We start from the raw sequence: 72,089 nt of genomic DNA, 5'->3' as shown, positions 1-72,089 counted from the left end.
TTAATCTATATCCATTGATGAGCATGGGGATGGCTTCTTCATATATGGTTTGGATAAGGACTGAACCATTGTCATTGCATTTTTCTACTGTATATGGTCCCAGCCATCTTGTACTTAGTTTTCCCTTGAAATCTTTATATCTTGAATCATACAGCATCGCCCAATCTCCTTGCTGAAATTGTTTTTCTTTGAGGTGTCTATCATACCATATTTTTCTTTGAAGTTGGACTACCTTTGAGTGGAGTAGGGCTTGCATTCTCTATTCATCCAATCCATTTAGCTGAAGCAATCTCTTCTTTTGTGCATGGCTGAGATCTAGGTCCTGTTGAGCTCCCATCCTTAATGTGTTATATTCAAATTCTATTGACAGTAGAGCCTTCATCCCATAGACCAGCTCATAGGGTCTAAACCCTGTGGTGGTTTTCTAGGTGGTGTTATAGGCCCAGGTGGCCTCAACCAATTGATCTGCCCAATCGTTTCTGTTGTTGCTCACTAGCTTAGTCAAAATCCCTTCCAAAGCTCTGTTGGTGACTTCCACCTGTCCATTTGCTTGTGGGTGATAAGGGGTGGATGTTTTGTGCTCAATCTTGTGGTGTGTGAGTAGTTCTTCAACCAAATTGGAGGTAAATTGACTCCCTTGATCTATGACTAACTCTCTTGGGTAGCCAAACTTGTAGAAGATATTTTCCCTCAAAAAACTCAGCTACTTTTTCTTCTATTGCTACTTTGATCGCCTTTGTTTCTATTGATTTTATCAGATAATCAGTACACACAATGATGTAAGATTTATGTTTTGAAGGAGGGTTGATAGGACCCACAAATTCCATGCCCCACTTCTCAAATGGCTCGAAATTCACTTGAGGTTGCAGAGGCATCTCATCCCTTAGAGTCAGTTTCCCCATCGTTTAACATCGGTCACATTAGCTGATGTATCTTCTGACATTTAGATGAAGAGTGGGCCAATAGTAACCTGCCTGGAAAATTTTGAAGGAAGTCCTATTTGTTGCAAAGTGGCCCCCACAAGGCCCATCATGACAGGTTAGGAGGATGTCAAAGACATCCTCCTCCTTGACACATCGCCTCAAAATCTAATCTGGTCCAAGTTTAAAAAGATTACCCCCAATCCAAGTGAATGAGGAAATTTTCCTCACGATCTTTCTCTTCTCTTTTGAGGACAGGTGTGGCAGAAATTGTGCTGAAACCAAGTAGTTTTCTATATCAGCAAATGAAGGAGAGAGTACTGAAATGGCAAATAAGTGTTCATTTGGCATTTGATCATCCACCATTCCTTCTTCACCTGCAGGCAGATCTAGTCTAGACAGAAAATCAGCGACAACATTTTCCTTACCTAGCTTATCAACAACAGTCAAATCAAATTGCTACAATAAAAGTAACCATCTAATGATACGAGTATTTACATCTGGTTTATTCATCAAATACCTAATTGCAACATGATCAATGTGTACGAATGTTTGATACCCAGTGATGTAGTGTCTAAACTTGTTTAGGGAATGGACTACAACTAGGAGTTCCTTTTCGGTGACTGTGTAGTTTAACTCTGCCTTGGAAAGGTTTTTACTGACAAAATATATGGCATAAGGCAACTTCTCTTCAACTTTCCCTAAGTCTACTCCTATTCCTTTGTTAGAGGCATTTGTGTGAATGTGGAAAGGTAGGGCCTAGTTTGGACCTCTCAAGATTGGGGCAGTTACCAGCGTACCTATCAAGGCATCCAGACCCTCTTGATAGTTGTCAGCCCATATAAACTCAACATAATTTCCCAAAATACCAAACAATGGAGAGGCTAGCTTACTAAAATCCTTAATGAATCTTTTATAATACCTTGCTAAGCCTAGAAAACTCCGAACATCTCTTACCTTCTGAGGAGGTGGGATCCTTTGGATGATAGCAATCCTGTTGGGATCCACCTGTAATCCTTGCTGAGAAATTGTATGACCTAGCATGGTTCCTTCAGTCATTAGGAATTCGCATTTTTTAGGACTAAAGGACACGTTCATTTCAATACACTTGGCTAAAAATTTTCCCAAGTTAGTCAAAGTTTCGTGGAAGTTAGAACCATAAGGGGTAAATTCATCCATATAGATCTCCACTGAATCATGAACCAGTTCAGCAAATATGCTCAGTACTGCTCTCTAGAAAGTGGTGAGAGCATTGCACAACCCAAAAGGAAGGACCCGATATGCAAAGGTACCCCATGGAAAAGTGAAAGTGGTCTTATCTTGGTCTTCTGGGTTGATTTGGATCTGGTTGTACCTGCTAAACCCATCTAGGAAGGAGAATAACTTCTTCCCTGCCAGGCCATCTAACACATGATCTATGGAAGGCAAAGGGAAATGGTACTTCTCAGTGGACTTGTTTAGTTATTGATAATCTACACAAATTCTCCACTTCCCATTTTTCTTTGGCACTAGCACCAAAGGAGAAATCCATTCGCTGTCAGAGAAAGGGTGGATGAATGGTACATCTAGCAACTTTTGTAGTTCTTCATTGACAATGTCCTTAAGGGCTGGATTCATCCTCCTTTGAGGTTTCCTGGCTAGTTTACAATATTCTTTAATGTAAATGTGATGAGTATAGACTGAAGGGTGGACTCCCTTCATCACCTTATAACTCCAAGCAAAAGCATCCAAATGATTCTTCAATAAGCTACACAGTTCTTTCTCTTGAGAGGTGGATAGGGATGAGTTGATCTTCAAGGTTTTTTCTGGGCTAAATTCCACATTCTTAACTTGGAGGGAGGTCGGATCAACCACACAAAGATCAACTAAAGGATTATACTGGGTTTCTTCCACCAACTCTTCTAAGGGCAACACACTAGGGGGTGGATTCTGAATCAAGTTCTCAATAAGATCATCCTCGGTTTCTGGACCCCCCATGGTAGCTTCTAATGTACACAATGGTGTGGAATAAACTTCATCCTCATCTTCCTCCTCCAACCAGAGAGGTAAATCATGTTCTAGCAGAGGTTGGGCAGGAGGATATAGGACTAGCTGTTTGGACATAAGCCCATTATTTATTATCATGTTCCCAACTCGACAACTGATCTAGGCATTTGCAGTAGCCAACCAAGGTCTTCCCAGGATTAGAGGTTACCCAGTGAGCTTTTTCTTTGGTTGGAGAACTAGGAAATCAATAGGGTATTCCTAGGAATTAATAGGGACCATGACATCTTCCACAATCCCCTCAGGGGTCATGATGGAGTGGTTTTCCAATTGCAGTACTGTTGTGGTCTTTCATAGGGAACCTTCAAGGTTGAGTTTCAGCATAGTGTCCCTAGTAATCACATTAATGGCAGCCCCTAGATCAATCAAGGTATGGGGGATTATGGTGCCATTGATGTGGACATCGACTATAGGACTCTCAGGGTCGAGATATTTTAGACAAATTACCTACCCCAACATCAGGTCAAACAATTGTCATATGACATTGATAGTTGGAGAATCTCTCTTTTTCCTGCCTAGGTGTCTGAAGCACTTCTCCTTGTTCATCTTGTTGTATATAGGGACATCCTTTATGGCTTGGAGAAGTGGTATTTTTACACATAACTGTTTCAGTTCTCCTAGAAGTTCAGTTTCTTCTGGGGTCAGTTGTATGGTTCCCGTTAGTCTCTCAGGAAAGGGTGGAATGAAATTGGGTTCACTTTCGTTTTTTTCTTCCTCGACCTCCTTAGGAGGAGGAGGTTGGCAATTTGGGAGAACCTTCCTATATCTGAGGTTAATCTCCTGAATCTCCACAACATAAGTTGGGCATGATGTTTCCCCACTATATACCTATTGGGCCTATCGATTGTTAGGGTTTAGGTTCAGTCGAGCTTGTATTTGGGGTTGTCTTAGAGGAGCAGGAGGTAATGGTTGTGGTTGAGTAGGTGGTGGACGAAAAAGAGCGGGAGGAGAGTTATACTGGGGCCTCCACCCCTGATGAGGTACATTCCATTGAGGCTGTCGCTGAGCATAAGAGTGAATCGTGTGAGCAACTGGCGGAGCCTAGTATTGAGGAGGATATGACCAAGGAGGGGGTGTGGACCAGGAAGGATGAGCAAGGGGGCCCAAGAAGGCATGAAAGTTGCTTGATTGGGGTGGTAATAGCTCTAGGAGGTCCCTTTCATTCCCTGCTGGAAAGGTCTGGGTCCATGTGGCCTCCTTTGGTTTATGAAATAGAGTGGTTCAGTGGCTCCTTCAGCCCCCTAAAATGCATCTTTGATTCTGGGCAAGGAAAGGCACTGATTCGTAGGATGGTCTTGTTCATAGACTACAAACACTTCTATAGAGTGCAGTGGACATTTGTTCCTAGGATGATTTCTCGTGCGCATGGGACAAAAGATGGCCAAAGCTCTCTCAGCTTCCTCTTGTTTCCTTTTGATATGCAAGGTATCCATTTGCATGGCAAGAGTCTGCCTCACCTTGCTCTTGAAATCTTCTAGTCGATTCTCAAGTTCATTTCTAAGGGATGAGCTAGATGAGGATGTATTGGCTAATGGTTGACTTCCCCTACCTCTCTTCCTAGCTGACCTAGAATGGTTTCTTAACACAATCTTTATGTCATCATAAGGTATTTGGTAGATGTATCCCCTAGCCAACAAATGGAGGGTATCTAGAAGGTCTTCAGGGACTCCTCTGAGTAGAACCAACTTCAGAGATTCAGGGTCAAGTGTGCACCTGGCCATTTTATAACGGAGTTGAAACCTCTCTTCATAGCCTTCCAAAGATTCATCACTACCCATGGTCATTCAAAAGATTTCTTCCTTGGTTTCCTTTGACCTGCAATAGTCCAAGTATTTGTTGTTAAAGGCTTTCCGCATCTGAGCCCAAGTTGTGATACTGTTTCCAGGTAACCCCATGAACTAGCGTAAGGCTGCATCCTTGAGGGTAGAAAGAAATAGTTTCAACATCTCCTCATATTCTGCATAGTCATATGTTCGATAGAGAACAACAAATTCAAACAAGAAAGTATCCGGGTCTTTGGTAGTTAGTCCATGGAAGTGAGGTAAGGCTGAAGGACTTATGTTTTTCATTTTTGTGTCCCCATTGGTCTCCTGAATAGGAAAGACACCTTCTATTCTTTCCCCATTACCTCTAACATTTCTGTTTTCAAGCATGGTCTCAGGAGGAATGGTTTCTTGCTCTTCTTCTATTATAGGATCCTCGTATATCTCTGGAGATTCACCTATAGGATCTCCTGGATCACTGCCACCAAAGAAGAGAGAAGGGTGACTCAGTGATGTGTTGGGGGTGTTGCGTAGGAATTTTCGTGAATTGTCTCTATTCCTACAAGGCATGAAAGGAAATCTTTTTTTTTTCTTGGGGGGGGGGGGGGATTTTTGTGTTTCTTTTTCTACTTGTTCCTGCAAAAACTAAAATGGATTGAACATAAAATTGAAACTAACTAAAATAAACCTTTCTGAAGTGAAAATTGCAGAATTGAAATAAAAGTAGGAAATGCCTAATCTACACTTGCTGAAATGAAATTGTAGAATTGAAATGAAAGCAGGAAATGACTAATCTACTTTTGCTGAAATGAAATTGCAGAATTGAAATGAAAGTAGGAAATGTCTAATCTACTTTTGCTGAAATGAAATTGCAGAATTGAAATGAAAGAAAGAAATTTCTAATCGACACTTACGGAATTGAAATTGCAGAATTGAAATGGAAGCAGGAAATGTCTAATCTATATTTGTAGAATTGAAATTGCAGAATGAAAATGAAACAACTACTCTAATTTTGTGGAAATAAACTACTTAGCAGAAAGTTGTATAGAAAATAGAAGAAAACAAGTAATCACAAAATAATCTGATGCTTCCCTGGCGATGGTGCCAAAAGGAGTGGTGAGCTCTAGTATTGCAACAATAATGTTGCAACTCCTGGGGCTTCCTTCTTTACTTTTAACAACCTGGTAGTTCGTAACAAACTTGGAAGCGACAGTGTTGTATGCACAAGTACTAGCTCTTACTGTAGGTTGTCACTTGATCAACTGGCGCAAGTTTGCTAGGAGCTTAAGACAACTTCTATGAGCTCCCAGAAGAAGCTTTTACTGTGATGGAAGAGGGTTGATTCTATAGGGCTATTCCACTTGCAGAAGGAGAAGGAAAATTGTAATGAAACACAAACCCTAGCAAACCCTAGCAAACCCTAATTTTGCAAGAAAAGAGATGGAAAATACTGAAATGGGTACCAATGACTATGGAAAAGGGAAATTGCATTTACTAAAACTACTTCTGAAGAGAGATGGGGAGAGATCATCTTTTTGTACTTTTGAGTATTTTTATGTAGAATTATTATGCTTATGGTTTGACTACTTGTGGCTGTGCAGAGGTTTGGTGGCAAAGGAAGACAAAGTTTCCTTTTACAAATGGTGGGGAAGGTGCGGAGGCATCCTAAGAAGTCCCCAGTACCCTTCTAGCGACTTCCATTGTGATCAGGCTTTGAAAAATCACTCGCATGAACTTCTACAGGAGGCTGCAGGGCATCTACAGGATTTTCTACTGGAGAATCTACAGGCGGAGGCCAAAAGTGGTTTTTGTAGGTTTGGAGGTGGAAAAATGATGGGAAAAGGGAAATAAAGGCTGGATGAAGGTTTTGAGGGGTATAGGACTCTGTTAATGAGGATCAAGAATGAAGGAGATGGTTGGATTTGTTCAAAGGGCAGGAAAGCAACTTTATGGAAAAATGCAGAAATTAGGGTAGGTTGGTGAAATGAGGCGAATGAGTGGGGAAATCTATGAGAGATGTACTAGTACAGGCTATGATATGTGGGAATGATAAACTATAATTTTCTACAAGTGAGTTGCACATTTACTTTTCAAAACAGACCTAAGCAAGAACTGAAAAATAGTGTTTCTCTATCTCGACCTAAAATTTTACTTAAAAACAAAGTACTGCTGAACAAAAATTTATGAACAGAAATTTATGCAAGAAATCCATGGCAAATGAACATGAAATGGTTTAAGCATGTGGATCCAAGCAAATATCAACTTCTCCAACTCAAAACATCACACTAGCAATTGCATGGAAGGCAAAAACTCTGTTTTTGGTGGCAACAAGAGTGCCTTGACCTCAAATCATGGTCCCAAGGAGGGAGAAATGAGATCAAGACATACTAGTAGCCTTTTTGGATATTCCTTTGCTACTATAGCAAACTACTTAAGCAACTTGAAGCAAGAACAACTAATTTAAGCATCAAAAGCAACCTATTTTACCAAAGTAAGATTTAACCTAAACAATAGAAATCAGCTTATGAATGCAAGAAAAAAACATATAACTACACAAAGGAGGTGCTAGGTAGCTTGGGTGGGGCCCTAACCCAAGAGCTTCAGCCCTCTAGAAAAGATCAGTGCTGGTTCAAAGTTGGATTCATCGTTACTAATAAAAAAAAATAATAGTTACATCACAAAATTTTCTACAAAAAGAGCTCGAAAATGAGCTGAGTACAAAACTGCACAAAAGTGTGAAAATAGACTATCAGATGGCTAACCTACTGAGGCTTGGAGCCTTCTTATTTATACAAGTGCAAACTCCTGATAGTCCTCCTAAACTTAAGGACCTTGGCTACCTAAACGGATGATAACAACAACTTTACTATACTTGCTCGGTTGCCCCTTTGGATCATCATTGTGGGCCTTTGTACTCCAAGTTGCTGGTGGAGAACTAGAGGAAGGGGTCATTAATGTAGGAGACACCCCTCCTATAAGTCATCAACCCTGTTTCCTTGAGTTTGGCTGCCAATCTGCTCATAAATGCCCGGTCCTTGTCCAAAAACGTCCAAAAATCTGCAATAAACACTCATTAGACTATGTGGCAAAGTGACTATGCCCATTGACTCTTTTGACTTAAATATATTAAAAAGCATGCACAAAACTATTGAGAATGGTGGATTAAATGAGAATAATAGGAATAATGAGCCCATATAGTTACCCGTTTCTCGGGCTCATCACCTTGTATGGGGTCAAGGGTTCTCCCTAGTTAGGTGGGGCACCAACGGTCATGGACGAGCAACAAAATGGTGGAATTTCCACTAGTACATTGGGGGATTCACGTCTCATGTCTCTCAAGGAGATTTTGAATGCAAGGATGATACATAAGAGGGTATGGTAATGTGACAATGGAGGTAGTGATACTAATAGGGTATGCGTCGACACGTACTATCACCGTCTTTAGATCATGGAATCTAGTGGCATGCAGGAGCATGCAACGTCGAATAGTGGTTTGTAGGTGAGCACGCAGATGCATGGCGGTGTGTTTTGGTGCATGGATTTGCACCATGGAGTTGGAGGAGCGACATACACCACATCAAGTTTGCTAGTTGTGGTCCATATGCATTGACACATATGAGATAGAATATGGTACAGGATGGTACGACACTGAGCATTGGTATCCAGTGGTGCACAAATTTGTGCCTCAGAATTTAGTGTTATGCAAAGGAGTGCAGGGGTGTGTATTTATGTACAATAGAGCATGATGACGTACAATAATTTGTTGGAGTGTTTTCAGTTAAGAGATCTCATAATGGGGACGTCAGGCACACGATTTGGTTTGGCACACCCATATTTGAAGAGCAAGTGGATCACAGAGCTAATTGTGAGCTTCCATTTATCACTCTCCAAAATTTCACACTGACACAGGGGACTTGTCTATTTTCTCTTTATATTATCATCATGAAAAAGAAGACCCAAGAGGTTCATCTAAGACAGTTGGAAAAGATATCATGCATGAGGAGAGAGGCTTTCTAGCTATGGCATATGGTTAGCGTGTGAATTGGTAGGTACAGGCTTATAGATGGTCTAATTTGCTGAATGGGTAGCATGTGCTCCACCATTGAGTCCAAATTTTGAGAGACAGATGACAATTGTTGGGTGGAAAATTCTAAGATATCTCAAGAGTATATACGATGGTTGGTGGATCCATCTTGTAGGAAAATTTTTAGACTCTATGTATTTTTGGGCATCACCTATAGGAGGTAGGATAACAGATCTCACAGTGCGGTATGGCAAGTGCTTGGAAGTCTTGAACACACCAGACTAACTTAGGATGTACCGAGAACATATATTGATTTCATGTAGGGACCCGGGATGTGGTACGAGTTGGTGCCAGTAGTTGTCATGATTATTCCACAAATGATATGGCTATGGGATCTAAGGATTCAGTTGGATGATTGGTCACTCTATTTCGTGACAAGCAAGATCAGTGTAGAAAGTGACCCAAATCACTCTTGGTTTAACATATGGGGGAGAACTGAGGCCTTTGTCACATGGAAAGGATGGTTTTCCTTGTTACTGATCCGAACCAAGATTGACAGTAGATGGATAGAAATTGATATTATGGAGGTGTGAGGGCAGGATGAGCTTGGCCTTCATATATTTTTTGCCATTAGGTTCTACGAGAGGAGGATACAATATGTGCACTATGGGAAATATGTCATAGTTAAAGTGGTGGAATGTCAACATAGTGGCACCCTTCTGAAGCTAGCATGGGATCCAAGAATTACAAGATTTCATGGTTCAACTACCGTTAACAGTGATCTAGCTCCTATAGGGGGGAATCATTTAGATCTTCCATTGGGATTTAATGGTTTTCTATTGGCATGGAGGACTTCACCAGCATGGAAGTTTGTTCAATGGGAGAGACTTCATCCCTGCTACTAGTGTAACGCGTTACTGTTATTAGTACAACCCCCTTATTATATTGTTGTGCCCATCTAGTCCCCATATTTTTATTTTTGTGCGCCATAGAAGCCCACTATTGTTATTATTGTGCCCTTAAATTATTATTGTTATCTCGACTCTAATTATATTATGATCCCTTAGACTCCTATATATAGAAAGGAGGTCTTATCATTTGTATCATCCAAGAATTATTCATTTTTGTAATGTAAAGGAGGTTTTCCCCTCAAAGAGGCTAAATTCTAAGGTGTTTATATTTCTTTTCTATCTTTTTGTGAGTTGGTTTCATAATGTTTGGTATCAAAGCCTTGGATTCTATGGTTTCACTGCTCCAAACAGGTCATCATGGAATTTTCGTTATAACTTTTTTTCTGCGACATTTTAGAAGCTAACAAAAATACCCATTTGAGAGGAAATATCGCTATATTTTCGGCGACATGATCTAAGGAAGTTAGGGGTTTTTCAAGCTCCAAAATTTCATCTAAAATAGGTCATCATGGAAGTGTCGCTATAACTTGTTCACCACAAAGTTTCAGTAGCTAAAAGAAACCCATTTGAGAAGACAGCGGTCGGAACCTTGGGTCCAAATTTAAGATCCTTTATTGCTATATTTTAGGATATATGATTTGAGGAAGTTAAGTTATTGCAGACTCCCAAATTACATGTTAAACAAGTGACATTGGGAAAATTGTCATAACTTTCTCTTTGAGCATAAAATTAAAATTTCATAAGAATTTGTAGAAAGAGGATGGACTGTAGTTTCTTGTTTATATTTTTCAAATCCAAAGGTCAAAACAGTAACAAGTGGAACTTCATATAATTTAGCTCTTGTAAAAAGGTATATAATCAGGTCATGTTGGGAGATTGTGTGCAACTCTTTCTTGGAGAATCCAATTTTGATCAAACTAGTGGCATTAGAAATAGGACATAGAGGGCTACTGTAGGTCATGATTTTAGAACTGGAAAATCCAAAATTACAGAGTTACAGTCATTTCAAGATCGAGCTCCTAAAATCAAGAAAAGGAAATATGAGGAAGTTTGATGGCAAGGATCTGATAAATTAACATTTGGTATCAAAGGCTAAATTCTAAGATGTTTATCTCTCTTTTCGATCTTTTTGTGAGCTGGTTTCATAACATTTGGTATAAGAGCTATAGATTCTAGGGTTTTTCTACTCCAAACAGGTCATCATGGAATTTTCACTATAACTTTTTCACTACGAAGTTTCAGAAGCTAAAAAAAACCCATTTGAAAAGAAATCGATCTGAACCTTGCATCTGAATTCGAGATCTTGTCTTGCTATATTTTTGGAGATATGACCTGAGGAAGTCAGGGTTTTTCAAGCTCTAGAATTTCATCTCAAACATGTCATTGTGGAATTTTCGCTATTATATTTGTTATACAAAGGTTCAGACTCTGGAATTAAAGCACATTTGAACCGAAATCTTGGTGAAGCTTCGGCCCAAATTTCAGATCTTGTCTCACTATATTTTTAGAGATATAATATGAAAGAATTTGGGTTTTTCCATGCTCCCGAATTACATCCTAAACATGTGACCTTGGGAAAATCGTCATAACTTTCTCTTTGAGCATCAAATTGAAATTTCATAAGAAGTTGCAGAAAGAGGACATACTGTAGTGTTCTTTGTATTGGTTTCAAGTCCTAAGGTTGAAACAGTGACATGTGGCACTTCATACAATTTTTCTCTACTCAACGAGTCTATAATTGGGTCATCATGGGGGATTGTACATAACGCTTCCTTACGAAATCCAATGATCACAATTTTACGGTAAGAAAGAAGACTCGGAGGGCTAGTATAGGACGAAATTTTAGAACTTGGAGATATGAAATTACAGAGTCACAATCGTTTCAAGATCAAGCTCCTAAAATCAAGAGAAAGAGAGATGAGGAGGTTTGATGGCAAGGATTTGATAAATTCGTTACTACAGGTGGAGAAATATTTTGATCTACATGGCATACCACTATTACAAAAGGTACATATTGCATCTAATTATTTAGAACCGGATCAATTTTTATGTTATAAAGGACCTCCTTCTCATAAACCACTTGTTACGTGGTCAATTTTCACGGAGGAAATGAAAACACATTATGAGGATACAAAGAGAAACACCTTCTTTAGCCTATTGATAAATATCAAACAAACGTGTTTAATGGTAGAGAACATTAAACTAAATATAAGGGAAAATTATATTCTAGAGAAGCAGAGGATTGATGTAAAGGATAACATTCAACATGAGGTTCATCATTGGGAACCCGATTCATTAGAGAGGGTAAGAAAAGTGCAAAGAAAAATTATGGCAACAAGGAAGTCTACCCTCACAACTATAAATATGGAAGTATTGTTTCTCCTATCCTTCCACAAACTAGAAGGTTTACACCACAACAATTGGAAGAAAAAAGTGAAAAAGGGCTTTGTTACAATTGTGATAAAAAATACATTAAAGGTCATAAGTGTGCTGAGAAGAAATTATTTTACATAGATTATGAAGAGGAGGAAGAAAAGGATCAAGAAAAATCAAAAGAAGAGGATATACACTAGGAACAAACCCCAGAGAAAGAAGAAATGAATCCAACCATATCTTGTAAAGCATTGGCAAGAATTACCACTCCTCAAACTCTCAAGATAGAAGGACACATCAAGAAGAAAAAGGTTCAAGAAGTGAAAGATCACATTGAGAAAGAGGAAATGAATCTGACCATATCTTGTAATGCATTGGCTGGAATTACCACTCCTCAAACTATTAAGATAGAAAGACATATCAAGAAGAAAAATGTTCAAGTAGTGAAAGATCACATTGAGCATCAAGAAATGAATCTGACCATATCTTGTAATCCATTCAAAGATATTACCACTCCTAAAACTGTCAAGATAGAAGGACATATCAAGAAGAAAAATATTCAAGCAGTGAAATATCACATCAAGCATCAACAACAAGTTCTCATACTTTTAAAGGATAATGCCACTTTGGTGCAGAATTGAATGAAACAATAGGTAGATGAACATCACAGTGAAAGAAGTTTTGATGTAAGTGATTGGGTATTTTTATAGCTATATCTAAAGCAAGAAATTTATGAGAAGGAAATGTTGGAAATACTACATGCACTTAAGAAATGGTGACCTCACCTAATGGGAAGACACTTCAACGTAAAAGTGGATCATGATAGTCTTAAATACTTTTTAGAACAAATATTATCTTTAGAAGGACAAAAAAAATGGGTCACAAACATGTTGGGTTATGACTTTGAAATCATCTAAGAAAAAGGGAAGCAAAATGTTGTTGTAGATGCACTCTCAAGAAGGGATGAGGATGTGGAAGAATTTTTTTGTGTTATTTCTATTGTAAAACTATATTGGATACACGAAGCAAGGGATGAATGGAAAAAGGATGAAGAAGTGTGGCCACTCATCCAAAAGTTGCAAAAAATCCCAGTTCGAACAATATTGCCAGAACTTTACGAGGTAGGAAAAATCATATTGGAACCTGGAGCATTCATAGAAGCAAGAACCCGACAGCTACGAAATCGATCAATTTGAGAGTATCTCATCAAGTGGGAGAACTTACCTACTGAATATTCCACATGGGAGGACAAGGATCTTGTACAGAAGTGTCAAGAACTACTGAAGTGTTGAGGCCAACACTTTTCTAAGGAGGGGGGCATGTTAGGTCCCTATGCTACTAGTGTAACACCTTATTGTTATTAGTACAACCCCCTTATTATATTGTTGTGCCCATTTAGTCCCCATATTGTTATTATTTTGCCCCATAGAAGCCCACTATTGTTATTATTATGCCCTTACATTATTATTTTTATGTCGGCTCTGATTATATTATGACCCCTTAGACTCCTATATATAGAAAGGAGTTCTTGTCATTTGTATCATCCAAGAATTGTTATTTGTGTAATGTAAAGGAGTTTTCCCCCTTGAAGAGGCCAAATTCTAAGGCGTTTATCTCTCTTTTCTATCTTTTTATGAGTTGGTTTCATAAAGTTGTGCCTTCGGGAATTTACTCTCGAAGTGCATGAGGTGGACAACTCAGTAAGTCATCTTCATAGGGAGTTGCACAGAGTTCCATATTATCGTGATTCTCTAGTTATTGATAGTATGCAGAGGGCTTCTAGTACATGTATATGCTTGGATAGCGATTGGAGAAAGGTGTGCTTCCCATTGATTAGGATGGCATGGGATATTGTATCGAGGGATTCCTTCATGTTGGGACAGTGCTGAGATTGGAATGAACCAATGATACATTTTGGACCTTAGTGTTATTGGTGGTTACAGTGGTCATAAATACTAAAAAAGGGCACTTGTTCAGGCATTTCTTCAGGATAAACATTTTTTGGCGGGGAGGACTGTAATGTACCCAATTAATAATTTTACTAAAGGATATTATCAATTTTCCACATTTGGAAAATAACAAATATTTTTAGATTAAAAAATTAAGAGAAATAAGTTGTGAAGGTATTAAATAGATTTTTTAGAAAACGAAATGGTTGGGACTTAGGAAAAGAAGAAAAATTAAAGTGAACACAAGTTGTGGAGGTTACCAAAAAAGTGAAACTGAACCATGGATATAATCAAAACATGGTATCAAAGAATAGTGTGATATAAATCGGACCAAGGTATGAGGAAGGGAAAGCAACAATAAAAGGAAGGCTGGAGCCTCATTTTGATCATTCTATTTTGGAATTTTATTTCTAATTTTGGCAAGTTTTGTTGAGCTTATTAGCCAAGTCAACAAGTGTTGTTTAACACAAGGAATTTCTAAGCAAAAATTCCGCCTCTGCCTTCGATGAACTTCGAGTGTCACCACAAGAGATAATTTGGGAGTTTATTGGATAATTTTCATTTAGACATTCATTATTTATGGGCACAGAAGAAAACCCCCAGAGGTTATTTGCAGCATCATCTTTCTATTGAAGGTTTTGGATATTTTTAGGAGATTTTTTATTGTTTAGAGGGGTTTGGCACCATTTTTCAGGGATGTTTTTGTATCTTTTAGCTGGTACAAATTTTATCTTATAGAGCCTATGCTTTGGTTAGAGAACATAGATTTTTTGTTGGTGTTTGGTGGTGATATTTGGAGGGAGATTTTATTTGGGATTAATACCTATTTGCTAGAGAATATTTGTGTAGAATTCCTCAGCCATTTGCAGAAGAGTTTCATCATTTCTCTGTAGTTTCTCTTTGGCTGGGTTCAAAACTATATATCTGGGAGATTCACTCTGGTTTGGGCATTCTAGATCAACTGGTATAAGCCCAAATGGTTTCTGGGTTTTTTTTGGTTTGGGTGTGAGGAGTCTATAACTAATTTTATAGAATTTTTGGGGTAGTAATTGGGCCAAAATCATACATTTTTATAGTAGGAAGTATTGTTGGTTAACTAGGAACTTTGCATCACATTATCGGCTCGATTTTGGCTTAGAGTTAGGTCAAAAATTTTCAGTTTTCTATTGGTTTATAGGAAGGAGTCTGTAGGTACAATCTCAGGTCAACCTAGGCATTATTGGGGCTAGAATTTTATTTTCTTCTCTGCACTAGTAGTAGCAGCAATATTATTTTTTGGGTAATTTACACATTTTGGGGTTTTCCAGTTCAGCCAGAATTAGCCCCAGATATTTCAAGGTTTGGTAGATTTGGGTAAGAGAATCCTCCATCTAATTTTACAAAATTTTGAAGAAAATTTGATTGGATAACTCACAGTTCACCTCCAACAATAACAACAAAATTTTCTGGGTAGTGCATTAGGACAAATTGAGTCATTCAATTGGAGTTCACCAAGGTATTTCATGCTTGCATTAGAAAGCCTAGGTTTGATCCTTCCTTTTCATTTATGTACTTAGCTTTTTGTATTAGTAAAAAGGCTCAGTTGTTTCGCTCAATTTCTTATGTACTCTGAAGTGCATGTTTGGAATTTGTTTATTGTTGTTGCTTCCTTGTATATGTCTCTTTTATTTGATGTAAATTTCAATTCTTGAATACTAAAAAATATTGACTAAAGTGTGAAATGAGATCCCAAAACTATAGTGGAATGACAAAGATGTAGGTTTTAACCCCATACAAATTACCTGCATATGAATTCTAAAACACAGAAAATAAACAATGCGAGAGCATAACACATAAAACACATATACAGAAATATTTTCCCCTGGATCCCAAAATCGAGACTATTAGCTTGATTTTTCATTATGTTCCTTTCAATGTTACAACACATATTTATACATGTCGAAGCATCCAATACCATGGACTGAAAACCATCGCGTCCAAAACCATGGACCAAAAATTGTCGCTTCAAAAACCATGGACCGAAAACCATAGGTAGGTTCGCCCAACCTAATATAAGCTCCAAAAGTCTCCCAACATTTTTCGTGGAAATAATATAACACAACCCAACATTTTCCCACTTGTCGTTCTCTTCCTAGAGGGGGCCACAGGAGAGCTTAGTCATTTATCCAGGCCTGAAATGCCCATTGTTTCTCTACACCAAGACAACATCTCAAAGCTCACGGATTTTGTCAATGCATCTGTAGTATTCTTCAAAGTGTCCACCTTTATGAGCAACACCTTTTCTTCTTCTATCATATCCCTCAAAAAGTGATATTGAACATCAATGTGCTTTGCCTTTAAATGATAAGCAGGGTTCTTTGCCAATAAAATTGAAATTTGGCTGTCACAGTCTATCCTTATAGCTCCCTATACTAACCCCATACTTGAGCACAATCTCTGCAACCAAACTGCTTCCTTGCTTGCATGAGTGGCTGCCATGTATTCTGCCTCTGTAGTTGATAGTGACACTACAGATTGTTTCTTACTCATCCAACTTACTGCACCTCCAAATAGGTTAAAAACATACCCACTTGTAGATCTTCTCTTATCCAAATCTCCAGCGCAGTCTGCATCAACAAAGCCACAAATATCCAACACTCTGTCCAATACTGGTCTTCCTTAGTATCACAAACCATAATCACTAGTGCCACACAAATACCTGAAAACCCTCTTCACTGCTATCCAGTGCTCCTTACCTGGTTTTGACATAAACCTTCTCAATACTCCCACTGCATGTGCAATGTTTTGTCTAGTATAGACCATAGCATATAATAGGCTACCGAGTACACTTGCATATGGAACACGGGACATGTCCTCTTCCTCTTCTTATGTCTTGGGACACTGTTCAACAGATAACTTTACACCTAGAGGAATAGAAACCTTCACCGGTTTACTATTCTACATATTAAACCTCTACAGTATAGTCTCTACATACTTCTTCTGGTTTAACTAGAGCTTCCTCTTTGTCAGATCTCTTTTAATTTCCATGCCCAAAATATAATTTGCAGCACCAAGATCTTTCATGTCGATTTTGGAGGACAAATGGGTCTTCAAATCCTAGATATTTCTTTGTCATTTCCAACCAAAAACATATAATCCACATACAAGACCAGATAAATAACACAGTCACCAATTAATTTAAACTACACACAGTGATCTACTTTAATTCTAGTGAAGCCAAGTCCCCATATAAATGTATCAAATTTCTGATACCACATCCTTGGTGACTATTTTAACCCGTACAAAGACTTCATTAACTTGCATACCTGTTCTTTCTTACCCTTTACCGCAAAGCCTTCAGGCTTCTTCATGTAGATCTCCTCTTCCAGATCTCCGTGAAGAAATGTTGTCTTCACATCCATCTGTTCTACCTCAAAATCAAAAGCAGCAGCAACAGATAAAAGTAATCTAATAGAAGTTACCTTGGAAATAGGAGAAAAAATATCACCAAAATCAATTCCATACACCTCGGAATAACCTTTTGCTACCAACCGAGCTTTGTATTTCTCCACCTTTCCTTCTACATTTGTCTTCTTCTTGAACACCCATTTGCTGCCAATGGGTTTCCTTCCAGTTGGCAACTCCACCATATCCCAAGCCTCATTTTTGTGTAAAGATACCATTTCATCAACCATGGCCTCTTTCCAGAACTTTCCATCCTCCAAATCTACTGCTTCCTTCATAGTTCTAGGATCATCATCAGTAATTGATAAAGCAAAATTTGAACAGAAGGAAGATGGCCTATACATTTCTGGTTGCCTTCTTTCTTGAATTGATCTTCTTACACCCAGAGTTTGTGGCTCTTCATCTTCTAATTTCTCCTCTGCTGTAGAGTCTAATTCTTCTTCCTTTAGCTCAAACTTTATCTTCTCAGGTTCCTTTGGCTGGACTTCATGTTTAATAACATCTTTCACCTCTCTGAACACCACATCTCGGCTATACACAACCTTCCTTGTTGCTGGGTTCCAAAGCTTATAACCCTTTAAACCATCCTTATACCCAATAAGGATGCAATTTTCAGATTTACTATCCAACTTGGTTCGTTTCTCCTTTGGAACATGTACATATGCATCACATCAAAATACCCTCAAATGTGAAAGGGATGGTATCTTACCATTCCATACCTCTTGTGGAGTCTTATCCTCCAACATTAATGAAGGTGATCTATTGACCAAATAACATGTTGTCTCCACCACCTCTGCCCAGAATTTCTATCCTAGACTGACACTGCTAAGCATGCTTCTTGCCCTTTCCATCAACGTCTTGTTCATTCTTTTTGCCACTCCGTTTTGTTGAGGTGTATATGGAGTAGTCTCCTACCATGTTATACCACACGTCTTACAAAATTCTTCAAATTCCTTACCACAAAACTCTCCACCATTATCTATCCTCATCACCTTTATCTTCTTCTCTGTCTAGTTTTCCACCAGAGCCTTAAATTCTTTAAACCTGTCAAAGACTTCAGATTTCTTCTTAAGGAAATATATCCATGTATTCCTTGAGACGTCATGTATAAATGATACATAGTACATAGACTTTCATAGTGATGGAACCTTCAGAGGTCCAAACACATCACTATGCACAAGCTCTAATATATGTTTCACCCTCTTAACACCAAAGGGGAAACTCACCCGATTTTGCTTCCCATATACACAATTTTCACAAAAATCAAAATCCAGAGAGCTATTACTCATACCTTCTACCATACCTTTACCATGAAGTATTTGAATGCCCTTCTCTCCCATATGTCCAAGACTTTGATGCCAGAACATGGTCTTCTCTCTAGAGACCACTAGATTTTCTGCTCCACTTTCAGGAACCATAGAACTATTGCACCCATCCACAATAGTGCTACCTTGCAGCTTGTACAGAGTTCCAGTTCGTACTCCCTACATCAATACCAGTGCTCTCCAAACCATCTTATAAGTATCCTTCTCGAAATTTTTTTACACTTGCATCATCTAGCTTGCTTACAGAAATAAGATTTCTGGCCAATGCAGGAATATGCAAAACACTCGGAAGTGCTCTAACACTTCCATCTTGCAACTTTAACTTTATTTTTTCGCGACCAATGATTCTAGCGTTCTTGTCATCCCCCAAGAAGACATCACTGCCATCATATTTCTCATACTCACATAACCACTCTCTATGGGGAGTGAAGTGAAAGGTTGCACCTGAGTCAATCAACCATGCCACATGATCTACATGTGCACTTGAAGAAGCCAAGTACACATCCCCACCTTCATCTGTGGTGGTTTTCGCCTCTGCAGAAGGAGCACCATCAAATCCCTTTAATTCATTAAGAGCTTTACATTTATAGTCCCGTTTGTAGTTCCCTTCCTTTCTACATTTCCAGCACACCACCTTTATAGGTTTTCTTAGAGATTTAGATATCCCTCTAGATTTAGATCTCCCACTCGATGACTTATTTTTGTTTATGTTCTAGGACCGTCCTTGTACAGACAAGACATCACCATTCTGGGTCTCCATATTTTTCCATCGCATCTCCTCTGTTTGTAAGGAAGAGACTATTTCATCAAACTGCAAGGCAATTGCATTGCTACCTATTGCAATAACCAAACTATCCCATGAATCTGGTAGAGAACACAAAAAACTAATGCACTTATCTTCATATGAAATTTTGATATCAACAAATGATAACTGACTTACCACAGTACTAACGCATTCAAATGCTATGTCACCGAGTCTCCATCTTTCATCCTCAGGTTATATACCTTTTTCCGTAGGAATAGTTTATTCGCCAGAGACTTAGATTGGTACAAAGTCCCTAACATATCCCACAAAGACTTTGTTGTAGCTTCCCCTGATACATTCAGCAATATTGAGTCTCGAGCACGTATTGTGCTCTTTGCCTTCCAATCCAACTTCTTCCATTCTTCATTAGACACTCTTGTTGGTTTAGTACCCGGATCTATCGTGATCCACTAATATTTATCCACTAACAAATCCTCCATCTTGAGTTTCCACAACTCGAAACTCTAACCATTAAATTTCTCGATCTCTATCTTTCCACTACTCACCATCTTCTTTCACCACCATAATCGATCCCACAGATCTGCCACTGAACAGGGTCTACCACAGGCCTGAGCAAAACCCCTCATCAACAAAGGCTTCCCCTTGAAGCCAAAATAGCTCCGATACCAAATGTAGGTTTTAACCCCGTATAGAAATTACCTGCATATGAATTCCTAAAACACAGAAAATAAACAATGCAAGAGAATATCACATAAAACACATATACATAGAGATTTTCTACTTTATCCCAAGACCGGGACTACCAACTAGATTTTTCATTATGTTCCTTTCAATGTTACAATACAAATTCATACATGTCGAAGCATCCAATACCATGGACCGAAAACCATCACGTTCAAAACCATGGACCGAAAACGATAGATAGGTTCACCCAACCTAATATAGGGTCCAATTTTTTATTTTTTATTTTATTTTTATTTATTTATTTTATTTTTTTCGAGGGCGCTGCCCTGAACCTTGTAGGGGGGTGCTACCTGCCCTCCCTATGACCCCCCCGCTACGCAATTAGTTCAAAGAAGGGGGGGCTTCACCTCCCCTCTAACCCCCCAGTTCACTACGCAGGTTAGTCGTGGAAAGAATATAACACAACCCAACAAAAGAATCTAGCAGATATGGGATGGTGCAATTGTAAAACTTATTTAGCTAAAATAGACTCATCCCATCTTGTCAAAACCATTAATGTACTACATAGTTCCATATGGCATGAGCAACAATAGTAACATGTGAATAAGATTCTTCCTTAAATGTACACTAGAAGAAATCATTAGGTGAAGAGTAGTTTGTAGAGCCAACCATGTGGTTCCTAAAATTCCTTAACTGATCAAGCCCTCATAATAGACCCAAGGGTACTCCAACCCACAACATATCCAAGAAATGTGTGAGATATATCTATCTAGAGAAATATCTAGGTTTTAATTAGATGGAATTTCATTACCTTAAGATATCCTTTGAAGATAAACATCTTTATCATCTTTGGTGCATGATGGCTGTAGTTGCTTCCTTTTGAAGTGTTCAATTATTTCCTTCTTTTGTGTTTAGTCCTTTTCTACATCTATATTTAACCTCATATTAAGATGGAGCCATACAAAACCTTATTCAAGCTTTATTGTATGTGATTAATTAGGTTTCTAAGGGTCACCTCATGATCAAATAATCTTATTAATACGAACATGATGGTTACTGAGTGTATCAAGTACAAAAAAATTCGAACCCTAATAAACTTGCATTTGAACCCTAGCAAGGAAAATTTATACCCTCTTCTATTTTATACACTCTTCTATTTTACTCTAAATGATAATATAAACCGAAGATACACATGCCATAAACTCACAAATCTCTCATACATCTCAATGTTACTCAATCTAAAAATATACTTGCAATTTTTTTTGAAATAAAACTTTGACTTAAATAATGACACAAGAAAAGACATACAAAACAATATAAATAATGACCATGATGTTTGATATTCCATTAACACTAAAAATGATTGTAATAACAATGTTAAAATACAATGTAATCAATGATACTATTTACAATCCAAATGCAGATGCAATTACTAGGGAGTTTAGCATTTTCTTTTATACCAATACTCATTAAACTTATTATGTAAACATTCAAATCTAACTAGATTTACCATTCCATAATTGTGTGTATTCACAATACATTGAATTTTTCATAACTATTCAGAATTGAAACCATGTTAATGTTGATGATTTTTTCATAACGGTTCAGTATTGAAGCTATGTTAATGTTTATGAATTTCCAAAGCATTTCAAATAAACCCCCTTTTTTTTCTAATGGGTGGTTGTGTTTCCTAATTAAGTTGCTTATATTGGATTATTTATTGACATTCTTTAGAATAATATTCAACACGTTCATAAGTGAGGTTGTATTTTCGAAACCAAGAGAAATCATTTCCTACGGGGTATTTGTAACTTACTTGACATAAACTTCGTGTAGAACTCGTGTGAGTGATGAACTCTGGCGGTCATAAATAAATATAAGAAGACAAGAAGAACACAAGAAGTTGGATGAACCAGCTCAGGTGGAAGATTAATTTTTAGTTGAGAGGCTCATGCAAGTATAAGAGTTATATGTAATTTGGTCCATGTTTAACTTGGAGCTAACATATGTTTAAAAAAAAGAAAAAATTAAATAGAAAATATTTCGGTTACAGTAAAAATAAGAATAATTATATATATTTGAATAGTTTTAATAAAAATCATTATGAAAATTAATAATTGTATTCTTATTGTGCTCACTTGGTTCTTCTATATTTCACTTTTATTTTTTCAATATATATATATATAATGTGTGTAGATATGTGTGATCATATTAATGTTTACTTTAGTAAAATGTTTCAATGCTCAACATAAAAATGTATTTAAAGGTAAAATAATTTACTTTTTAATAAGATGAAAATATATAATTCATTCAATTTTTAATATAAAATATTGATAATAATAAATTATTAAAAAATATAATTTAAACTATTATAACAATACATAAAGTTACTATAATTCATTTTTATTACACATTTATCAATAAAAATTCTAGATTTATAATTTTTTTTTGGAAAATTTTGATCAAATCTCCCCATAAATCTATTTTTAAAATAGATTTAACCACCTTTGTTGAATGGAAAGTAAAATAAATTGGTCATTCTCTTTGTAATAACATCCTTCATCTATAGTTATATTGATTTCAATTCATCTTGGAATAGGCTAATTCATATGGAGAGAGGCTAAGAGTAGAAGCCGTCTGTGGAAAAATACATAATTCTTTCACTAAACATTAATAATATCCTCTACCTAGCCGATACTCAACATATTATCCTCTACCTAGCCGATAGTCAACATATCATTCCCCAGACATTTCATGTCACAACACAAACGTCTGAACGGTAAGGTTGATAGGTCACGGTAATAAACAATAAAGTAAAAGCCGTAGCCCAATAAAATCTCTGAATTGAGGTCTGCCAAAAAAAAAAGATTTAAATAATCCGTTCCATGCATGGAGATCGACAGGGACAGAGGGCATGAAAAATGACTTGCAAATTGCAATGCAGGAACCCCACATCACCTCAGTCCCCCTTCGGTCAGTCGGTGCAAATTTGTCGACTCCTGCAAACTGGCCGTTTCCTGTGGACCTCCGCCAGATTTGGAAATAGGACGCTTAATCAGTGGCCCGTGATGGGCATGTGCTGGTAAGTGTATCTCTCGTGACGCCACGTGGAAAACTACCACCTGTCTCGTTGTCCCACACACAACCATGTGCTGCTAAGTGTATCACTCGTGAGTCGTGACGCCAGCTGAAAACGACTATCTGCCTCGTTGTCCCACGCACAACCATTTTTCTAATAGTATATAAACTAATTCAATGTTTTATTATAAAATAAATATACACTGATCTAGACTAGATAAGGTTTTTGGACACGTGGCATAGCTCTTTTGTCGTCGTCTCTTACTGCAAAATTCATATAGGATCCTTGTCATGTGACATTTGAATAAATGTAGCCATCATCAAAATTAAATTAATATAAGTATGTAGATTGATATATTTTACTACTACAATTATATCAATAATGTGATTGATATATGGCTTAAAATAATAGTTTTTCACTGGGTTATAAATGTATGAAGTTGTATAGGTTTATTATTAGATTTTCGCAAGTCAATAATCCAATAGCCGGTATATGCAAGCCCCATGCGTTTATGGCCCATGAGTAAGCTGATTATTTGTTATCGTTCATATATGTAATAGTCATCAATTTAATATCAGATATATTATAATAATAACAATTAAATAAATAAATAATAATAAAATAAATTTTAAGATAAATAAATCTTTAAATAAATAGGTTAAATCCAAACTATATTAACTCTTAAATAAATATTATAAACCTTAAAACAAACATGGTTGGCCATGGATGACGATAGTTGATTTTCATATTGAGACAATCTTTGTCACAATATGCTATTGTACCATGGTTGTTCGTGATTGATTTTCATATTGAGAGAATATTTCTCGCAATGCGCAATGTTAAATTGAATTATTTAACATTTTATTTTGTTACTTATTACTTCATGTTCGACGACACCCTCTGCTGAACTAGTATAACCAACAGGCATCAAAAGTTTCACAACAACCGGGAAATCCCAAGGAATCTATGTGCTTTTTCCCACCTTCGTAACCAAGCATAAGCCTCCTCTGTCTGTATCCTAGTCCAAGACTGGCCCCAAGGCTCATGCCTGACTCAGACCTCATCTACCCCAAGGCAAGCATCCAATACAGTGTTCAATGTCTCTGGGCATCTCGCAAGGTTGGCCCACTCCCTCCACAACTCACTAAGGCGCACAACCCCAGGCATCGAAGTCCTTACACCTCTACTAGACTTCGGCATCCCAATATAATACTAGGCACCTAGCCTTCAATATCAGGCACTTGGCCTCCACAAGATGGTCCCATAGCCCTTAAGAGCTATCCATCAAGAGCTATACAAGACAAAGGAACCACTAGCATATGTAATGTTGATTGAGTTTGTCCCCAACCCATATTGTGTTACTTATCCTCCCTCATGCGTATGGCTCACACGAGATCATTAAATAACCCTGCCCTCTCGGCCCATTTGCGGAGTCGTGCCAATCATCACACCTCAACATGCAACTAATTCATTAGTTATACCATCATAGTATCATAGAAAATAATCCACATGCCAAGTCTTGCATGTCATCATGAGAACATTCAACATTGTTAATTGGAACATTATGAATAATAACGCACTGCATGCTCATGCATGTCATAAATTCATACACAACTATCACATGCTTCAGCTCATGAAATACCATCATAGGTTATAACATTATCATATTTGCATCAAATAAATATCATGACTTCACATAATAAATGAACCACATGTCAATAAACCTTATATTATAGCATCGTAATTCCTATGCTACATTATGCATGTCATATCCATGATGAGTATTCAACATTAAATACCTATCATCACGTAGTAAATGAATATGTCAATATACCTCAATGTACATCAATAATGTGATTCTGTCACTAAGTTTCTTCTGGGAGTTTGCAAATGTCCAAGGTTGCCCCTGCGAGGGTAGTTTTTTGAGTCACAGCCCCTGCGAGGGCATTGTCAAAGTTAAATGATGAATTTTGATGAGGTTTTGAGGCAGCTTGAACACAAATGTAAGCTAATGCCAGCTGCAAACCCACAGTGCCATCGCTGGCCATGGGAAACTAGTTTCACTGCATGTAATTTTACTTTGTACATAATATAATTTCCTAGAGTAGTCTTACTGAGAAAAAAAAAATGTACATCAATAATGCATATGCATATCATCATCATCATAAAGATATATCACCACTATAAGAACCATATGTGCATCATTATCCTCCTACCATTATTTCAAGAAACCTCATATAACATTATACTCAACGTCATAACACTTAATTAAACTAAACTGAAATCATAGTGTATGATTTAGATGTATCATAAAGTTTAAACAATAAAACATGAATTAGATGCTCCATAAAAGTATCTGTCTTAGCTAAGTAAGCACTCCTAATTAGTTCACCACAAATTTTAATCAAGTAAATATGGAAAGTCAATAAAAAGAACATCTGCATCTTCCCAGGTAGCTGACCTTGGGCTATATTGGTCCCACTAGACCTTGACTTGCTCAAACTCACAGTTCTTAAGTCGACAAACTCGGCGATCTAGTATACAAAATAGTTCAACCTGAAGGACTCCCTCCTCGGAAACGAGCAATTTTTCAAATTTCAAAACATGGGATGGGTCGGGTACATATTTTCTAAGCATAGAAACATGGAACGTATTATGCATCCTTCTTAGATGGAATGGCAGCTCCAGCTTATAAGCAACTGGTCCAATCTTCTCTAGGATTGTGAATGGCCCAACAAATCTAGGAGATAACTTTGTTCCCCTACCAATCCTAAAGGGACTTTTAAAGGGTTTGATTCTAATAAAAACTTGGCTTTCTTCCTCAAAGTTTCTATCAACTCTCTTTACATCAACATAGCTTTTCTGGCGATCCTTGGCTTCTTTTAGTCTCTGTTTAATTGTGGCCATTTGTTCTTTCATTTGTTGGAGCATTTGAGGTCCCAACATGACTCAATCATCTAATCGATCCCAACTTAATGGAATACGACATGGTCTTCCATACAAGATTTCAAAGGGTGATGTTTGAATTGAATTGTGGTAACTATTGTTGTATGCAAATTCCACTAAGGGAGGGTATTTCTCCCATTGATTTTGTTGATCCACGACATACATTCTTAGCATGTCCTTTAATACTTGGTTTACTATTTTTGTTTTCCCATCTGTCTCTAGGTGATATGCTATACTGAAGTTTAGTTGTGTTCCCATAGATTGTAATAGGCTTTTCCAAAGTCTAGAAGTAAAATGTGGGTCTTTGTCAAATATTATCTTTCGGGGCACTCCAAGAAGGAGAATTATTTCATTAAGGAAAATTTAAGGGATAGCTGATGCTTCAAAGGTCGTATTAACTAGAATGAAGTGAGCACTCTTAGTTAATTTATCAACAACAACCATAACGCAGTCATGTCTTTGGAATGTCATAGGTAAGCCTCCAACAAAATGCAGTGAAAAAACTTCCCACTTAGTTTCCGATATATCATGGGGTTGTAAAAGACCTGTCGGGTGACGATGTTCAGCTTTAACCCATTGACATTCTAAACATCGAGCCACAAACTTTGTTATATCCTTTTTCATTCCTGTCCAAAAAAATAATTGTTTTAAATCCACATACATTTTATGGACTCTTGGATGTGCAGCATATGGAGCTTCGTTGGCTTCCTTCCTTATTAATTTCCAAAGACAGATATATATAATTAATCAAGTTATAAAGGGTATGATTATTCTTAGAGTACACCCAGTCCAGTGGAGTGGAGTGAATTCGGGTCGAGTCGAGTCCAAGTAGTCGATTAATGTGAATAGGAGGCAGGCAGGAAGAAAAATGTGGCAGAAAGCGAGTTCGAAGGTTATGGGTGGTGTCAATCCTAAAATGCTCAGTAAAGATGTCCTTCACAAGATCCCTATAACGGGCCACCTACAGGAATTTGTTGGTCAGTCCCAAATCTCTCGTCTCGAGTGTTTCAAGCTTGTCTGGTCTTATATTAAGACCAATAATCTTCAGGTACTCACTTCGATCTTTCTTTATCTAGATACACACAATATGCCAATGCAAAATTGCATCTATAAATCTCAGCGGTTGCTTGCCTTGACCGTTATTGATCAGATTTCATTCAGAAAAAATGCCGATTCCCAAATGCATTACAGGTAAAAAAAATATTTATATTTATCTTTTAAACAATATGTTATGGTAAGTAGTTGTTAGAAAAGGGGATATAGTTGTTAAAGGCCTAACTCCAAAGTTACAAGCAGCAAGAAAGTCACAAGAGGAAGGTAGGCATGTTGCTCATCTCTTATCTTGTCAAAGTCTTAGAAACTAGCTGCACGGTTGTCATGCTAAATTTTTTTTACAAGGAAAACGAAAAATTGCGGGGCAGCCAAGGGATGTTGGATAAGATCTCAAAATAAAATTAGATTGCTCTTCAAGTAGGGGATTGAAATGGGATACTTGACTACATGAAACTAGCCAAACGCTAAATTTTTTTTTTTTTAACAAAGAAAACGAAAACTTGCCCTGAAAACTGGAGGAATAGAATCTGTAATAAAAAGTATTGTTCTTCGAGCAGAGTATTCAAATGGGGCACCTATCTACATGAATTTAATCAAATGCCCAATAATTTTGGCAAACTTGATTGATATTAATCTATACTGCTATCCACTCATAATCTATAATTCTATTCATGGGAGCAACTAATTAAACTAATGTCTTTGGACTAGTCTTACGACATACCTTTAGCTCACTGGGTCTTCGTTATCCATATTTACGTTCTGGGCTGTGTGGTGGATTGATAACTGAATCTTGATTGACTTTTTCACAAAGATGAGCTGAGGATTACACGGGAAAGGAAGAACAAGCATGGCAACAATGATCCACGAAATGTGAAGACTTGCGATACACTTCATGGTAATCAGAAAGAAAACTATAATAATTGCGCAGGACTTCCATACTTTTAAACTGATAACCAAGACAGGATAGTCCTCATCACACCCAGTTGCATTTGCCCTGAACCCTCAAATGTTCTACCTCTATCCGACCTAGACAACGATGAGGTGGTTTTGCAAACACGCAATACTTTTTATAGTTGTTGAGGATGGAATTTGACGAAGACGGCCCAAGAAAATTGACTTTGATGTCATGTAATGCTAGGGGATCTTGGAGGAGGAAGAACCCTAGTTAAAAATGCTACCCAATATCTTATGTTTCGATACCTAAAAAAAGTATTCCATCTCAGAAGATGCTTACAATGATACGTGCACGAGCAAGATTGTCCATGGTTAAGTTTTAACAATACTATTGCTTTTCTTCTCTGAAGATGGTATTATCTTCTCTAAATTAGCATTCATACCTTTTCTCAAGATAGTATTATCTTATCTGGATTAGGATTCTTATTCTCACCTCTTCCCTTTCCCTAGATCAACATTCTTATCTTCTCCAAAATAGCATCCTACCTTATCTTATCTCATCTACAATTTGGTATTATTCTTAAAATTGTTCTTAACTCATTGTATTGTTATCTCGTCTATTCTTGAAGCGTTAATAACCTATTTAAACACACTATTAGAAAGGTCGAACGAAGTTTTTGGAGAATTCATTCTACAGGTAGACTACAATATAATGATTCCATGGCCAAGTGCAATGTCCATATTTCTTTGGAGATGGCCTGTGATGGTGCCCTTACCTCATCAAGAAGCTACTTTATCTCACGTAATTGCCTAAAATCTAATAAAAAAAAAAAAAAAATACTAGCAATACGACTCTATTTTCCAGCTTTAAAAAAACTAGCAATACGAGTCTATTTTCCAGCTTCCGGTATTGTTCTCTTGGTTAATTTTTCATATTCCTGTTTAAAAAATTCAGGTTCCAATTTCAGTCTAGAAAAAATCGTATTCTAGTTTAAGATCTCCTATTTTATTTTTGCTTCAGTTATAACAACAATATTTCTGAGTTGGTTTACTGGAAGTTATTATGTTTGGTTCACAATGGTTTCATTCATATCAGATTTCAGTCATAAGATCAACTTTCTATTAAGGTTCATAACAGTGGGTATCAAAGCCATTTTATTAGCCTCATGGTTGGACATATGAAATGACTTCTTTCTCATCTGTTCATGATGGAGAAAGCTAGAAATCATAAATCACTTTATCTGTTGAAGAATCTATCAGATCTCTCCAATGGATGGGCTAATCGAGATCACAAAGCACATGAACAGTGGTATCATGGCCGTGAACAGAACTGTAAATGCATTGATGTTTTATCAATTGAAAACCAAGAATGTAGATATTGAGAAGATGATGAAGACGGTTTCCATGCACATCTAAAAACAACGAAGAGAGGCGGGTGACATGATCATTGTGAGAACTCTTTTGCAAGAAATAAGAGAGATGAATCCAATGGAAATGCATTCCTGCAAGGGGAACAGGAGGGGAATCAGGACAATCAAAGACTATTTGAGAGGACACAGCATTAAGCTTAGCTTGGATTGGGAAGTTGGACTGTTTCTTTAGGTTGAAATCCTACGAAAACTTATTAGGAAATTCAGTTTACCACATTATACCCAGTGGGACAAGCATTTGAGATTACAACGTTTAGAAATAACCCGCATTGGTAGTGATAATTTTATTTGGGAGCATCCTTTTCCTTTTCATGCATACTTACGTTAATGGTTATTGCTACTCATGCTCACATTTATGCTCCTCTCACTCATGAGATCCTTTGTAACTCCATCTATTTTCAGTCTTTAGTAACTCCCATGCATAAGTGTCATCCACTGAGGATTGCGACTCTTGTTTTCTATACAAACTTGGCTCACTGGCTATAAAATGGCTCTTAGACATGAGAGCAGGGGCTTATTTGATGCATGATGTTGTAGGTGGGTCTAGGAAACATTATTTGGGCCAAGAGCAATGCCCATGCTGCCTTGGATTTGGCCTGAGTTGGCATCTATAGCCTCTTAGGAAGGTTTCAAGATTTATGTGCTCTGACTATTGAGTTTCTTGAGCATTTAGGTTTTTTTGTTTATAGCTACTGCTGGCTTTCGCTTCTATTGTTAGTGTTAAAATATGCAACATTAGAAGACCGATATCCTTATGATGTCATACAAAACAAATCAAACTGAATTAATTTCACTGCTCAAATTTAATTTTTGCACATGGCATCGATTACACAATAGCAGGAAAAATAATTAGATGAAGTATAAGCGGAATCCTTACACACATAGATGATGCCTCCTTCAACTCAGCTCCTCATCCCTCATATCAAAGCTTATAACATAACCTCCATAAGCTGCTAAACTAGTAGCGATATGGTCAGATAAATCATCCCTGAAAAAATCTATAAAACTTACAAATACAAGGAGGAAAACAACAGTTGTGTACACTCTTTAAAATCTAGTTGGGTTATATTTTATATATATATATATATATATATATATATATATATATAACTTGGTTTACAAATGTTTTACAACTTTGTAACCTATATAGTTCGTCAACATCATATCTAGTGCAAGTAAACATTTACCAACATATATGAACCTAGCCTAAACCACATTATGTGAGTGGTAAGTCACAACTATAGACAAAAGCTTCAAGTCACACGAAGGATGTGACTGTAATATTCCCTTTTAGGTGGATAGAATCATTAGGATGTGACTATATTTTTTTTTTAAATCATTTAGATCGAAGTTTTTTACATTGAAATGTTTATAGGCCTTAAGAGTTAACCTAGCCTTTGATAACATATGTAACAACCCTGAAATAAAAACATGTAATTAATTAGATTAATCATGTCATTTATAATCAGCACACAATTTATCAGCTAATTAACATCAAATTTCAATAATATGAGTACAGACAACTTACCTATGGCGATGATGTTTCTCACTTGTGAATTCGGGGTTGAACGCTAGTTGAATTCTGCTAACTGCAACAAATTCTTGGAGATGACTCTCCACCCAACCGTAGGCTCAATTGCACAATATATTCCTATAACTGGCCACCCCCGAGCCCTCAATCAATGTACTACTGCCAGGGTATCCTTTGTCTCACAACACTATTCTACCAAAAGAATGGATGATGGAATCATGGAATCATGGAATGCCTCTCATCTTCCGCACCATCTATTAAATAGAGAAAACATTGCAAAGGGAACTACATGCACACACTCCATGTGTCAACATGCAACTTTACTGCTTTCTTGTTTTATTCTTTTTTTTTTACTTTTTGATAGCTTTACTGATTTTTATTGGTTTCTTGTTTTATTTATTTTGTTTTAACGTTTTGATAGCTTTATTTTTCTCTTTATTTTTCTTTATATTTATTTAGAGCTTTATATTGTTATTTATTATTTTATTATTATTTATTATTTATTTACTATTACTATTTTTATTTATTGTTTATTATTTATTTTCTTGTATTTTAATATTACATTATATTATTTTTTATTTATTATAAAGGGACATTACACTTTGAATAGAAGCCTCTACTGTATCATGTAGTCTAACCATGGAGCTCTATCTCTACTTATAGGATTTTCACAACCTCCATAAGGCTCTTTGAAATCTCGATCATCTTTATACACATTTTTTAGCTCATCAAATCCTAAGACATTTACATGGAATTCTTGTAAAATTACATTGATTATGATTAATGCATTTGCTACTTTATTTGATTGCCCACTTTTATGCTTGATGACAAATGTAAAATTTGGTAAGAATTCGATCCATTTAACATGTCTTTGACTCACTTTTGTCAAATTATTGATATATTGTAAAGCATGATTATTTGTGTAGAGGATGAACCCTTTTGGCATAAGATAACATCTCCATTTTTTTAAAGTTTATATGATGGCATAAAATTCTTTATCATAAGAATAGTCTTTTTCTTGGCTGCATTGAGTTTTTCACTGTAGTAGGCGACTGGTTTGCCCTCTTGACTTAGAACAACTTCTATTGTAGTTCCACTGGCATCAATCTCAACGTGGAACAACCTATTGAAATCTACAAATGATAAAATAGGTTGTTATGTAATATTTTTCTTTAATAATTTGAAGTTTTTATTAGTTGCGTCTGTCCAACGGAATGGTTGTTTTCTTTCTTTCACAGTTTCTACAATTGGAGCACATATACCACTGAAACTTTTTATAATATTTTTGTAAAAACTTTCCAATCCATTAAAACTTCTTACCTCTGAAATGCTTCTTGGAGTTGGCCAATTGATTATGGCCTTTACTTTCTACTAATCCATCTTCAAGCCTTCCTTCGAAATCACAAAACCCAAGTACAATAATTATGTATTCATGGAACTACACTTCTTTAAATTGATTAACAATTTATCTTGTTGTAACTTCTTCAAAACCATCTTAATATGACTTAGGTTCTCTTCTTTTGATTGAATATAAATTAAGATATCATCAAGATAAACTATAACAAATTTTCCAATAAATTCTTTTAAGACTTCATTCATTAACCTCATAAAGTTACTAGGAGCATTGGTAAGTTTGAAGGGCATTACAAACCATTCATATAAGCCATTATTAGTTTTGAATGTTTTTTTCCATTCACCAGCTTCTCTGATTGTAATATGATAATATCCATTTTTTAAATCTATTTTATAAAACTATGCAGCACCACTTAGACAACCTATAAGATCATCAATACAAGGTAATGGAAACATGTACCTCATTGTGATTTTGTTGATTTCTCGAGAATCTATACACATTCTCCATCTGTCATCCTTCTTTGGAATTAACACTATTAGAAAACACACAGACTTAAGCTTTCTCGGATGAGACCTTTATCCAACAATTCCTGCACTTGATTTTTAATCTCTTCATTCTCCTTTAGAGTAATTCTGTAGGTTGCTTTGATTTGAAGGCTAGCACCTAGAATGAGATCAATATGATGGTTGATACTTCTAACGCGAGGCCACTTATTAGGCAAGTCATCCACAACGATATCAATGAATTCATTCAACATATTTTTAATTTTTTCTGGAAGGTCATTCAAATTTGTGCGTGTGAGGACTACTTTTGGCTTACCAATCAAAGCAACATTTATCTCCTCAATGTTGATTTCTTGAAAAAACCCTTTTCCACTAAGTAAAATTACCTTGGATGCGTCTTCTTCTAGTGATTTTTCATTCTTCACAGGAAAAAGAAAATGCTTTTCTCCATCATTTTCAAAAGTATAGGTGTTCATCCTTCCATCATATATTGCTTTCCTGTCATATTGCCATGGTCTTCCAAGCAAAATATGACACACATCTAGAGGCATAACATCAAAATGATCTTTATCTTTATAACATCCTATTTGAAACTCCACTTCACATTATTCATTAACTAATATCTAATGTCCCTTCTATAGCCACGAGACTTCGTAAGGAGTAGGATGTTTAGTTTTCTTTAAATTGAACTTTTCTACCATTTCTGTGGATACTAGATTATCAATACTTCCACTATCAATAATGACTTTACAACATTTTCCTATAAATTTATAGACAATTTTGAACAATGTTTTTCTTTGTGTGGGTTCCTTTACTTCTTCATGAGACTTTAATAAAGTTCTTTTCATCATCAAAGATTTACTAGTTTCAGGTGCATTTTCATGTGTATAGGATTGTACACCTTCTGTATCAGTTTGTGCTATATGTGTGCTACCATGACTAGAAATTTTTTTTGGACATTCATTAGATTTATGCCCAGCTTTTTTACATGTATAATATCTTACCCCAAAAGATCGACCTCTAGATATTTGATACGGTCTTCGTCCTCTGAAATCTCCTCTTGATGATTATGCCTGATGTGAGCTATTGCCTTCTTCCTTTTGAATGGGAAATCTTCCACTACAAAATCCTCTACTTGATTGTCCTCTACTTGTTTGTCCTCTTCTTCGTCCTCTTCTTTTTTTATTTTGTTTCCTTGCCTATTTTTATTCTATCTTGAGGGCTATCTGGTAAGCTTATTCAATAGTTTTCAGAGACGGAATGTCCAATTCATATTTTATTTCAAATCTTAGGCCATATATATATATATATATATATATATATATATATATATATATATATATAGCTAGTTTTTAATCATCCACTTCCACATCACTAGATTTTATACTTAATCTATAAAATTATTCTATATATTCTTTTACAAACATGAATTTATGCTTAAGATTTTGCATCTTTCGGAAGATATTTAACTAGTAATCGCAAGGAAGAAATTGACCTTTGACCCTAGCTAACATTCAATCCTAACTAGTGATCTTTTTTTGCCTTTATTTCTCCATTCATCTTGCACGCTATCCCACCATAGTGCAGCATGTCCTTTTAATCTCGTCATTTTGAACTTAACTTTATTCTCCTCGGCTACATGTTAATATTCGAAATATTTATCCATGGAGTTTATCCAGTGGATTAGTTCTTCAGGATTTAGGTTTCCCTCCTACATAGGCACGTCTAATATCAGCTTGGTACTTATTTCCGTGATCATATTAACAATTTTCTCTTTCGAAGTTTCTTCTTCAACTTCTTCTTCTGATCTTTCTTTTGCTTCACTAATATCACCAATATCGAGATCCCTTCTGCTTGTTTTCTCCAATGCATCTAATCTTGTTCGAATATGTCTCACTTCATCGAGTAAGATTTGGTTGGCATCTAGTCTTCCTCAACCAATTCCATCTTCCCTGGCTCCTTGAGCTCCTCTGCCGCTATGGGCCATGTTTATTTTATTTTTTTCTTAATTGAAATAAAGTGCCCAAATAAATGAATAAAATAAATCTTCTCTTTAATAAGTTACAAAAGTACATTATTTTGGAATTACCCTTTTATTACTTGAAAATAACAATATTGCAAGTGCTTTATGGTCTACATTATATATATATATATATATATATATATATATATATATATATACACACACACACACACAAACACACACATAATAACTTCTTATTCAGGTGAACTTCAAAAAAATAACACTTCTCGCATTCTGCTTTGATCCTTACGGACAATGTTGCACCATGGCACATTAAACGAACACAGAATGGATAGGAAGGCACACAAAATTAGTACTACGGAACACAGATAGCTTTTTAGGCAAGCCAATGGGACTACCTGTGATGTTGTGCTCATACCCGTACATTGTGATCATACTTGAGACAATGTGATCAAACCCATTCTCTCCATAAAAACCTCAAACAATCGCATATCCAAGATGCTCTTGAAGCCCTCGAGAGCCAATGATTAGATGCAGCAAACAACCTAGTAAGCAGTCGACTTGTGGAGCTTCTCACATGGTTCTTTCATACCTGGCTACACATAAACCTCCTCACACGTAGAAAGTTTTCTTACGCTAGCATATGCTCATGAGAAACATTCTTATTTTGGCTCTCTCAAGACAACAATGTATGAACCGAGATAAAATACACTTATCTTCTTATGCAAATGATTTTTTAGTAGAAAAACCATCACGCCCCAGATCCTAATAAACCCAATGCTTCCTACAATTTTTTCAACAACGCTTTATGCAATGACATCTTCAAGCAGTGATCAAAGACATAATCCATGATCAACCAACTTATGCGCCTCCCCCAAGATGAATTATAAGCACAACTAATTCAACCACTGCACAATCACACTCATCTCTCACATACCAAAATTTGACGCAGAGAGACAAATCAGAAATTCTTCATAAAACAAACATATACTTTACTAAATCAATTCACTCACCAGACATGGCCTTAGAAACAATTTAAGTGGCTATTTATTTTGATGAAAGAAATCCCTCGAATTTCTCAAAAGAAACTTCTTCTTGCATATTTGGAGGAAGTTGAGAGTAGTCATCTCAATTTTAGGAATCTATATTAACTACCTAATCTCTAACAAATTCTAGAATTATTCATAAAATCCAAAATTTTCTAGATTCTCCAAATTAGATAAATACATAATTACAAAACATGAGATGCTCCTACATCACAAATATTATAAACCCAAGGTATATAAACACTAATATAAATATTTTAAATACTAAAATAATCATGGTTGGCTATGATTGACCATGGTTGCCCATGATTGATATTATAAATCCAAGGGATTGTTATACTAAACCCAAGGAAATAATAAACCTAAAGTATTAATACTAAAACCCCAAGATATTATGAACCCAAACGAATATAATTAATCCCAAGGGACTAATATTATAAACCCAATTTATATAAACCTAAGGGATTAATAAACCCAATGAATTTATATTATAAACCCAAGGGATTTATATTAAACCCTAGTAATAATATTATAAACCATATCAATATTATTATATCGTAGGAATATGAAACCCTAGATTAATAAATCCAAGGGATTGATATTATAAACCCAAGACACTAATAAACCCAAGGGATTAATATTGTAAATCAAAGCTATATAAACCCTTAAATAAATATTATAAACCCTAAAAAGAAATGGTCGACCACAAATGATGATGGTTGCTTTTCATATTGAGACAATCTTTATCACAATGCACTATTGGACCATGGCTGACCATGATTGATTGTCATATTGAGAGAATATTACTCACAATGCGACATTAGAGCCTAGTTGACCATTATTGACGATGGTTCATGATGGTTGAATTTGATATTGAGAAAATCTGTGTCAGAATGTGACATTGGACCAATATTTACCATGGTTGTCACAATGTATTGTTGGCCCATGAGACAATCTTTGTGGAAATGTGACATTTGACCATGGTTGATGATGGTTTACCATGGTTGGTTATAATTGACCATGGTTGAAAATGAACCTAAGTGAATAATAAACCCAAGGGATTATGAACCCAAGTGGATAATATTAAACCCAAGGGATTAATGTTATAAACCCAAGACATATAAAACCTAAGATAAATATTGTAAACACTAAAATAAGCATGGTTGGCCCTAATTAAACATGGTTGGCTATGATTAACCATGGGTTTCCATGATTGATATTATAAACGCAAGATATTGTTATTAATAACCCAAGGGATTAATAATAAAACCCCAAGGGATTATGAATCCAAGAGAATATTATTAAACCTAAGGGACTAATATCATAAAACCAAGAGATTAATAAACACAATCAATTTATATTATAATGCTAATGGATTATAAATCCCAGGGATTTATATTAAACCCTAGGAATAATATTATAAACCATATCAATATTATTATAACCTAGGAATATTAAACCTTAGATTAATAAACCCGAGGGATCAATATTATAAACCCAAGGTGCTAATAAACCCAAGGGGTTAATATTGTAAACCCAAGATATATAAACCCTTAGATAAATATTATAAACCCTAAAACAAACATGGTTGACCATGGATGATGATGGTTGATTTTCATATTGAAAAAATCTTTGTCACAATGCACTACTCAACTATGCTTGACCATGATTGATTTTCATATCGAGAGAATCTTTCTCACAATGCAACATTGAACCCGAGTTGACCATGGTTGGCCATAATTGACGATGGTTCACGATGGTTGATTTTCATATTGAGATAATCTGTGTCAGAATGCGATATTAGACCAAGGTTGACAATGGTTGTGACAATGTGATGTTGGACCATGAGACAATATTTGAAGGAATGTGACCATGGTTTACTTTCATATTGAGACAATCTTTTCTGAAATGCGACATTTGATGATGGTTGACCATGGTTGGCTATGATTGACCATGGTCGACCATGATAGATATGTAAACTGAAAGGAATAATAAATCCAAGGGATTGATATTATAAACCCAAGGGATTAATACTAAAACCCCAAGGGATTATGAACACAGGAAAATAATATTAAACATAGGGGACTACTATTATAAACCCAAGGTATATAAATCCTAAGATAAATATTGTAAAGACTAAAATAACCATGGTTTACCATGATTGAACATGGTTCTTTATGATTGATAATGATTGACCATGACTGATATTATAAACCCAATGGATTAATATTAAAACTCCAAAGGATTATGAACCCAAGGGAATATTATGAAACTCAAGTGACTAATATTGTAAACCCAAGGTATCTAAACACTAATATAAATATTGTGAACACTAAAATAAATTTGGTTGACCATGGTTGACCATGGCTGATTTTCATATAGAGACAATCCTTGTCACAATGCGACATTATGCCATGGTTGACCATGATAAACCATGGTTGATCTTCATATCAAGAATAGTTTTGTCAAAATACAGTGTTCGACCATGGCTAAGCAAGATTGACCATGGATGACCATGTTCGACTTTATAAAATATGGTTGATCATGATTGATGAAGGTTAACCATGATTTACAATTGTTGACCATGATTATCATATTGAGACAATCTTTGTCATAATATAACGTTGGACCATGGTGGAGACAATGATTGATTTTCATATTCAAACAATATTTGTCACCATGCGACGTTGGCCAATGGTTGACCCTGATTGACCATGGTTGATCATAACTGATATTATAAAACATGTTTGACCGTCATGGAATACTATTAGACCAAAGGGACAAATATTATAAAGCCAAGGTATATAAGCCCAAAGATAAATACCATAAACACTAAAATAAACATGGTTGACCATGGTGGAAATTCATATTGAGACAATCCTTTTCACAATGTGTCGTTGGACCATGCTTGACAATGCTTGACCATGATTGATTTTCAAATTGAGATACTCTTTGTCACAATGCGACATTGCACCATGGTTGACCATGTTTCATTAATAGTAAAACCCAAAGGATTATGAACCCAAGGGAATATTATTAAACCCAAGGGACTAATACTATAAATCTGAGGTATGTAAACCCTAAGATAAATATTGTAAACACTAAAATAAACATAGTTGACCATGGTTGATTTCCATATAGAGACAATCCTTGTCACAATGTGATGTTGGACCCCGATTGACCATGATTAACAATGGATTATTTTCATATCAAGGAAATTTTTGTCACAATGCGATGTTCGACCATGCTTGAGCATGATTGACCGTGGATGACCATATTTCAATTTATAAAACATTCTTGACCATGCTTGACCACGGTTGTCTGTGATTGACTATCGTTGACGATGATTATCATATTGAGACAATATTTTTCATAATGTGATGTTGGACCATGCTTGAGACAATGATTGATATTCATATTGAAACAATCTTTGTCACAATGTGATGTTGGCCAACGTTTGACCCCAGTTAACCATGGTTGAGCACAACTGATTTTATAAAACATGGTTGACCTTTGTTAAATAATATTAAACCAAAGGGACTAATATAATAAAGCCACGGTATATAAACCCTAAGATAAATATCACAAACACTAAAATAAACATGGTTGACCATGATTGATTTCCATATTGAGATAATCCTTGTCAAAATGTGTCATTGGACCATGCTTGATTGTGGTTGACCATGATTGACCATGTTTGATTCTCATATTGAGATAATATTTGTCACAGTGCGATGTTGGACAATGGTTGACCATGATTGACCATGGTTGACCATAATTGACCATGACTGATAATAAACAAAAAGGAATAATATTAAACCGTAGAAATATGAACCCTTATATCAATAAACCCTAAGATAAATATTGTAAACACTAAAATAAGCATGGTTGACCATGGTTGACCATGGTTGGCTATGATTGAGAATGGTTGACCATGATTATGTTATAAACCCAAGGGATTACTACTAAAACCCCAAGCGATTATGAACCTCAGGGAATACTATTAAACCCAAGGGATTAATATTGTAAACCCAAGGTATATAGATGCTAACATAAATATTGTAAAAACTAAAATAAACATGGTTGACTATGGTTGAGAATGGTTGATTTTCATATAGAGGCAATCCTTTTCACAATGCAACGCTGGACCACGGTTGACCATGCTTACCCATGGTTGATCTTCATATCAAGAATTTTTTTGAAACAATGCGACGTTTGATCATGGTTGAGCATGATTGACCATGGATGACCATGTTTGACTTTATATAACATGGTTGACCATGATTGACCAAGTTTGACCATGATTGACAATTGTTGACCATGATTAACATATCGACACAATCTTTGTCATAATGTGACATTGGACCAAGGTTGAGATAATGATTGATTTTCATATTCAAACCATCTTTGTCACAATGCGACGTTGGCCAATGGTTGACCATGATTAACCATGGTTGACCACAACTGATTTGATAAAACATGGTTGAACTTTATTGAATAATATTAAATGAAAGGGACTAATGTTATAAAGCCAAGTTATATAAACCCTAGGAAAAATATTATAAACACTAAAATAAGCATGGTTGACCATGACTGATTTTCATATTGAGACAATCTTTGTCACAATGTGATGTTGAACCATGGTTAACCATGATTTATTTTCAAATCAAGAAAGGGACTAATATAGTAAATACAAGTTATATAAACCCTGAGATAAATATTATAAACACTATAAACATGGTTGACCATGGTTGATTTTCATAGTGAGACAATCCTTGTCACAACGAGACATGGACCATGGCTTTCCATGGTTGACCATGATTGATTTTGAAATCGAGAGAATCTTTGTCAGAATACAACATTGGACCATAATTGACTATGTTTCATTCTCATATTGAGACAATATTTATCATAGTGAGACGTTGGACCATGGTTTACTATGATTGAATTTATTAAACATGGTAGAAAATGGTTGGCCATCATTGACAATGATTCACCATGTTTGACCATGGTTGACCCTATTTGACCATGATTGATAATAAAACTAAAGGAATAATACTACCAATTGCACTGAGATGTGCAAGGAATGTCGAAATCGGGAAATGTGGAAAGCAATAATCAAGTGAAATATATGGATAATGAAATACATTCAAAATTTGAGTTTATATATATCTTCTAAATAATGTATCACAAGTTTAAATCTAAGAAGAAAGTTATACTAATAGAAATGTCCTAGAACAAAGGTAATCCTTGCAAGTAGAAGGTACATAATATAGGAGTGCATTTTCTTTGGGTATTTTTGAAAGGCATGAAAAAAAAATATGAACATAAATCAAACTACAAAACGGTTGGGACGAGGTGTTCAATGATGTTGAAAGTGTCTATTTTAGTAGAAAGGGTGAAAAATAAATGATGACATTTGGTCTTGGTGGAGATGTCTATGATGGATTCTAGCTTGCTTGAAACGAGCAAAAAACCCTTTAGCCAAGAGTTTAGTTGCAATATCATCAAAAGCAATGGAATTTTCTAGATGGCTAGTATGGTCATGCAATTCAAGGAGGAGTACATAGGAATAGTCACATTCAAGGAAGGTATAATTGCATTTCATGTAATGCCACGTGTTTTTAGAATTTTGGACAACCTTTTCCATGCATTTCATCCCATCAATGCGAAGGGTGAATGCAAGGAAGTAAAAATCTTCCATGTTAATTACTGTAGTAGTAGCATAGATGACAATCCATGGAGAATTCTTGGAGCAGCACATTGCAACAAGTTTATCGATTATTTTTGTTTTGAGGGGCTTGTCAGAGACACTTGTGTGTTTTTGACTTAGTGAAAGAAAGGATGCATTGGAACCTCTTTCCTGAAACCATGTTGAAACTGATTTGTTTCGACAATATCTAGGTTTATAAGGAAAGTAGGGGGGATAGTTCCAAGAGTCCTTCCATTTAACTTGATGACATGATCCCCTTTGATTAGAAGGAGCGAGTGGACTTTGAGGTGACAAGGTCTGAAATTCCATCCCCTTCAGCATGGCAATGCAAACCTCATAAGGTGACATCGATGACGCAATGTAACATGCCATAGAAGACGAGAGATTTTTTGGGATTTTGTAAGCCATAATGTGGGCATATGATGAATGTAGGAGAAGTTGATCTAGAAACACCAAAAATGTCAAAAATTGAGTTGATGGTTGCAATGGTGAGTCAACTTATTAGCATGAAATGAAAGCAATGGGAAGGAATCCACTAATCATATTTTATGAATTGAGACATAGTTAATGTAGAGGAAAGGAGGATTTCAAATGAGCAATTTAGATGATTGTATTTGGGACTATCTTACAAAGAGTAGCCTTCTTCTTCATTGGTTTCTTACTTAGTGATGGAAAATTTCCATTGTAACATTTGGTTATGCCCGGAGTAAGATGACTTATGGAGAATTACACAAGTAAATAACTAAATGACAAAAAAATATATACAATTCCTTAATTAATTCTTTGAGTATTGAGGGAATTGTTGGTTTATTATGTTAAGATGTTGGGTAGGGAAAACTGTGAAGAAAAAATGGATCAGTTTCACATTGTTTCTCTCACTAGTCTATTCAACAAAAATCAAAGGAAAACTTCAAAGAGCTAGACAAAAAAATGACCAAGCAGTAATTTCCTAGTGGAGGGTTGAGCCACTAGTGAGTTTCCAAACGATGATTATAGATCCCATCAACTTGCCCATGTTTAACGTTTCTATTCTCAATTAAAGGACTATTGTAGCACAATCCATGTCTATTCTATTAGCTTCCCTTGATATAAAGGTCCTAAAGGTTGTTTTGGAGGATTTTGATTATAGTAATTCCAACAATGTTTGTGGAGTTCTAGCATAATATCCTGGGACCGAAGGGTAGGTATAGGATTCCTTTTATTTCTTTGGGAATACACATGCAAATGGTGTTAAGGTTTTTATGGCCCATGGGGGCTTCAGTGGGGGATAAGTATCATACCATGTGGGTTCATATTTGGGGGAATATATTGAGGAAAAGATGACATAATATATTGGGGGATATATAGGAGGTAAAGGGTTTTTATATTGATAGGTATAAAAAATGGAGCTCAAAGTTAATGAAAAGATATAAAGGGGTATAAAAAATGTTAATGAAAGAATGGATAACTACAGTATCTAGTGAAATTAGGGGTTTTTTAAATTGGGAAGGTGTATTGTGTTCATATTGGTAGGGGGTTAATTAATGTGATCTTTAGAGGTATTCTCCAATATGTAGTCAAATAAGGGTATTGTTAATATGCCACGAATGCACGCGATATGTCAGTGGTTCATGGAGTGAAGCCCCCATGTCATGGCCACATCTATTGGCTTTGATGTTATGAAAGTCTTTAGGGGAGTTCAAAGAAGATATGACGATTGTATTTTCTTACAGGTTTGTGGTTTCGATGGCTTTAGGAGAGACTCATGCCACTTTTCAGGATACTTCGCAAGAGTATAAGAGAATCATTCCTCTGAGGATATTAAGAGTGAATGTCTATCCAAATGATAAACTAACTCTTTGGATATGTTGTGTGAGACTTCCCAACTTCCTTCTTTCGACATTCTTGGAAAATTTTACATTGACTAGGTCAAAGTTATTGGTAGTGAGGTTGATGATATGCACTATTCAAAGTGCTAAGAGTGGCAAACCCTAGTCTTCAACATGGTTAAATTTTCGTTTTAGTAGCTTTAAGAATTAAGTTTTTTGTGCTTTTAGCCATTTTGATTGGTATTCTTCTAAGGTTTTGCCTTCAAAGGGCATTTACTCAATTTTGTTACCCTTTACCTTGGACATTGAAGAAAAATGGCCATCATTGTAACCAAATCTCCTTAATTTTGACTCTAAATAGTGAGTGTCATCTTTCCATGCTCATAGATTTCCTCATGCAAATAAACCAATGATCTCACACATGCATAGAAATGGTCCCCATGTCTATTAGACTTTGTAAACCAAACTAACATAATGAAGAACAAGATTGAAGATGCATTAATGCTTGGACTTCTCTTTGTAGTAATGTGTAAACCAATACTTATAATCGATGTGTCCATCTATCATTAAACACATATCCTAGTACATTCAAGGGCACATGATATTTTGCTCACCTCTAGAAAAATGTTTATTATTTATTTATTTATTTCACTTTAATAAATAATGGTGATGATGATGTTGTTACCATCTATTGAGGTTAACTTTGGTTTATCATACCTTAAGAAAGATGTGAAAATTTAATTGGTTTTCTTAAATGTTACTTCTATACTCAAAATGATTGGATATAAGCTTTACTACACTTCCATAATTCTGATGAGTTAACAAGTTAGGAGGGTTGATATTGTTATAGATATTTTGGAAAATGATATTTAAATGGTAAATAGACTTGGCAATTTAAGTGAAATTTTTTCCTATCTTCCACTTTCTAGTATCACAAATACGACAAATTCTTTTGTTACGTGGTGTTCTAGGGACAATCTACCACATTTTTTGGTTATAAAGCTTATAAGGGTTTAAACTTATTTTAGCATCTTTGTTAAGTTACCTAACAAAAATATAATTTCCTTTACACCTCTTGGAGTAATTTCTAGTATATGTTTTATGACCTTGTTGTCATAGTTTATCTTTGTTTTAAAAAATGCATTATCACTTCATCCATTATCATATATCCAGGGCGGGAGTGTTACTATGGATATATGAAACATGTGGTTATTCCTACCTAAATAAACATAATGAATGAAGTGATGACCATTAAAATTGCTTTATACTAGATGAGTAAGAGGGCCCACTATAAAATAGTGTGAACCCAACGTAGATGGAATGGACGAGTCTACTTGAACAAACAAGACACATATAAGTTCAGAAAATTTGGATGAGATAAGATAGAGAGTCATTAATAGACGAGGGAGAACAAATGGCATAAATGTTCTATCGTAGAACAAACCTTGCACATTCCAAAAAACTTGTGTTTTTCTTTTCATAAAGTAGTGATATCAAAAGAATGGGTTGTATAGTGTTATATTGGAAGAACTTGGCAAAAACATTAAAAAAACAAAGATTTTATACTGTTATATTAGATAACTTTAAATAGCCTCAAAAAAACCAATTGCTTAGGGTGTGATACTGGAAGAGGTAAATATTTAGCACCACTCAGTAAGTCAATGAATTAATTACTACTTTTACAATTGCTTTTAATGGTGAAATATTGGAAGATGCAAATAACATTTGGCAAGTCAATGAATTGCTAATCATATGATAATGAAAATGGAGACTAAACCCATCGTAAGGATGATAAGTCTTTCTGATATTTAATTTGCATTATGTGTGAGATAATGAAGTAAAATATATTTACGATGGTGTGGATTACTTTTTCTTTTCAATTTTTCATTCTTTAAAAAATAAATATATGGATGGTTTAATTTTAATAATTTAGTAGACAAAGTCACTACAAGGTGATTGAGCCTTGGATCTTTTGATTTGCACAAAGTCACATCACTTTGATCACCAATTGAGCCGACCTTTACACCACTAATATTATTATTATTTATATGAAAGTTTCAAAATCTTATTTTTTAAGCTACTAGGATTATTTGTACAAATAAGTATATGCTGTATTTTAAATTACATAAATATAAAATTATCTATATATAAATTTGAATTTAATTAAATTTGATTTCTTTAATTATTTTTAATAGTAGCAAAAGGTTTTAAGAAATTCAAATATAAATTATTGTAATTTAACACTTCACTATGTGTTGTGTTATATGGTTAAGATAGAATATATATATATATATATATATATAATTTATAATAAAAAATAAGTAATTAAAATCAAAATTCGAAATATGATTATTTTAAATTTTTAGTTATGGAATTAATTAAAAATTTATCTGATTAGTTTAAATGAAGATAGAAAAATATATTATTTTAAAAAAACTGTAATTGAAAAATAAATAATTAAATAAATTTTATTTGAAATGAATTAAAATTTGAAATAAATTTATTTTAATTTTTTTAGTTAATGAATTAATTAAAAATCTAGATAATTTACAATTAAATTATATATATATATATATAATTATAATACTAATTTATTATTAAAGTTATTGCATCTAATTTATAATTATAATTATAATTTAATATTAAAGTTATTGCACCTAATGTAGTTAAGAAAACATTAAAAGCATGGATTTTCATGTTGTAGTAGGAAAAACAAAACAAAGAAATGAGGTTTTTTCATATTCACCTTTAACGTTGTAGTAAGGGTTGTAAATCAAACTCAATAATTCGTTTCTTTAGGTTTAATATACCAAAGTTTGGTTTCAGTGGATGTTAACCATCATCATCATCATCATCAAAAACAAAAATGAGTGGCCCTTGATATCGAATATTGCAACATATCACGAATGATGTATCCAAAAGTCCATACAACATACGTCATGAAAAAAATGTGTCGTCTCCCAATTTCTTGGACTTCCATCAATCCCATGTAAGGTAGGCCCATAGAGATGCTGCGAGGTCGAATGCAATTAATCTCAAAATTGAGAATGTTGAATATTGTTGGTTTTACAGGTTTTGGAAAGTAAACATTCCAACTAAAATTGTAATCTTCCTCTGGCTAACATGGCAAAACAAAAATCTTACATGGGCAAACTTACAAAAGGAAAACCACTATGGCCCTGGGATATGCCATCTATGGAGGGATAATTCTGAGGACAATGAGCATTTATTTTTACATTGGCATATATCTGTTAGCATTTGGAAACACTTGACAAACAAGAGGCAGATTCCATTCACTCAGTTTAATACAGTTGATGGGTGTTTAAAATGGTGAAGCACTCAGAGTAAAAGTAGGAGAATGATAGCTTTGGTCATTTTATGGGAAATTTGGAAAACTCAGAATCATCTGATCTTTGGTCTTAGCGGAAAGGGGGAAAACTTAATTTTTGAATCCATAGAACAATGGGTGGTATTAGATCAGAATGAGGACACCAAGAAAAGTAAAAATAAGAAGACAAAGAAGGGGAGAGCTCAGTTCTACAACCATCCGACGGGGCTTTTTGATGGAGCAGCTCAAGAAGGAAGATGTGAGAGTGGCTTTTGTTTAAAATTGACAGAAGAACAGGACTTCCAGATTCACTGTTATGTGGGAGAATGAACAAGTATGAAAGCAAAAGTTGTTGCTTTATGGGGACTATTATGGTTTATCAAGTTCTTGGATATCCCTCAAGTACAAATTTTTGGGGACTCCAAATGTATAATAGACCATATTAAATTGAAGAACAACATTCAGAGAACTTCCCTACAAGGTTGGATGAGATGTATAAATTGTATATGGAGTTACTTCTATAATTCATCCATTGAACACATGAGCATGTCACATAACAAATTTGTGGATGAATTATCGAAAAAGAGACTAAAGGACACAAAAGAAGGCATGCACATCATGATGAAAACGGAAGCAAAGGATACAGAAATATAAAATCTAAAAGTGTTTGGATAGATCATTAAAGAGAGCTAAAAAAGGCAGAGCTTCATAGCATATAAGTCCATATAAAATACCTGTTTCCTTTTGTTTTAAGTTTTGTATAGATTGTGTATCTGATTTTGTATAGAAATCATATAAGAAAAGAATACATTAAGTCTCTGATCTACAGAAATGTAAATGATCTGATCCACATATTAGACCCTGTGTAAATTGCAAAAATGACTGAGAATAAATAGTTTCATTATGCTGTAACTCTTAGACAATAGTTCAAATGGATGTAAGTGGAGAAGCTTCCTCCCAATGTAATCATGCTGTAAATTTTTCAAGGTTTATGAAGAGTATGCCCATCATAAAAATGTACTGTTTTATCCTTCATAAGAATGTACTGTTTTATCCATAATAATAAAACAGACAATTTTTTACTGCTGTATAAAAAATAAAAATAAAAATAATCACCTCGCTCTCCGAGTAAGTGGCGGTCACATGAGAAACATCCAATTAACGGCAATGTCACTATCACATGAAACAACACGGACCACTAGTAAGTCCATCGCATTTTAGCGAGCGGTTTCGAACTTTTACGGGGTTTTATTATTGGTTTAATGTGCTGTAAAATTCAGCGAATTAATCAGGAATGGTAACACCTTTCCGCGTATTTCTTTACCCGTCTTGGTCACATGTAGCGTTTACGCTAACATCGGATTCTTGCCGCAACAAAACCTTTTAACACATTCTGAGTCCCCACCCTCGATTCTAGGCTTGACTTGATTTGCGCATTTTTACCTAGGTTCTTGCAGCGGACCTAAAGATTCAGTTAAAATAGGGTCACATGAACTGCGGTCACATTAGGCATTTGTAGGTCTAGGTCATCGTATTTTGAAAGTGAACAGTGGGGAGGTGTAGTGAGCAGCATCCAGCCTTGTGAAGGACCTATAATATAAGATAATGATGCAAGTAAGCTAAATTCTAGGTTGTTTCTGTGCAGGTTTGCGGGTTTTGGTAAACATTACAAGCCAGTAATTAGGATCCCTACTGTGGAAATTACGGATTCTATAGAGGTGCGGTTATTTTTCCAACACCCCCCTCAAACGCAACTTGGGGGAATCGAACCTGGGTCCAAGCTCTGATACCATGTGGAGGTTTGCCGTTACACCAAAACCCGGAGATTTTGCTAAACATTACAAGCCAGTAACTAGGATCCCCAGGGTAAAAATTACGGATTCTATAGAAGTGTGGTTATTCTTCCAACAGTTTCTAGGGCAATACCAAATCGACCAGCCCAATCCAAAACTGTATTGCAAGAATGCAAAACACCGACCAAACTACCACTTGGCACATATTCATATATCAACATATTTGTTTATTCACCAGAACGACAACAGAGAAATTTCATGATATTCCGGTGGTGCAAATTGCCACGACCTCACCACAAGGAAATGTAATTCTGTAAAAGCCCTAATTACCACCAAATTACTACCATCTAGCTTTGAGACGATCTCATCCTCATTAAATCTGAGATGATAAAACACTATGGTATTCCACTTTGGTTTTCTGGCTTCGTATCGCATTCTTTTGCAGGTTTTTTGTATCAATACCGAGCTCACTATTGAGTATTACCCCAGCAGCGACGAATGCAACAATTAGTACCCACATCAGAGCAACAGGACGGTTGCGCAGTGGCTTATTTTTTAATACCTTCATCTCTCTGCTTTTGGTGTAGTAGTTTGAAACTTTGAAGCAGAGGGGGCGGAGTGGGTGCTGGAGCGACAATGAGGGGCGAAATATCATCAGAAAAAATGTCCCCGCACAAAACTTTTCGAGGTGCTCAGATGACCTCAAATCGTTCAGTTTAGTCCAAACTTTGTATGTCAGAAAAAAAAAAATTTAATCGAGAAAGTGTTTAGGCATCATCGAGGTTACATATTAGAGTCGTTTTGCATTTTTGAGAAATTAGCTTTTGCATGACCAAATTTTCTGTTTTCAGAAGATTATTATGGAATTTTATGATCTGGTATTTGCTTCTCTATCGTTTGGCAGTGGTATTATTTATCTATAAGAAACATAGGTGAAGCAGCGTTTCTGAAGTGCGTGATTGGACTAAGGATCTTCTATAAGGGTTCCGGTTCGATGTCGCTCCTGGCCACAGTGACTGCGAATCATCGCCGTCTGTAGTAGCGGAAAATGACGCTAATTCTTCCGAAGATGCAGAAGGGATGGGATCTTCACTCTCCCAATTCACAGGAGGACTTTCTCAAGGCCGCCTTCTTATGCAGATCACATCTCCAATGAGTCATCAACTCCATCATGTAGTAGTTGTTCCTCAGCACAATTCTCCTAGAACAATCAACATTTTCTGTTAGGTAAGTACGTGAAGCGACTTCAGATTAACCTTTTTTTACGTGCCAAATTTTCATTTGGCTGAGGACAATGAAAATCAAGTTCAGTGACTGAACAATTTTTGGACATCTAACGGCTACAGTAAACACACACAGGTGAGACTTTTTGCAAATTGATACCAAATACCAAAACTCCAAGTTCTTGATGGGATTTTTTTTTTTATTGTATCAAATGCTTTCCACATAATTAAACCGTAGGAATATGAACTCTTATATCAATAAACCCTAAGAGAAATATTGTCAACACTAAAATAAGCATGGTTAATCATGATTAACCATGGTTGGTTGTAACTGACCATAGTTGGCTATAATAGACCATGGTTGACCATGATTGATATTATAGACCCAAGCAATTGTTATTCTAAACTCGAGAATAATAAACCCAAGGGATTACTACTAAAACACCAAGGGATTATTATTAAAATCATGGTCAACCATGATTGACCATGGTTGATTTTCATATTGAGACAATCTTTGTCACAATGGGCTGTTGGAATAAGGTTGGCCATGCTTGATTTTCATATTGAAACAATCCTTGTCACAATGCGACATTAGATCATGGTTGACCATGATTGATTTTAATGCCAAAACAATCTTTGTGACAATGCAACATTGAACAAATTTCCAGGTTAGGCCAAATATCATATTATCCTAATTTATTTCAACCTTTAGTTTAATTTTAAATGTTTCAAATTTAAAAATTAAAATCTTCCTTAATTCAATTACAATTAAATAATATAGGTATAATTTTGTTTATTTTTTTCAATTATCAAATTAATATAATCATTAAAATAAATATCATATTATTCTAATTTATTTCAAAATTTTAATTTAATTTTACATGTGCCAAATTTAAATATCAAAATCTTCATTAATTCAATTAAACTTAAATAATGTAGTTATATTTTATTTTTTTTGTAGTGTGATCCATAATGAATTAAGCAAAGCTTTTTGGTAGAAATCACATAAGAGAAATTTTTAACCAACCCGTTTCGAGCCAACCTCTTTATGATGAACCACACTTATTAATTGAGAAACGTTAGCTAAAAATTTCTCTTATATAATTTCTACAGAAAAACTTTACTTAATATAATTATAATTTTATTTCTTAATATTATTTAATTATCAAATTAATATAATCATTAAAATAAAATAATTATTAATTTTTATGAAAAAATTTAAACTCAAACAATGATTAGAACTTTCTATATCAAATATTTTTGTTCTATCACACAATGACTTCCACTCACCTCGTCACTCATTAGTCACCTCCCCACTATCAATATCCCTAATTTTCTCCATCCACATGGATTTCTGCAAGCTTAATCTCGATTCTCCATCATTGAAATGGAAAACAAAACTACTTTTAATAGCATTTTCCTTATTCAAGTACTTACTAATTCACTAAACATTTCATTAATGTCCAATCTTCGAAAAAGGCCCATAACTAATTTTCCGCAAAGTTATACCATGCATATAAGATTAAATCTTCGAAAAAGGCCCATAACTAATTTTCCGCAAAGTTATACCATGCATATAAGATTAAAGTATTAAAGATGTGGTTACTTTTCAAGCACCTTAATTTTGTTGTTAAGAGTGGAAAATATGTTTTTCCACAAAGACTCCTGTTGTTTCGTTGAACGAGGTTGTTGTTAAGTGTGGAAAATTAGGAAGCCGGGCAATAGTAAGAACATATGTACTTCTCTGATTCAGGTATAGAAGAGAGGTAATGGGTTCAACACTTTTGTGTAACTTATTTTTTTTAATGTAATGATTTAAATTATTTCAAATTAAGTTAAAATTTATAAATATAATTTTACGGTTAAATTTTTTTAAGTTTAGAAATAATTTTAAAAAATATTAGGGATATATATATATATAAAAGTTTATGTAAAGTTTCAATTTTTTTTCACTTTTTTAATACATAAAAATTTCTTTAGGACAGTGAAGAATTTTCCAAAAAATTAAAATTTCTTTTGATTGTAAAGAAAAAATGACTAAAATGCTTTTACAGTATAAGAAGAGAAAGACTCATATTAGCCTTTATTCTGTAACGGGAAAACGAGAAACACTTATATTGGTCTTTATTCTGAAAAAAGTTAAACATTAAACAAGAAAAAGATAGAAAAATTATGGTGAAGATCTAGATTCTTAAAAATAATTGACAAGTCTGTGAAATTGAGTATATTAGTATTAATTTATGATAGAGACAACTTCAAAGATAGCTAGATTCTTAATAAAAAAATGTATAAGGCTATGCAATTGATGGTAAATTTAGTATTTAGTATTAATCTACCATAGAGACAACTTTAGAAAGAGCTAAATTCTTTAAAAGAAATATATTAAAATTTAGTATTATATATTAATATTTCTTAAATTAAGGACTCAGGAGAATCAATTGTTACTTAAAGTATAATAAAGTAATGAATAATTGCTAATTTATACCATCAGATTTCAGCGAAATTAATTAAAAACATAAACAAACAAACAAACATAGAAATGTATGACATTGATAGCCTGCTCTTTGAGGTCCACTGACACATTGTGGGTAGAAAGAGCGTCAACGTGTGGGCGATCGATATATCATCCGTTACATTATGGCCATAAATTTCAACAATGTGGCTATCTAATATCACCTCGGATCATTCTCTCTCATCGCCTAGTTTCTCAAATTATTAATTTTCCTCCTCTGCAATTGATGATAAGTTTATTGTTAATATATAATAGAGACAACTTCAGAGAATCTTAAAGTGGTAGAATCCCAGTCAATAGGCTAATCTGTCAGTGTTTGAGGTAGAAATATTTCCATATCGATCTCTTATATGCAATCAGATCAATTTTATTTTAAAGAGGGACGGAATGCTCAATTTTACAATGCCACATGATCAATATTATTGTTAGAATTTGAAAATGAAAATTTTGAAGAGTTAGGATATGATTTTTTTTAAACCTAAATTAGTAGAGATTAGATTAAAATTTGTACCTAATCACACAAAATATTTTGGAGATACAAAGCATTACTTTTTTTTTTTATAGAATCCTCTAAGGAGGCATTGCCTCATGTACAAAAAAAAATATGACTGAAACAAAATGTAATATTGAAACAACATTCATAGATCCTTTGAAATTGTTCTGACAACATGAGACATTTACAATATGAAAAGGAAAAAAAAAAACATCCTTTAGAGGCTTTTTAAGATCTAAATTCCAATTTACTGTCGAATGGGTTGAAGCAGTACTGCCAATATCCTGGTTTTTTGAAGCATGAGGTGTTTTCTTTAGTTCCTTTATATGTCACCACAAAGCATCGAGTTCATTGTCCCAATGGGAGAGTCTGACCTTTAGTGAGTGAATTTCCTTGATGAGGAAGATAAGAAAGTCTGTCTATTGATGTAGTTTCCATTTGATTTCCATGTTCTCCATCCAAAGGGCCTCAATTTGACGATTGCAAACGTTATAGGAACTAGTGCCTTTAGAAGAAGTTGAGCTACCTATCCTAGTAAGCGTGACTAATAGTGAAATAGGGGGGTTTGAGTGAGAGAGTGGGTTGGGCTTAGGGGGTTCGAACATGAGGCATTAGAGAAATCAATGGTGGTTCAAAAAAAATCGTTGGGCATAAAACTGGTAGTAGTCACACAGAATAAAGGGGCAATGAAAAAGAAGGTCAACCTAGCCACAATTCTTTCATGAGGATTCACAAGGATTGGGAAAATTGAGCGAACCCAAAATAGAGGGTGATGAATTGCAAGGAGAACTAAGGATTTCTCCTTAGGGAATAGAGGAAACCATGAAGTAATAGAGTTTAGGAAAAGACTGACATGAGAATTTTTCTCTTATCGTTGAAGTCCTTACTCTTGAGGCAACCACGAGCTTGATAGTTACCGCTTCCATGCACACATTGGGAAATCTCTTGAGCCCTTATGAGAATATTGCTCCACTTGACATTGGGGAGCCAATTACATATGCAACTGATGTTGATAGAACATATGTTCATGCAAAGTCAATTGTATAACCTAGTATCGCTAGAGATGGCATACCATACAATGTTTATAGAATGAATTGACATAGAAAGCACTTGGGAGCGATAGGGAGGATGCCCCCACTATAATTTCACCTTGGTATAACAATGAAGGATCCAAACATAAGCCATGAATGTAATTTAGTAGTCATTGGCCTCACATGATGAGGTTGTTGAATCACTATTAATATTCATGATGCCTAACATCTCATAATTCATCACAGAGCAAGGTGAATGTTTAATTCGAGGTAAGTGATTTATTTCGAACACTGAGGAATAAGACTGTGTATTAAATGGGTTAGCCTCTACTTCATGGTCCTCTTTCTCATTTAATGTCATGACACCAATCATATACCATTGCATGTGATCATTAAACTTCATATTTCCCTTTATATTTCCACCGTGAATAACATATCCCATGGATGGCATGGGGTTTTGATGGATCAAAATGATACCTAAGGTATGATTCTCCAATTCTTAGAGAAATTTATTTCTATTTGGCCCACATTGAGGAGGTAGGCTAGATTGGCTTGATTACCTACTTCTAAATTTTTACCTCTCAGTATATGGAAAAAAATACTTCGAGATAAAGTGTTCCAAAGAATGTTCAATCCTTTGTAGAAGGAGATTGAGATGATTCTCTTTAGGAGATGTGCCACTGCTCAGATGTTGTATAACAATCAAAAAATATACCAATATCACTATCTCAGAGATTCTCATGTCTTAAGTAAATTTGTGCCTAATAATCGGCATAGATTTTCACTTGGTTGTTGGTCTTATTGCCCAACCCCCAATAATACTTAGTAACTAGTTTTCCTTTAGGATTCAATATAACCCCTCTCACTCCTACTACCCTTGAATACAAAAATTAAATTTACTATAGAGTGTTTTTGGGTCTTATAATAAAAAGAAACCATAAATATAATTTATGACTTTTTGAGAGTTTGAATTTGAAAATTAAACTTATTATACATTAACACGATATATTATAATGGGAAGTAATCATAAATAAAATCTATGGTATTTTTAACATTGGAGGAGTATGGGTATTAAGGCATAACAGGAAAGGAGAGAAGCATATGTAATGCATTCAAATAGATCAAACTTGAAATAGAGACAAAGATAAATGGCAAGTATTTTTAATACATATATGGTACATCCCTAAAGTGCAATATTAAATGTCCTCAGGGATATTTACTAGTAAAATTTAGTGACTTGATTTGAACTTATTATGTTATTGAAAGAGAAGAGGAATATCAGTTAGAAACTTGATTATTTCTAGAGAAGGCATACTTTAAAGAAAATAATTAGAATGTTTTCAATAAAATTTTAAGCGAATTCCTTTGAATTGGCAAGTGTAGGATGGGTACTTTTTAAATCATGAGGAAACATTATGATTTATTTTTATGGAGCATGAGAGTAAGTTCAAATGACCTAGTCAAAGATTACACCATGTATTAAGGTGTAGTTCTAGCCTCATCCTAGTCCATCCAAGAGCTCAGCATTGTTGGACATTTTAGAAACATGATTTGAAACTCCCAAAATGACTCTTCTCCCTTCTATGCCCATCTAAATTTAATATTCATATGATTTTGTGTTTCTATTCATCCTTTACGCATCTCTCTTTATTTCATGTACTCCAAATCAATAATATATTAGAAACCTCCAAACAAATTGGGATTTACAAGAAACAGAGAGGGTATTAATTGATAATAGTATTTATTCTTACCTCTCAATCCCTTAATGGATGGAAACTCAGATAATGTTCTTATCTTTGACTCCCATATGGATTCCCTCTCTTACCCATTTATTATATTTTCATGCCTCCCATTAGGTTTGGAATTATGACTAAGCCAAGCTTTGCTCCTATACCTCTCCCATGCCTTTCCCTATTTCTTCATTTGTTTTTCATTGTAATGATGGATCCTCCTATTTGGTTGCTTCATAATTTTAGATTGTGGGCTTCTACGTTTTATGGGAATTTTCATTATGGATAATTTTATCAATAAAAAAATTGTCATTTCCCTATGCTACTTCCCATTTCAGCGCCTACTACCTACATGCTACCAAAGAAATTCCCAAACCACTAACCCCTTCGTCTAATTCTAATCCATCTATTCTATCATTGAAGGTTCTACCGTAAACAAAACAAAGTTATATTGTGAGCCAACTTAGAAATATGAGGACGAGGAATTTCAAGACTTGACTCATCAAACTTTCTTCTCAATATTTGGATTTTGAGATTCGAATCCCAAGTTGAGACGATGTTAGATATGCTTATCTAAAACATTAAATTTATTTTAAAAATGAATGATGAATGTGAGACCCTTTGTTCCTTGACAGAATACCTATGGACTACAAGACCAAAAAAGAAGAAGGGATCTCCCCTTAAACTCACTCAAGCATAGTTGATCCACCCCCATGATTTTAATATTCCTTAAGCTGAATACTTCGATTACAAGAAAAACATGGTATGCAGTACAACTTAGCATGCGACAACCCATGTAGCTAATCCCTCCTTAAATACTATTTTGAATTGTAATTCATTTAATAATGTGGAAATGAAACACATTGAATGGATGAAGAAGTGGACACAAATTCAGAGGACTGAGGAGGAGGAGGAGTTACTTCTAAACACAAGCCGCTCATGCTTGAGTCTCTCAATCTTGAGTCATCCATTTCTCTACCCATTTGTTCCAATTTATCCTTCATAATACCCACGTCGTCTACCTTCTTTGATTTTGTAATCTGCATCGATCTATGAGTTCTTCCCCTATCTCTTTCCAATTCGAATAGGATGGGGACTATAAATTTGTCGGGTATAATCCTACATGCCTCTGCAAATTTATAAAATGATCCAAGGTCAAGTTGTGGTTCAGGTCCCTCGAGTCCTTAGGGATCTACTCCTTCCTCTTTTGATGTGAATTCCCTTTCCTATAGCAGTTTCTCCTGAACCTATAGAAATTTTTTTCTTTCCTGTAGTGGCATATTCTCTTCATGTAGCTCCCTTGTTTTGTCTTGTAGAACCCTTTTCTTCTCCTGTAACAAGGTGTCTTGTTCTTTCAGTGGCCAAGATGTGACTTCTATAGTGGTGGAACTCCCTATGGTAGATAAAGGCTATTTACCTTTGGCCTTAGGGGAGGACCCAATTCTTTTTCTTAGCTGGCTAACTCATAAATCTTAATTGGGACTATTGATGGAGGTTGAGGCTTCCCTCTCTTGATCTTGGTGCTCTTTCTCTTCTTAAATTACAAGGGGATCTACTTAGTCTACATTTTCTTGGGCTTGATAGGTGTGCTAAGTGTGGCCTAGGTAGCATCCACCTCTTGTTATGTGTTCCCCGATGAGAGGTTTATTTTATTCCGCTATTTTCCTATGTTTTGAGATCTAAAGATCTCCTCAAGGGTCTCTTCTTGTACTTTTATTTTTTCCTCCTTCTTCTTCCTCTGTAGTTTTCTCCTCCGTTTTTCTCTTCTTCCTCCTCCTCTTCTTCTTTCCTACCTCTGATAATAGATTTTGATGTCCCTTCTTGTTGTGTTGAGGTAACAGCTTATGTCGCAATGAAGGCCTACTTATCCATGTCCACAAAGTCAAACCACAACACATGGATTTTGAGATGGCTTAAGGAATCCATCATAATGAGTCTGACGGGGCCATTATGAGCAATGTATTGGTGCTTTTCTTACCCTACTCTCTGGCTCATTTGAATTAATAGACTGAAGGAGTAAATGTGGAACACTAAGCTTTCTTGGAATGGGAAATTATGTTTGGAACCTTAGTTCATAGAGTAGCCTAAATTGATAGGAATATACAAAACTCAACCTCCCTTTGCAAGATATGTATTTGAGGATGTTATAGGCTACTTCATCCCAAGGGTAGGGAAGGATTTCTCTTCTTACTCCATTTTTGTCTTTAATAGGTTTCTCTTTAGGGACGAAGAAATTTTTCTTGGCTGTGATAGGTATTTTCCTATTCTCTTTTCCCCGTCAAACTCCTAAGGGTATGGTGGTCACTATATTTATAAGATCTATGTCCATATGGATCGAAATTCCCCTAAAAATAGTGGTAGCACTTTTCTCACCTTGAAAATTGAGGTCCATGGAAGACTCACGTGTTAGCTCATCATCATACCCCTTTAATTGCTCAAAGAACCCGATCCACTGATGTCTCCGAAAAATGTTTATCACAGAAGGATTTTGATTGATTCTATTGTTGTCGATGGGCTCTCTTCAGCTGAAACCTCCTCCCATGGATTCTATTCTTACTTCCTTAAATTATCTAAAGGGAATCGTTTCAAGATTTTTCTCTGAGTAGTCTAGGGTACAAAGGTGTAAATAGGGACGGTGATTCCTTATTTAGTCAGATAAGGAAAATAATGATGCCCCCTACTTCAGTGAAAAATGTCCCTTTCTCTTGCCTTGTCTTTCTTATGTGAGGAAAAAAAAATTCAAAGGAATATACCTCTTCAGGGGTTTGCTACATGCATAATTCACTTCATAATTGTACAAGGACGGTGAAAATTATGATTTGTAGGATGACTTCTTGATGTTTATGGGGGTTTAGAGGAAAATTGTCAGTGATTTGGACTTTTTTCTACCTCTCGTCCCAATCCTGCAACACCTCGTCTGCATTCTTGTAGCAAAACTAATATTCCTATAATAGTGGTGCCTGATCCTATAGCACTTGCAAACCAATTCTATATATGTCTTGTAACACACTAGGTAGCCCTTTATAGCATCTAACTTGACCTTCGATATCTTGATGGGCCTCTCTAACTGTTTTTTGGAATGAGCATTAGTACAATGAAATCGAGCCTTGTCCTTTTATTCCACTTTTCTGGTAATGGGCTCATCACGCTTGGTGACCTGGACTCTACATGTATTTCCTCTTTTAGTTTTCGTCCCCACTCCTTGTAATTATCACTTACCCTACATTGAATTTTCCATGTTTCATGGGTGGTTGAGTAGACTACAGTTTACTCATAAAAGATGGCCAATTTTACTAGCTACCTCCAACTCATGAAATCTCTATTCTCACTCATTAAACACATTTTTTTACCATTACGCGCATACGGAAGAGGTGAGGGGTGTCATACTTGAGCCTACCTATGATGTCGAGTTGCTGGAGATGCATGGATGTTGCTGTTGAATTAATGATCAATCAACTACTCTGTAAAGGTGATATCTTCCATTATCTTTCTTGTGCACAAGTTTTGATTCAACAAAACAATATGGTGATGTATTTAACTCATGGAATTTTTCTTTCATGCAGGTCTTTTCCAACGTTCAATATGTTTTTGTTGGAGTGGATTGGTGACGTTGCATATGATCCTCAGGGATGGGATGACTTCTCTAAGCCTCAAGGATGTCCTCTTGATGCGTCAGGGTGACCAAATATTTATTCTGGAGTTGTAATAGTCCTATGTCTATGGTTTTGTTGGATCCATACAGGATGGTAGAGGATTGATCTCCTTCTTGTAGCAATCACATAGTTCCTTCTCAAAACCTTATATTACATTCAGGTACTTGGATAAATCGTGGTGATCCTAAGGACAGGGACATAAGCTTCTGATGGTGGTGAAATTTTGTGAAAAAGAATGAAGGCATTGTCCCTGTTTCTATATTTTTTCATGGTCAAAGGTGGAATATTGAGGATGGGGTTAGCTAAATGGAGTTGAGGATAGGTGAAGGAGGTTTGATGGACCTCTTCTAACATTTCCCAGGGAAATACATGATTTTTAAGCCCTTTGTAGAAAAACCTTTAGATTCACAAGCTAATGCAATTTTCTAAAGCAATATATAATAATCTACTTCTACTCTTTACAGCGGAAGCCCATAAACACCAAGAAAACAATAATCAATAGAGGAAGAGAATGAAAGGCACATAACACAATAAATATCCAGGGAAAGCCACAACTCAAAACCCCATTATCTATTTTGTATTAATATGGAAAATTAAGATGAAATTACAATGCTTGTTCTCTCCAGAACAATCCCAACACTCAAAAAATTAAATCTCCAACTCATAAGCAATCTCAAGGCCAAATCTTAGCCAATTCACAAGCTCTCCAAGTCTCTATTCCATTGTGTAATTCCTAGGAAGGATAACTTGTATTTAAAGGGAAATAAAGCCTCTAAAATAGTGAAATCCCTCAAGGATCAGTTCCTGAATACATGCACTATCAATGAAACTCTGAAAAATCTAAAACAATTAGTACATTGTCCCTGCACTCTAGTGTCAATGGGGTCTTTCTCAAAATCAACATGCATGAGTTTCTCATGGTGGAATATTCAATTAACTAGAGTAGCACTAATTAGGTCACTAGTGTCCTGACTGACTGTTTACTCACTATTAGTTCTTGAAATTGATTGGAACTAATTTAACTAGACTTAACTCAATAAGATGAGTTAACTAATTACAACTCATTTATAACTCATCCTAAACTTCTAAAAGTTAGGGAGAACATATACATGTCTTCTAAAAGACTTCCAATTTGAATTTCCTAAATTAATTAAGTTAATTAAACTTAATTAATTATTTTAAAATTCTTATGAGAAAAGAATTTTGTTTTAATTCATAGTTTAATTCAAGGACAAATTAAACTGGAATTTCTTGTTGCCATTTCTAAACACTCCCTCTCAACAAGAAAGGGATTATCCATTATCCCGATCTTGTCTCTGTGAAACTCAAATTTACATCTTGGAAATGCCTTTTTCAAGATGTTAGCATCTTTCTCCTCTGTGGGAATGTAATATAACAACATGATCCACCTCAATACACAATCTCTGAGATGATGATACCGAATATCTATATGTTTGGACCGAATATTGAAACACTAGATTTTCAGAGAGTTTGATACAACTATGGTTATCACAATAAATCATTGTCGGATCCATCTACTGACCAAAAAAACCAACCATGATATTCCTCATCCAGATAGCCTCACATGTTGCTTGACTTGCAGCCATGTAATCTGCCTCTGGCAAGCTGAGTGCAATCGATCTCAGTTTCCTGTTGCAATTAGAAACTGCAGTTGACCCAATACTAAAGATCCCTCCTGATGTGTTCCTCCTGTCAGACGGACTCCCTACCCAATCTGCATCAGTGAAGACTTGAAGCTTCACTCCCTCTATCCATATGTACCACAACACAAATTGATTAGTGCCTCTAACATATCTCAATACATGCTTTGTCACTTGCCCATACATCTTGGTAGGCCTAAACATCACTTGACTAAGCTAGTTAATTGCATAACACATATCTGGTCATGTTTTCACCAAGTACATGAGTGAACCCATGAGCTACATTAGTGAATAATAGCTTCCACTATTTCTCCTGTAGTAACATCCTCCTTCCTCTAGTTACGAGCTAGAGGAGTCTCCATGGGTTTACTTCTCTCCGCGTGGAATCTCCTGAGTCTCTCATTGGCATACTTACCTTGAGAAACAAACAACTCCCCATCTCCCTTCCATACCTCCATGCCAAGAAAGTAGTGCATGAGATCATCTACATAAAGTACAATGCTCAAAAGATTACCTTCCAGCACTATGTGATATAGGTTCACATATGTTTAACTCTTCATGAAGCCCAACCTAGTGGAGTAGCTACCTATCACGGTGTACCAAGCATGGGTTGCTTGCTTCAACCCATTCAATGCACACATGTGACTCACGGTCCAAGGTTTCAAAACCTTCGGGTTTCTCTATGTACACCTCTTCCTCAATCATTCCATTGAGGAAGGTAGTCTTCACATCCATCTGATGGATACTCCAACCCATCTCTGTGGATAGTGCCAAAATAGATCTGATAGATGAGTACCTTGCAAAAGGAACAAATGTCTCATCATAGTCAATCCCCTTTACCTGTGAAAAGACACGGGCCATAAATATAGCCTTATGTTTCTCCACACTACCATATGTAGCTTGCTTCACCTTGTAAAGCCAATGGGAGTTCACAACTAACGTGCCCTCCAGTCTTTAAAACACGTCGCAAACACTATTTCAAACTATGGAGTCATACTCATCCACCATCGCGTAAACCCAAACTAGCCATTGCACTGCTTCTTGAAAGGAAGATGGCTCTGTCACAACACATGCACCCATAAGTGCCATGTATCCAGTGTACCTCTCTAGTGACCTCTTGTGTCTAAGCTGAGAAGAGGGTACTCCCATATTCTCCCGTGCATCATCTGACAATCTATCAGCCCCTCTAGTGCACTTTATTTCCTCTCCGGAAGACTCTGCCTGAGTGGATATCTCCACTCCCGGAACCTCTACATGTGGCTCCTCCACATCAATCTGAGGCTCCTAAATCTAAGGAACTAAAAGTTCCTCCTCCGCATGTAGCTCAAGCTCCCTCTCAAGGGATACTTGCATGGCCTTCTCCTCATAAAACTTGACATCCCTATTAACCACTGTCATTTGAATGGTTTCCATGTAGACCCAATAGTTGTGGGGAGTATTAGTGTGCCCCACAAAGATCCCCAACTCTATTATTGGCTCAAGCTTCTTTCGTTCATATTTAGTCACATGGCAATCAACTGATGACCCAAAAATCTTGAAGTGACCAACATCTTGCCTCTTACTAGAATAAGCTTCCTCTAGTGTTTTACTCTCAAGTATTTGATGTGCACTAAGGTTCTAAATATAAAGTGTTGTGTTGCATGCATCAGCCCACAAGTGTAGTGGTACTCCTTGATCATGCAACATCGCCCTTGCTGCCCTCCTATGCTCCTATTTTTCCACTCAACAACCTATTGTGGCTCGCAACAACCCCCCTTTTTATTTAGTTTTAGTAAAAAGCTAAATAAATGGGGACCCTTATAAAAAATAAAAAACTATCACTTATGTTTCCATTTTGAATAAATCATGCTATCATAAACTTAGGAAAACAACCACAAAACCCAAAAACTTAAGTTTTATGATAAATTCCGAATAAAATTATTCTCTTAACAACAAAACATCGCATCACAAAGGGCAATGAAGGACATCATATAAACAAGCTTTCAAAATTGCAAAAACGCAATGTGAGACCGCATGCCTTAAAGACTCATCACACATCACGGATTTCATACGCCACAAGTATCACCTAAGGTAAAATACCCTGATCTAGCGATATATGATAAGGCATCTTGCAAATCGCATCTCGCAGCCACCTAACGAAATAAATTGTTGTTAACAAAATGGATTCGAGATATTGCAATTTGTCATATTGCGATCTGTGATATTGCAAAGCAAATCATAAAATCACTTTATTGCAGATCTGCAGAGCTCATCATTCAATAAAGTATTTCTCGAAATCCAATACCAAGTTATGGACATTAATGTCAATTTAATGGTTAGTTAATGGTAATTTATGAGATAAGATTTAGATCTGATTGAAAGGTTGTTCCATGTAGGGTGATATATTTTATATGATTTCATAATTAAAGAGCTTTCCCATCACCTTATCTCTTACCATTATTCTTTCCTTACCTATAAATTTGCAAGAGTGGCAAGCAAAGTAATATACGCAGCAGTGTGCAGAACATAATGGGAAAGAAGGGAAAAGATCTGGCTGCAGAGGACAAAGAGATGACGCGCTTATACACAGACACCGCCTGTAACAGAGATACTGACATAACCACTTGGGAAGGAATGTACAGTCTGCTCGAAAAACAAAACAATAGAGTCATGGAATTTAAAGCAACAACAAACTCACGCAGGTCATCTGAGGCATCAATTACTGAACTTGCATGTTTGTTCTTGCACCAGATAGTGGCAAGACCTAATATTCTTCCATACACAGACATGGTAAAGTAGGTGATAGACAGTGCCGATATAATAGACAGACAATTCAAGTCTCGAGGCTAAGACCTCATTGGGTCATTCACTCCACAAGATTTGAGGCTTATGTATCATCTACTAGAGCCGCAGGCAACCTACAACAAACAGTTCATGCAGAAGTTCACCAAAGAAAAAGAAGATTTGGCAGAGTGCATCAAGAACTAGTCAGCAAGGGAAGAACCATTGTAAAAGGACAAACACGATATGTACAGTACTGGTTCCCTCTCTTCCCCATATTGCTTTGCTTCTGCTATGCTATGTAGACTATATTGAACGCACGACTTCAAGAAGTTTTCATCTGAGTGGCTATCCCTATTAGATGCAGCCACTAATGCCACTATTATGGATTGGGCTCAGATATTGTCTGATAATTTAGCTTTGGTTGCTTGGAACTACTGGTCCAAAAGAACTACCACTAAGAGGATTTATCCTCCTTTCTATTTAGCTTCTTATGTTATGGATGCAATCTGTTATGTTTCCAAATTTCCTTTAATGGGTTGGAAGTGGACTACTCAAAATCCCTTGCCCATTCACATGTATCATAAGGAATTGTGGGATTCCAAGTTTATCCCGTATTTTTATAGAATTTGTCATGGAGTCATGTTACCTCTGCATAGAATGTTGTATAATAGGGATGCCCCAAGATTTCCCCCTGAAGTAGAAGTTGACATTCTCCCTGTCGCAAGATGGTTTGGAGAAGAGCTTTTCACCTATGTCAGAGTATTTGGAAGCATTGCTTCCCCTCATGTCCTACCCTTATATGTCCCTGATAAGTTATTGGCATGAGAGATTGCCTACCAGACCTGCGGGGTGGGAGGTATGAGCAAAGAGCTGAAAGACAAGAAGAAGGCCATTTGGCTGTAATTTCCTGTGGCTTGTGGGGCCTTTTCACTGTTTGATTTAGGTCATGCATTCAAAGAAGTAGACAATATGTTGTGTCTACGACTATTCAAGTTTCTAGGGAGACAATTCGACCCCTATGATGTCATTAAGAATTTCACTACTGCTGTCAAGATAAAAGTATTTTCCAAAGAAGATGATCTTTTTTATGATACCTTTCAATAGAAAAGCACATTGAAAGAAGTTTTGCATATGGCTCAAATTCAATTTCCCCCAGCTGAATTCCAAGAATTCAAATTGTACAGAGAAAGGAGACTAGCTAACATCCCTTTGGATAAGCTACACTTGGAATCAATAAAGGAGCCTACTCCCATTATCAGTTTAAGTGGAAGCTCAGATACAGGTAAGTCCAGATCTAAGTCTAGGAAAGAATCACCAAAACACTCTAAACATTCCGAGAGTGACCATAATAAAAGGAAAGGGTCAGTTAGAGATACTGCCCAGTCTAAACAACACCTAGAGCAATAGGTTTTAACTACACCATAGGTAAAAGTTCACCCTCCCACCATCCAGCCACCAAAGCCAATGAGAACTGAGCTAGATAAAGAGTTGGAAACATTCAATGAATTGATTAATACTAAGAAGCAGAACACAAAGACACCTGACAGTACAGTGCAGACAATGACTGATATGGACATTGGAACAGTCAGCAATGCTCCAAAAATGGAGCATATTCCCATTACCCCATCTTCTGAAATCATGCGCAAGATAGAGGAGATTCCTCCTCTCGATGTATTTTATGGCCCGCAGCATAAGGCAGTGGTAAGAAGGAAAAGAAAGAAAAGGAAACTGGACAGCATGCTCTCACCTGAGGCAGAGCAATTAGACGTCCTTTGGCGAGACCCTACCACTGATCCTACTGAAAATCTTACTAAGTTATCTTGGATCGCAGGAGCCTATGCTTCTGCTACCATTAATAAAGCGTCCAAGGTACAACAGTTACTGAAGGACAGAGAGGAACAGATACAAGTTTTGCAGCAACTGCTATAGCAAGCCAATGCCAACCGTGAAGCAGAGGAAAAGTTAGAAAAGTTGCAACAAGATTTTCAACAAATGCAGCTGGGATACTGGAACAATTTGGGCGAAAAAGAAAATCAGTTGCAAGCTATGCTAGAGATGCATAGAGATGATCTCAAGATTACAGAGTTTGTCTCAAAAGCCCTTGCCTTAAATGACCAACTCTTGCAACAACAAGAGGCATTATGCCAAAGAATATCGCAATGGAGTTCCCATTGCGAGATAAGTGATAAAATTACCAGTAAAGTTGTGGACTTGCGACATGATTATGATTTGATTAACAAAAGAATTTCTGATTATTTGACTTGGGAAGAATTGGAAGAAGGATAGAAAGCAGGCACACTCAGAATTAATGAAGCCCACAAAGAAACGTTGTTTCATAAGTGGGACGCATAGATTAGGAAGGCAGAACGGGCAGCGGAAAGCTACAACGACAAACAATGTCATTGATTGTGTCAATGAAAACCTACATAGAGCAAACCTCATATCAGTGACCACTCCCAGATTTTTGTCGAAGGCACAACAACTGCAGACAAGGTGGAGAAAAAAAGCTGAGGAAAAGGGAGAGTCTATCAAGAAGTTAACCAAGCTGAATTGGGATACTTACTGGTAGTACTTGGTTAAACCGCACAGTCAATGGATGACTCTCAAATTCCTTACGAACTATGCCAAGAAGATAGCACTAGCACTTGTTGATTCTGTTTTCGTAGGGCAACTAAAATCAGAGTTCAGCCAACCGATGCTCTTCAAGCCAATGTTGAATGCTTGCGACCTCAGAGAACAGATACATAGATAGTTAATTTCTAGATTCAGTTTTAGTTTAAGTTTTGAATTATTTTTTCCTTAGATGAGGATGGTCATTTAAACCTCCTCCTATATTTTTGTAATAAACTATTTTTAGTATTTAGGTAATAGTATTTTAACCCCTCTCATGCATTTAGAGAAGGGTCCTGAAATTTGGCAAAAACGTTTCCGTAGAACATACACTTTTGCACCCACAGATGAGGTTTTGATGAATGAATGGAACAAGATTTATTGATATCTATTTTTTAATGTCTGCTATTGAAATTAACTTTTGTACTCTTTGTAGATGTTGAATTAGGAAGAGATAAATCTATATTACTGATGCTCATTCGTATAACTTGTTATCAATGGAACTTTTATCTCTTAATGATTTATGCATATGTGTCAAAGTAATATTTTATGCTTAGTTACTTATATATGAAAGATTGAATGTTTGAGTTATCGTTTGGCACTTTTGTATGGTGATAACTATTCTGTTTATGTTTAATGTATGAATGACTTATTATGCGATATGCTTCTCACAATTGTTTCGGCTAACTTTTTATACGAAACAATTCATTTTTATCGAATTCATTTCTTGTAGCGATTGAATTATCTTTATTACCAATTGTTGTTAGAAATTTTTTAGATCGCATAAGTGAAAAGCTGAATCCCGAGTTAGCTTTAGAATTAGATATTTTTGTTCATTAGAATATAATTACATATTTTAAATTAGACATTAGATTAAAAAAATTTTATCTTTAGAAAACAGAAATATCAATTCTTATAAACACACACAAATTGGGAAACTCGTCCCATTATCCCCAGTCGGACCCACCATCCCAAAAGGAAAAGGAGTTGCTTTCAAGGTACGGATCGGGTGGGTATCCCCCTTGTTGTAGACAATATTTTTAGGGCTTCAACATATTTGGCACTAGAAGGAGCGCCCCGAACTGTGAATGGCTAGTAAATCCTAATCTAAATACCATTCTTAGAGTAAATCGCCCTCAACATCTCCCCCAACTTCTCCATCGCATTTGAAATCTTTAAATCATAAGCGAAAAGTTGAGAAAAAAACAACCACTATCGCAAACCCAAACATTTCAGACAAATCTACTATTGAACCTCTTGAAGTTGAGTCTCTCATTCATAAACTTCAAGGATTTTCCATATCACCACAAAACTCTGAAATATCTCAAGGTAGTGTGACTTCACAATACAATCCTTCTCATCCCCTTACTAGATTGCAGACTGAAAAGTTTGGCATCAAACTGACTGAATTACCTCTACCTAAAAGGGAAAGAGCAAGGAAGTCACCTCAAGGGTCTAATAGTGAGACTCTTTCATCATCTACATCCATTCCAACATCCCCATTCCAAGGTCAACCATCCACCCCTCCACTTCAAATTGTTGTCCATCAGAGTACTCGAACTTTAACATCCTCATCCATTCCACAAGGAACTTTGTCTAAGCTTTCCTCTCTTAGTAGTTCAACGATGGCCCAAACCCCATGGAATAACCCAGGGGCAGTATTAATGTCTGCACCCTTGAGCCAATTACCGGCCCATCCTGAAAAATTGCTGCCAAAGTTTAATCCCGAAGAAATCATGCTAGCAGAAGAACACATAAAAAACTTTATGTTATCGATAAATTTAAATGGCGTTACTAATGAAGATGTTGTTGTTCGGCTCTTTCCTTACACTTTACAAGGAGCAGCCGGATCCTAGTATTTTTCATTACCATTAGGGTCCATTACTAGTTGGGACATTTTCCAAGAGCAATTCTTGACTATGTTCGGCGATGATAGATCTACAAAAACACTGATCAATGATCTATCAAATCTAAATACATAATCAAGAGAGCTTATCAAAGATTTTAACTCACGTTTCAACAAGCTTTTGAAAAAAATACTAACTGCTTCCAAGCCTAGCAAAGAAGTTCACAGTGAATGGTACATATCTGCTTTACCATCGAACATGGCTATATTTGTTGATAGGGATGCCAAGACAACATTGGCTGAAAACATGAAGTAAGTGATAGTGGTAGAGAAACGTATCTTAGCTTTAGAAAATAAACACGATGCCAATGAAAGAAAATCTAAGAAGGTAGATGATCCTAAGAAAGAGCAATCGAAATACCCATTTGATTTAGAAGGATTGGACAAAGTTTTAAAAACCATGTCTAACGAAATGGTTGACATTAAGAGACAAGTAGTAGAGACTTCTTCTAGAAAGCCCTACAAGCCTTATAGAAAAAATCCTTCAACTGATTCAAAGCCGCCCAATGCTATAACAAATGTAGAATTAGAAGGAGAAGAAGAGGAAGTTTCGAACGAGGAACCTACTGATGAAGATGAAGTTGTAGAAGTACAAGGAATGTGGGACTTCATCCTTCCAGACGAAGAGGATCAAGAGGCATCACCAGTCAGTACCAGAAGTAGAAATCAACTTGATCCTCCACAACCTAATCCTAAATAGAAGAGTGCAAGCTCGACATCTAAAGATAAAATCGCAGTTAAGAAGTCATCACCAAAAGTGACTCAAACAAGCCCAGTCCAATCCGATCCCTCAACTCCATCTAAAACACCGATTGTTTCTGATGAGATGGAGTATAATATCATTGAGGATATGAAGAAGACTAGGGATAACATTACTTTTCATGAATTGAGCAAATTGAAACATCAACAAAAACTACTTTTAAAAGAATTACATGCAATACCAGTTGCACCTCTTCCTACCACTATAATCTTACAAGCTTCTCATGAGATGGGAAGACCTCTAACTAATATGGCAAATAAAGTTGATCTAAATTATATTGCTTTAATTGGAGGAAGGTCAAAATCCCATACTCCATTCCTTCTTACTTATGAAATTTTCAATAAAAGTTTGCATAACTGTTTGGTAGATTTAGGAGCTTCATCTAATATCTTATCTAAAACAGAATGTTCAAAGTTAAATGTCCAACCTCAAAAATCTGCAGTACACATATTTCAGCTGGACCGATTGCAGGTTGAAGCAATCGGTGAACTAAATCAAGTTACCATAAGGCTGTCATCTAATCCAAAGGTATGTCAAGTCATTGATATTCTAGTTGTAGACATTCCTGAATTTTACGATTTAATTCTTAGTAGGGATTGGTCTGAAAAGATTCATGGATACTTTGTGACTGATTGGTCATATATGTGGCTCCCTTACAATGGTAAATTGAATCAGATAAAGGTTGAGTGAGAAAGACACCAAAAATACAAAGTGACGGAATTGGAAGGAGAAAATGAACCTGTAGTACACAACAATAAGATAACCGGAAACTATTATGTTGACTCTTTCTTAGGAAATTTTAATGCTCATACTTCGCCTTACTTAGAACATTTTGTTCTGTCTCAAGTAGAAAACTTTCCTGAAACAGATAGTTCTAAATGTGTTAAATTTATAGATAGTCCTATAACTAAATCTTTATTTTGGAAATTATTTTTTGATGGTTCTAAGTCTAATGATGGAGCGGGAGTAGGATGTGTATTAGTTAGTCCAGAGGGAAACAAAACTATGCTAACATGTAGACTCGAGTTTGATTGCACAAACAACACTGTAGAATACAAAGCTCTAGTCTAAGGACTATATAAGGCAATTGGATTAGATATCAAGTATCTACAAGTCTTCAAAGACTCTAAGATTGTTATTAAACAAGTACAAAATACTATACATTGTCTATCAGGTCATTTAAAACATTATCAATATTTAGTGCAAAATCTGACTAAACATTTTATAGCATTTAATATTTCACCTATTCCCAGACTCCACTAGTGCTGACCTCCTGGATAATGTAGCTTCCAAGCTCATTCCCTCAGAAGACTATAGCCCAGATAGATTCTCAATCGAATTGATCTTTAGGCCCTTGATCCTTGATAATGTTACAAACTGCATAATTTTCAACGATGATCTTGATATTGTAAGTTTCCTCACATCAGAAGGATCTTACACTAATCAGGTAATTTATGAATACCAACATGACAAATAGTTACAACAAGAAAGCACTAATAATTCTATACCAAAATCCGTAGTCAAGTTGGTAATTGATGATTTGAAAGACCGATTTAAGAGATATACCAACTCAAAACTTCAGATTTCAACTCTAAACTATGAATTAGTAAATCTAGGAATGGATACCAAACCAAAGAATATCAAACTAGGCCTTGGCCTAGCCCCAAAAGAAAAATCAGCCTATGTTCGTCTCCTGAAACAAAACAAAAGTGCCTTTGCCTAGAAATACGATGACCTTAAAACTTACGACACTTCAATCATTCAACATACTATCCCAATGATAGCTGATGCAAAACCTGTCCAACAATAGCTGAGGAATATCCATCCTAACCTGGAAAGTTAGATTAAATATGAGCTCAATAAATTATTAAAAGCCAAAATTATTTTTCCCATTCGACATTCTAGATGGGTTTCCAACTTGGTTCCCGTTAGAAATAAAAATGGAGATATTAGAATTTGTATTGACTTTCAAAATCTTAACAAAGCCTGCTAAAAGGATAATTTTCCCCTGCCTCCTATGTAATATTTCTCTTCTAAACAACATAGGTATATCCTTACAGACAAATATTATTTTACTAAATGGGTAGAAGCAGTTCCACTCAAGGCAGCCAATGCTAAACACATCATTGATTTCATAGATCAGTTCATAATCACCACATTTGGTTTGTCCTCTGCATTAATGTTTGATAATGCATCATATTTTTCTGACAATGCTATGACTGAATTTGCACTTAAAAGAGGTTTTAAGCTTAAAGATTCTGCCAATTAGTACCCACAAGGGAATGGGTTGGCTGAATCAACAAATAAAAACTTAATCAGTATCATTAAGCGAACCATTGATCAAAATCATAAAAATTGGCACAAATCTTTGATGTATGCTCTATGGGTAGACTGAATGACCCAAAAGGCTTCCATTGACACTTCACCCTTTAATTTAGTTTATGGGAAAGAATTAGTTCTCCCAACTCATATAGCAATTCCTTCATTGGTCTTAGCTCAGTTTATTGACGAAACACCAACATCATCATTACAACTAAGACAACTGCAAATCCTTAAGCTAGAAGATCAATGAGAACAGGCTAAAATAACACATGCTCGTCATCAAGCATTAGTAAAGGCTTCCTTTGATTCAAGCATGGTATCTAGGAAAGATTTTCAAAATGGAGATTTAGTTTTGAAATGGAATAAGGTTCATGAAGAAAAAGGCAAACATTCCAAATTCCAATGAATGTGGCTTGGCCCATTCCAACTTGTGGAAATCATAGGTCCCTCAACTTTCATGTTGCAAGATTTAGCAGGGAAAAGAGAATATTTACCTGTTAATGGGCAAATCCTTAAAAAATACTTTCCATAGAAGATGACCTCTTTTATTTTGGGAATTCACGAAGAAGATTAGTGTTTCTTTTAGATTTTGTTTTTTCGCTTGTATAAATAGAATTGATTTGGAAAATTGATCATTATTATTGAAAGATATAGTCAAATGCTACAAGCCTGAAAATGTTACTAGTTTCAGCCTTACGAATTTTGATGAAAAACAACCTTTAGTCGGAATTTGTTTTATATCAATCAATGAAAAGCATCAA

The sequence above is a fragment of the Pinus tabuliformis genome, chromosome 3_1 (genome assembly GCF_031772625.1).
Source record: "Pinus tabuliformis cultivar Carrire ecotype Pingquan chromosome 3_1, CPIR1, whole genome shotgun sequence".
NCBI classification, from domain to species: Eukaryota; Viridiplantae; Streptophyta; class Pinopsida; order Pinales; family Pinaceae; genus Pinus; species Pinus tabuliformis.
Note: the sequence above shows the minus strand (reverse complement) of the source record.